The sequence below is a fragment of the Topomyia yanbarensis genome, chromosome 1, assembly GCF_030247195.1.
Source record: "Topomyia yanbarensis strain Yona2022 chromosome 1, ASM3024719v1, whole genome shotgun sequence".
Classification (NCBI taxonomy): Eukaryota; Metazoa; Arthropoda; class Insecta; order Diptera; family Culicidae; genus Topomyia; species Topomyia yanbarensis.
In genome coordinates this window covers 71,312,819-71,370,750 of record NC_080670.1, presented here as the reverse complement: position 1 = coordinate 71,370,750, position 57,932 = coordinate 71,312,819, and the positions used below count along the sequence as shown (strand labels likewise).

Below are 57,932 nucleotides of genomic sequence, written 5' to 3'. Positions count from 1 at the left end.
TTGAAACAATTTTTTGGACGTCTCAGTGGGAACGGTCTATCCCAGAGATGCCAGATTTGCAGACAAGTCTGCAAATTCGCAGACTTTTAATTTAAGCTGCAGATTTTTTCGATGACGCAGATATTTGCAGATTTTTCCGTTTGATTGCAGATATTTGCAGATTTTTTAGTTTGGTTGCAGATATTTGCAGATTTTTGAATATAAAGGCTTTTGGTTGCACTAGCTTGCCTCACATTTTTTGTTCTTCCCAGACTTTTAAAATTATTATTGCAGACATTTGAAAAAAGTACCTGGCATCTCTAGTCTATCCCTGAGAATTAGGTTTAACACGAACCGACATAACCCCACAAAATGAGCCGGATGAACTTAGTTTGACAATTCTCGGTGGTTTGTTTACATGGGAGTTACGTGAGTTCGAATGGGACAGATAAGCACCCGTTGCACTCGAACTCACGCAACTGACAAAGTAAACAAACCACCGAGAATTGTCAAACATGAACTTCATTCATCGTGAGTTCATTCGTGTCGTCATCTTGTAGAACTCAATGATCATAGGAAGGGCAATCCCTCGGCTAGAGCGAGGCCCCATGTTTCAGTCCGTGAATACGTGGAGACAGTAGCGCTTTGCTCTCTCTAGCAGTTATAACCTCTTTTATTCCGACCCAATCGATTTCAGGATCAGTTGTTGCATTTGAGCTGGATGTGGCAGGATGCGGCCAAGATTTATGTACGCTTCCTGCCACATCTTTGTCAGATGGTTTACTCGATTCGTGCTAAATTCTACTAGGTAGGAATTGCCGGGATCTTTGCACGGTTTATTTCCGAGTTATGCCAGGGTTATGTTCGGTTCCTGTCAAAATTTGCCAGAAAACGCGAGCGAAACCGGGGCAAATACGGCTGGAAGTTTTTGGCTCGAATCAAAACTTGTCGAAAGTAAACAAAAGGTTTGTTCCAGTACACGGAAGTCACTCCGGAGTAAATAGGAGCAAAAAATCTTTGCTCCTTTTTACTCCGGGTTGCTACCTGAAGAAGAAAAAGGAGAAGAGAATACAGGAACGATTTTCTCCGGAGCACTTTCAGTTTCTCCTGGTACTGGAACAGACCTAAAGATCATTAAATATCGTTAACCTGGCGCCCAGGTGGTGAAATCGTTAGAATTCAACGGGGTGCTGGAGCGTTGCCAGAAGATTTTTATTTCCAGATTAAATTTTACTAAACTTTTCAGTTTAACTCAGCCGGAATGCTGGCTAGTTCTTATTCGTATTCCGGCTCCGGTGACACAACCGATTCAAATTAGAATCACAGAGAACAGACGTCCATCTTCAGCATTCAACTTGTGTAAAATCTCTAACGGTTTCGAAGGTAGTTTGGATATCTAAACCAGGTGCGCTACTGTCGTCATGTTTTTTTTTGTGGCTGAGTGCGACAGAATTGACAGCGTTTATTCCTATACCCAGTCAAACTAGTCCGGAACCGATTCGGACTTCCAGCATGAACTCCAGCTCAAATGCGTCAACCGATAGAGTCGGAATCGGTTGTTTTCTTTGAGCTAGATTCCATGCTGAATCCATCCAGGATTTCGAACCGGTTCCGGAATCGATTTGACGGATAGTTGGGATAGGTTGGTGTGGCGGCGCTAGTGTTTTACGTATATTAATTCAAATGTTTACACACGTTTTTTAAATATTTTTGTTCGATCATGGATGTCTGTTCTCTGTGTTAGAATGTTTAAGGGGTACCATTTCGATGCGGCTTAGCCGCATAACCGAGGCCTGCCCGGTCAGCGTGGCAAGCAGAAAGTTAGCAAAAGTTGAGCAAAGCGAAATTGATGCTTGCAGAGTTTCTGCGAGCATTTTGCGCGATTTGTACGAGAATTCTGGCAACGAATTCGCTCAAATGCAGCAACCGTTTCTAACAGAAGCGGTTAAACCAACCGATGCTGCTCACTTTATCCAGAATCCAGCCAGAAATGTACAGCCAAAATCTCTGCACGCTTCCTGCCACATCTTTATCAGATGTTTTGCTCGATTCGTGCTAAATTCTACCAGGTAGGAATTGCCAGGATCTTTGCACAGTTTATGTCCGAGTTATGCCAGGGTTTTGCTCGGTTCCTGTCAAAATTTGCCAGAAAACGCGAGCGAAACCGAGTTCGCCCTAGCTCAACTATCCCGACAGGATACGCGCAGAAATCTGCCAGGGCTGCCAAACCAAGACTTACAGGAATCTAGCAGAGCGGTCTCTGTGCCCACTGGGTAGGGACCGAAGCGGCGCAAAGCCGATGAGGATCCGCCGGGCGAGGTGGCCACCGACCCGCCGTCGGAAGCAAGCGAACCTGTGATCCACTCGTTTGCCCGGCTTACTCAAACATAGGGGCTATCCCTTCCGGTCAGCGTGACAGGCAGAAAGTTAGCAAAAGTTGAGCAAAGCGAAATTGATGCTGGCAGAGTTTCTGAGAGCATTTTGCGCGATTTGTGCGAGAATTCTGGCAACGAATTCGCTCAAATGCAACAACCGTTTCTGACAGAAGCGTTGAAACCAACGATTATGCTCACTTTTATCCAGAATCCAGCCAGAAATGTACGGCCAAGATCTCTGCACGCTTCCTGCCACATCTTTGTCAGATATTTTGTTCGATTCGCGCTAAATTCTACCAAGTAGGAATTGCCAGGATCTTTGCACAGTTTATGTCCGAGTTATGCCAGTTTTGATCGGTTCCTGACAAAATTTGCCAGAAAACGCGAGCGAAACCGAGTTCGCCCTAGCTCAACTATCCCGACAGGATACGCGCAGAAATCTGACAGGGCTGCCAAACCAAGATTTACAGAAATCTAGCAGACCGGTCTCTGCCAGAAAATTTGCTCACTGGGCTAGTTTAAGCCCGACTGAGCGGTAGCGAAGTCGGACAGCAATCGCAAAAGCGATGTGGCTTAGCCACATTGGGCGGTGGACACAAAATAAAATTGGCAACGCTAGCAACATGTAAACACAAATTAACACTCCGAATGAACCTATCGTCAATTGATATTTCGACGAGTTTTGATTCGAGCCAATAATATAGACCCTGCCCAGTCATCGTTGTAAGCAGAAAGTTAGCAAAAGTTGAGCAAAGCGAAATTGATGCTGGCAGCGAGGCCCATCTGAAGGGTATCGGATGGTTACCGGAAGCCAGTAAAGTTCAACCGTAAATGAGTCGGAATTCTAGCTGGTTCTAATTCGTTTTCCGGCACCAGTAACACAACCGATTCTAACTAGAATTGGTTGTGTCAGTTTAGTAAAATTTAACCTGAAAATAAAAAATTTCTGGCAACGCTCCAGCACCCCGGTGAATTCTAACGATTTCACCACCTGGGCGCCAGGTTGACGATATCCCGCTTGGAAGAAAAACGGGCAGCCAGCAAAAATCCGGCAGCTGTCAAATTATCAAAATGGCGCTGCCAGAATTCAGCTATACTCCCTGGGACGGGACCTGCGGAAAGAAAAAAAACGCGTGTCAAATTGATCCAGCACGCAAATGTCAGATTGAACCGGCTGTCCTCAGAGTGATTAATAATTAATTAATTTTTTTGTGGCTGAGTGCGACAGAATTGACAGCGGTTATTCCTCTACCCAGTCAAACTAGTCCGGAACCGATTCGGACTTCCAGCATGAATTCCAGCTCTAATGCGTCAACCGATAGAGTCGGTATCGGTTGCTTTCTTTGAGCTAGATTCCATGCTGAATCCATCCAGGATTTCGAACCGGCTCCGGAATCGATTTGACGGATAGTTGGGATAGGTTGGTGTGGCGGCGCTAGTGTTTTTCGTATATTAATTCAAATGTTTACACACGTTTTTTAAATATTTTTGTTCGATCATGGATGTCTGTTCTCTGTGATTGTGCTTTCATTAATTTCGAGATCGTCAAATCTTGTGAACTTCTCCCACTGTTTTCACAAATCGGGATTCACCGGAAAATGGTGAAAAGTCATCTCCGGATTTTTCGCTTTACTACGACCGCAACTTTTGACCTTGCACTTCATGATAATGGATTCACAAAAAAAATGAAAGTTCAATTCTTGTTTGTTCTTCAAAAAAGTCATGTCATTTCTTGAACTACACCAAGTATTAGTGTGTGTGACTCGAAGTAGTAAGATATAACAAACAAAAAGAAAGAATAAGAAAACACGAATCCGCAGGTCCCGTCCCAGTACTCCTTCCAGTTATGGCAGGCAGATTCGCCTCACCGGTTCTGTTTTGTTTATCGTTGTTTCATTTTCGCCATATTTACATTTTTCCAAAAAGGATAGTTTTGGCAGATAAAAAAATAGGGAGAAACAAAGATTTTGGTTTCAAGCAAGGTAAGTAATATTGATTTCATGCTTCCAGACATGTTTTTATTATAAATTCACACAAAATTTAAAAAATTAAGAAAAAATACAAGCAAAACCTGAAGCGGTACAAAACCGGACCTGCCGGTGCGTGCCTGGCAGAAATCCGGCAGAAAAAAACCGTTAATAACCGTAATTCGAAAAATTCTGCCAGAAACGGTTGTTGCATTTGAGCCGGCCGGCTGAGCAGCGCTCTGCCAGCCAGACCCCCAGAAATTTTGCAAGACTTTTTATTTCGCTGCCGGCTATCTGGGGGGAATTCTGCCAGGCACGTCCGAGCGGGCCCATATTTTTGGCTCGAATCAAAACTTGTCGAAATGTCAATTGACGATAGGTTCATCCGGAGTGTTCATTTGTGTTTACATGTTGCTAGCGTTGCCAATTTTATTTTGTGTCCAGCACCCAATGTGGCTGCGCCACATCGCCTTTGCGCGTGCTGTCCGTGCTGTGCTTAAACTAGGGATAGCCCCTATGTTTGAGTAAGTCGGACAAACGAGTGGATCACAGGTTCGCTTCCTTCCGACGGCGGGTCGCTGGCCATCTCGCCCGGCGGATCCCCAGCGGCTTTGCTGGAAATAAAATTTTTTTGGCAACGCTCCAGCACCCCGTTGCCCACTGAGACGTCCAAAAAATTGTTTCAAAATCGTTCAACACGGGTCCAACGATGGACGTTCGTTGAACGGTTATTTGGACGTTGTCCAAATTGGTCCAACGAACGTCCTTCATCGGACGATTTTGAAACGAACCGTTCTTAGAGGGTGATTTCACCACCTAGGCGCCAGGTTGACGATATGAAATGAACTTTGTTTACTTTCGACAAGTTTTGATTCGAGCCAACAACATCCAGCCCGTCCGAGCGGGATGAAATGAACTTTCCCACTGAGACGTCCAAAAAATTGTTTCAAAATCGTTCAACTCGGGTCCAACGATGGACGTTTGTTGAACGGTTATTTGGACGTCGTCCAAATTGGTCCAACGAACGTCCTTCATTGGACTATTTTGAAACCAACCGTTCTTAGAGGGTTGTTTACTTTCGACAAGTTTTTATTCGAGCCAGCCCGGGGACAACTTGACAGCTCCCATATATTGAACTTACCCACTGAGACGTCCAAAAATTTGTTTCAAAATCGTTCAACACGGGTCCAACGATGGACGTTCGTTGAACGGTTATTTGGACGTTGTCCAAATTGGTCCAACGAACGTCCGTCATTCGACGATTTTTAAACCAACCGTTCTTATAGGGTATAAGCAAATTTTGTGGTGATTTGGTGATGTTATGGCGGCTCGAATAGAGCAAAATTTGAAAAAGGCACATCCCATTTATTATTTTCCATATCTGTAAAAAATAAACCATTTAAGTATTTCTATCATCAACTTTATTTCGCTGTTCAAATTAGAAGCTGTTCTCACTTCTCCATACCTAAACAGAAACAAAGATTCCATTTTGAATTTAAAAAATCCAAAATAAAATAAATTCGATTTTCGAAAATACAAGATGACTTTTAAAATCAAGCCACTTCCACTTACATTGGCATTTCCGAAAATCTTCCGGATCGAATCAACATTTTCCCAGACATGAAATCTTCGGGTAGATGCCATTCTTCTATATTTCTACCAGACTGGAGTAAAATGCCAGAATAATTCTTAAGGGATCCGTACCAAAACCATCGCAATATCTGCCGGACAGAATAATTGCAAAAGTCGAACAAAACTCTGGCAGGAGTCGAACAAAATTGTACATTCCTGGCAGCATTCTTGCTGAAACCGAACACTATCGGTTTGCTGCCACAATTCTGATATAAGCACACAAATTCTATTCAAAGAGAATTTTGCCAAATAGGTAGAAAATCCTACATATGTATATTGTTTATTTTCCCGATCAAAATACTAGAATTCTTGACGTTCTTAACGAACTTGAAACAAGATGTCGTACACACTAACTCAGCCCAAACTTGTTCAGTAATTTCTTTTGCCGACTTGCTCAGTAAAGTGATATTTTTAAGGAGCTGTCAGAAAATTGTTTAAAAATTTGCGGAATAGTTTTCATTTTTTAGCGATTTTCAGTAATTTTTCGAATAATTTACTGAAACCCGCAATATTTTTCACTGAATTTATCAGCTCTTCTGTTTTTTCGGTACATAAACATTATCCAGTAAAATACTGACTGGTTGTTCGGCAAAATTGTACCAACGTTACCGAATCTCCTCAAAAACTTACAAAACAGGTACAGCAAATCATCTGTCAAGTCGCCATTTTCAGAGGAAACTGCTGACTGATCAGTGTTTTTAGACGTTTGGATAGAACGGATTGCGGAGAGTTCGGTACCAAATTGTTTTACTGAATTGATTACCGAACGGTTTGCTGTTCACAACCCCAGCAAAATTTTACTGTACCCAGTAATTAAAATTAAGTGTGTAGGTTACGAACTGTTAAACTTGGTGATTTACTTCCATTGGCCAAAATGTTTTTCATTTATATTTCTCGAGAAAAAAGCACCAATGATTTATCGATTACAAACTTCACACAATAAGAAAACCAAAACATTTTAGGAAGGAAGCGATCCGGTTGCTAAAAACAACTTCCAGCTAAATTTATGATAAAATTTATGTAACTGTGCTGACGGTTTCCAGTTAGGGATAACTTTATTCTTTAATAATGGTTTTCTTTATTCACATTTTGGAATACGCTTTTCCTAAATGTTGTTCTAGCCGCATTAACGACGTTCACAACACACGTAACGAAACATGCTTTTCTCTTGAAACTTTTTCGTTTCGTTGTTTGTGGTAGTCATACAGAGAAGGCATACTAGCGCCACCATCGAATCGGTGGTACATATATGAAACAAGCACTATCTGTCAAGTTGTCCCAGGGTTGATTCGAGCCAACAACATCCAGCCCTGGCAGCATTTCTGCCAGTATTTTGCGCGATTTGTGCGAGAATTCTGGCAAAGAATTAGCTCAAATTGAAGGTTCTATGAAAAAATGCAAAGTGCGGAATTTCAAACCTTGCACCTAAATTTGATAGTTTGGGTGGCTAATAAGGGTGCAGATAAGTCAAGAAACGGAATTCCGTTTTCTTGCATCCCTTTTCCGGCTGCCCTTTTTTCTATTTTTATCTCTCTCTAAAACGGAATGAAAACTATTCCGTTTCGTGATCAGGGTTGTGTTAAACTCGAAGAAAATCTTCCGTTCCACAAATATTTGACATTTCGTTCCACAGCTTCCACATAGAGCTGTCAACATTGTTTTGACTGTTGTTACTCTGAATATAAACATTTGATATTATATTATTGCTATTAGATAGATTTCAAATAGTTACAAACAAAAAGTTAATGTTAAATCTTTTTTGTACCACTGTTGTTCCAAATCTTAGGAAAAAAAAAGTTTATTCAGTTGGTATAAGGACAGACATGCAATTTGAAGACAACATATATGTGTAATTAAAATGACGACGAAAATAAGTTGTTTTGAAAACGAGTGCGTAGTGTTCCAGTTATGACCTAGTTCTTGTGGTGGTCAAGTTTCATTGCATTATAGACTGCTTTTATGTGTATCAAAATTTATTCATTGGCTACCATTGTGAATAACTTGCAATGGACAAGTTCATCTGAAACCTTTTTATTAGATATTAAAACTCTAATCATTGGCTTATTGTGTCGCAGTTTTCCCAATTGTAGATAGTAAAATTAAAGTCGTTCCTAGCAAACAATCGTGCATTCTGTTGGTTAATTTGATCTGCATAGTATCAGTGAGTAGTTGAGGGATATAACAATATAAACATTCGCGATATTCTAATCTGCATCTGTTTCTCATGCTGAATTATCGATATATCGTTTTGCATCACCTGCTAGTAAATATATCATTTTGCCTCATGTGCTTTAGTAAAATCATTGTTTTGCCTCACCTACTAAAGAAGAAAATTGATGTTGTTTATTTCTGTTTACAGTTTGTGACCAACGTGTATTTGTTCCTGCTGTCCAACAATTCGCTCGTTCAAAGGCAACAAACGGAGGATAGCGAATCGCTACCGGAACCAACGCAAATTCTGCTGATCGATCGTGTCAATTGTGCTTAACAACGAATCGCTATACTCCGGGCTGATCGTGGTCCGGCACAAGATGCTATACCGGATCTACGCTTGCACGGGAAATTGTAACATACCGAAACCGAATGAGGGGGAAGATGCATCAAACGGTGCGGGTAAGTTCGATGGCGAATAAATATGAAAAATCATTACTGACTTCCGTTCATTGCAGAATCGTCCCCACTGGGCTACCGACCAACGTGTAATTGTTCCTGCTGTCTGAAAGGTCGACCGGACTCGCTCGATCAAGTACCAAACGGGATACTGAGTCGCTACCGGAAGCGACACCAATTCCGCTGAAATCTATCGTTTGTGTGTTACCACGAACCGCTATACTCCGCGCTGATCGTGCTCCGGAACGAAATGCTACACCGGTTCTACGCTTGCATGGGAATTTTAATCGTACCGAAACGGTAAGAGTCAATGTCCATCTGCTTCCAGTGTGCGGCAATGAGATTTCAGCTCGCCGGATACACCACGGCCGCAGCTGCTTGTAGCAGGTGAATTTGCTCAACACCATATTACGTTTAAAAGCGACCCAGACCGCCCGAAATGTCACCTGATTTGCTCTCTGAACGCGTTGCTCATCCAGAGTTGCTTATTTTGGCTATTCGCAACTAACCTACACTGGATACAAGTCGTTCCTGCATCCGCCACCCGTGGACGCGCTCGATGGCTCTCAACTGAGTTTGTGTATGTATGTGAGTATCAAATAATACAATGATACAAAGTTTATGTAACTGACAAGTTTTCGTTCTGCTGATAAATGGCCTGCGTTAAGCCAGACCGAGCTGAGCGCCATAATTTTTTTCTGGTATTTTTCATGTTAAAATGCATATTTAGATAACCGTTCATTAAAGTTGCAAGTTAAAGACCACTTATTTGCTTTCGTATGATATTTGTGTTCCCAAAAATAATTAGATGTGGCTGTTGCTGGTGCTATGTTGGATACGATAGCGATTTTAGAGCATGTATCTCTAAATGGCGCTTGGTCCTCTTTGGCTTAACACAGGCCAAATAAATTACAAAATTAATATCACTTTTCTCAGAGATGGTTGGACCGATTTAAACAATGTTATACTCAAATGAAAGGTGCAACATAGCCATAGGCTGCTATTGAATTTTATTTGGATCTGGTTCTGGAGTTATGAGTTGGAAAGTGCGATCGCACATGAAATTATCTAAACCTTTGTGCTTTTTGCATATAAAGAAATACTATGCAATCACTCCACAAATCAACTTTTCAACTGAGACTCGGGGGCCGAATGTCATAATCCATTCGATTCAGTTCGTCGAGATCGGTCAATGTCTGTGTGTGCATGTGTGCACATCTAGGGGGAAGTGGCCCAATTCGGACCGCTGGCCAATTCGGACCCCAGCTGTTTCTCAGCTATGGTAATATTATGAAAAGCGTATATATCATTGTCATGGCTGTCATGTAGCTCTGTTTTATATCACAAAATTTTGCGGTTCTCAGTTTTCGTATGCGTGCGCTGGGGGCGAATGTTGTTTTGGAGCGCTTTTTTGAAAAATGTGTAAGCCAAAAAACACAATTTTCGTTGGCAACAACAATATATCAAGTCAAATGCATTATCGTGATTTTGGATCTACTGGATAATATCTTTTATTTAATATCTTGTTTTGGGCGAGACTATCAACTGTTTTCGTTTAATTGGTGTGTGAATAATAGAATATGGGATGAGCTTGTCAAATTCCAGCAAAAATCCGCATTGCCGTCGACGGGGGTACGAATCGATGGGTTGACTTTCTTAAGGAAAATATTGGCACAGAAGAACAGTTCGGTGACGGGGAATTTCGATTCCTGCACCGATTAATCTATGACTTAAGGAAAGCGGTTGAATTGCAAGGTAAGAACATCACAAATTAAAAAAAAAATTTCACTCGTTACTGATGTCTATTTAACAGATAATCAAAACACCCAAATGCTACAGATTTTACAAAATCTCTCAAAGCGATTTAGAGCACCAGTTACGATAGCGAAATAAGTCGAATTCTGGTGTTGTGTGAAAGTTCTGGCCGGTTGTACCAAATCATGGCCAACATTAATTCTTTGTCCCTGGCCCGTGACATTCTACCGAATGCATTTGTATTCTTGCGATCCAGTAACTCTCAGTTGGCTGCTACCGGCGGAAACCCACTTAATTCAAATTTCCCCTCGGTTGGTACACGAACGTATCTGGTGTTCGCTTGTTCCTATTGGACAACGGGCCGTATGTAGCACTAGTGGATTGCACTGGAACCTCGACAACCGGGCTGTTTGGTAAGCACTTCGAACACTCACTCTAGCCAGGAAGTTCAAATTCAATCAGAGAGTGCCGTACTTTGGTTAATGGGAACGACCCCGAAGGATATGTGATAAGAGTATTTATTGCCTGCAACTGAAAATACGCGTTCATGTCAACGGGCTTTTAGGTGCCTAATAAAATTCCCTCATCTCTCTGTATGTTGCTTTATTAGATATAATACAAATATATTGATATAGAATGACAATATTTTATTTTCTTAAAGTAAAAGTGTCAATTTCTAGCTTTTTAGTAATACTGTTCAGAGAAATCGACCTCCGACAATTAATCGGCGATCGTCTTCACATCTAGACATGTAAAATGATTTAATTTTCGCGGGAAACCGGCACAGCATTATTGGTTCGTTTATTTGCTCCGTCATTTTTCGTTCCGGACCCTCCGGAATATCATCGCCAAACTCATAAAAAGTTCCATCATTCTTGGTGACGTTGTTCTCCTTTAGCCAGTCAATAGCATCGACATAGTTCGGTGGCATAAAATTCGGGTTAAGATGACCCCACGGAGATTTCAATACTCGATCGACAACATCTACTATCAAATCTTCCAGCCGATCAAGTAGCTCTTTGAAAGTAATAAAGGGACATTCACCCTCAATATAACTGTATTCTGCTAAATCACGGCGAGCAAGACTGCTCTGCACGGTAACTTTGAGAAATGCAATAGTCGCCCAATGCCGGCAAACAGGTTTCCATATATTTTTCTGAGCTTTGCGTCAGGAATGCTTCCGCCCTAAAATGTATTTATTGTTTGAGCAAATACTTCTAATGCGAACATTTTTTATTTACCTAAAATAGTCCATTTTGAACAGAGTCGACCCTCCTTCAACTTGTGTTTGCACCAGCGTCGGCGGCGTTACCTCCGTGTAACCACGTTCATGATAATGCTCCCTAAATGCCATCATAATGACATCTCTCATCTTGAGAATCTTAGAAGTATTTTCGCCTCTAATCATAATGTGTCTGTTATCGAGCTAGACATCAGGATAAGCATCCTCGTTCAAAATAGAATCTGCCCCACCGGCCGGAGCTAATCCAATTAGCTACCAATAATCAACGTGCAGCTCATGTCCACCGGGAGCGGACTTACCTTCTGGAACCTCTGACACAAGGTATCGCTGAGAACGCTTTTCAAGAATTTTCTTGAGCTGAGATTTGGCTACTAGTTCGTAGGGTGATTCCGATTTTGCATCCTTAGCGTTTACATAAATTCTTGGAAAAGGTTCCTTGCCGGCGTGCTTCATGGCTTGTAGGATTGTTTTGAAGGGTTTTTCCGCTGTTCCATCACCGAACTCGTCATCGCCACGCTTTTCCAAGGTGTAGAGATCGTCTGGAGGTGGTGAGAAAAATTGGATCAATATTCAATTATTATTATCCATCACCGTTGGTTGAATTTCAGCGGCCGTTCACTTTCCGGCAAGTGTAATGGATAAGAGTACTTACTGGCAACGTTTGAGTGCCGAACAGGGGATTGATTTCCGTTTCATCCTTGTTACTACGAGTAGGTTATGCTTCTTTTACCATCTCAGCATAGATATCAGTTTCGGCTGCCAACGTCGGATGGTAATCTAACGAGAAGAGATTATATTAAATTCAAAAAAAATTTTATCTTGAAGAAAGAAACCACCCAACTTACCACTAAGAATTGAAACTTTTCATAGCTAGCGTCATACTGTTGAACTTCGCTGTCCAAGCATTGCTGACATTCTTCCGGGTGTTGCATGTGCATCTACGCCCCCCGGAACGAACGGTCGGGGTGAAACGGATAGTAGATTCTTCGTATACCACTAACCGTATCGTGGGGGATAAAACATTCCTTCTTCATAGCCTCCAACAGTTCTTAGTGCATCTGGTGTAGGATAAATCGATTCCAATTTTGAATTAGACTGATCAGATTGATGTTAGCAATGTTGCTTCGGTCCGAAGAAAATATTAACCCCAGGGCAGCTTCTTCCGGAAAGAGAATTCCTTACAACAGCAGCCCAGTAAAGTTCAGCCGGAAATGAACTGGAATTCTGGCTGGTTCCAGTTCGTATTCCGGCTCCAGTGCAACAACCGCCCAGTTAAGCTCAGCCGGAAATGAACCGGAATTCTGGCTGGTTCCAGTTCGTACACGGGCTCCAGTGACACAACCGATTCTAGTTAGAATCGGTTGTGTCACTGGAGCCCGTGTACGAACTGGAACCAGCCAGAATTCCAGTTCAATTCCGGTTGAGCTTTACTGGGCGATTCTAACTAGAATCGGTTGTGTCACTGGAGCCGGAATACGAACTGGAACCAGCCAGAATTCCGGTTCATTTCCGGCTGAGCTTAACTGGGAGTGCGTAATGGGTCGAAGTGACAGCTGCTATCTAAACCAAGACTATTGAAAACTATAGGTAGGATTATTCGAGATTAGCTAAAACTAGTCGAGATTATTTTGGGAATAAAAAAGTTCACTAATTTATTTTAGTCCAACATTTAGAGTGATTTCCCCCTAGGGGTATGGATGTTTTTTTATAACCGTTGGCTGAATTTTCGTGAAAAAGTATATGTCGCCACGCGATGGGAGTACAATGTACGATTATTTCAAGTCAATTTGAATAGCTTTCAATAAATATTTTCTTTGATATTTCACAGGTGCCATTAGGAGCCTTGAGGACAACCATAACAACTGGGTGACTAAACAGAACAGCGGGACATTATGATTTAGAGCAACACACCACCGTTCTATGAATCGTTGGGGTTTGCACCATGCGATGTAGAATAATATAGTCAATGAGACAAAATAACTAATCGAATGATTCACTGCGTATAGTTTTTCTCATGTTCCCAATCTTCTATTGGCAGACAGCCGCTTTAAATAATCGGTGCAACGTCGTAACATTATTTAGTGGATTCTTGGTGGAAATGTGGTGCTTCCTGCCGATGTTGGTGACTCGAAGGCAAACCGAATAAAAGGGCTCCAGATTGAAACAGTTAAACATATAGGGTAGATGATTTAATTTTTCTCAAACTATTAGGGTGCTACACTATGTTCCGATGAATATACTGGAAGAGGTAGAGATTTTGTGCGAAGTAGGGATACCAATTTTTTATCCCATAATTTGAACAGCAGACGATGTGTTCGGTTAGGTACAATAAATAGATAGGCTACGATGATATAAAGAGATGTAACCCTCTCAGTGGGAGGCACGATTCTCGAGAGTCTAAGATAGAATATTTATGCAATTTCACCCGATCGAAGTGAATTATAACTCTTACAGAAACATGGACAAATATATTGCGAATGAATAAATTATGTTTCTAAAGTAAATTGCTTTATGTATCGAAAGAAAATATCCAGTTAAGTTATAAAAGTTTGCCCTCTTGCTTTGGAACAATTCAGCAGTTTAAAACTCTCTTAAAATTAGACGTGCACACTCTGGGAGCCAAAAGCGATATACGAAGAATAAACTGAATCGTAATGACATTCTATAGAGAAAAGAAAGGAATTTGGCTTTCTTTCATTCATAATCTTTAGTAAAAACAGCGTGTGGTGATATTTCATTCGTTTGTCTATTCCTTATATAGTTTTAGTCGAATAGTTATCAGCCAGCTCCAAATCGCATTATGGCACGTTGAAATCTCGTATCGAGGGTATCCATTTCCACGTGTAGCCTTCAAAACTGCATGATCGCTGGTCCAAATAGCAGCTGTGTATCAAAGATGCTAACACGTTTCACTCGTTGTAATTTCGTAATTTGTATTGCCATACAAAAGAGCCTTCAACTGAAAGAGTACAGAAAAGAAACAAATATCAAACTGAATTTATTGAAAAACCCCGGGGCGGTGGATTGCTCTCGAGTTGCACTTTCTAGCAGAAGAGCAGGCCACTGGACGTGTTTCATTCCCACTTCTGCTAGAAAGTGAAACACCAAGGCAATCCACCGCCTCGGTATTTTTCAATGAAAAACGACATGAATGAGTTTACAAATGAAAAAGTATTATATCTTCAATACAATGGAATCACTATCAGTGGGAACCTTGTTTAAGCTTCCGGGGTGAAGTCTTCTCACTACATGATCTTCTTATTGGCTCCTTAAAACACTACACAAGATCTTCCTACACTAGTTTCTAATCTGATTTGGATTAATCGAATTACACATCATAATTACACATCATAATACCAATACACAAAGGTGATTTATTGTTCGCAATAGAATAGAATTTATCATCAGGCATTATTTCAACCGTACATCGCTCATCAACAATTTGTCATTTTTGTTGACATGGTGTTAAAAAATATCCACTCTCGCTAGCTTACTATTCGGAAAAACAACAACAAAACTCCACAAGCACTTCCGGAACTTTTTTATGCTCCGATTGTAGTGAAAAACTTTTGCTAATATATATTTTTAATTGCAGAAAGATTTAAAATGTGATTGAAATTTTCGTTTGCTGCTTTTAATACTATATGTAAACAAAGTTTTTTATCTCTTTCTGACTGGTAACGCAACGCATGATGACACACGAAAGAAAAATTGATAGGAGAAAAAGAGATGATCGATTTGTTTTGCTCTGGTTTAGACATATGCACAGGGTTGAACATAAGTTCCACTGCGATCCACAACGTCAAAACGGAACGGAATCGGAATGGAATTTCAGCTTATCTGGGCCCTAAGCTTCCCTGGTTCCGCAAACGGCTCAAAGTTTGTATGGGAAAAATTGATCAAATGTACGGAGAAACGCATTAGTTTCACATTTTCAGATCTAGGTGGCCCTGTAATCGATCAATGTTTTTCGTGCGAAAAATGAAGAATCCTGTTGTAACAACAAATCAACTCGTGAAGGCTGCAAGTCAATCCAACTAGAACTGACAAAGTTATAAGCGCGCAAAGTTGATGGTGTCATGGGTTGTAGTTGGGGTGGCTCTGACGAAAGTGAAAAAAGCGGCTTATGACTATCAGCACCGGGCGTGGGTATAAGCTATTTACTAACCGTCATCATAACACGACACCGCACCGGCGGTTGGTAAACAGGTTGGGAAATGGAAACTTATCGTTTCGGTTTACAGCGAGTGTCTATATTTGGTAACTTCTTCCAACCAACGCCAACGTTGCTATTCGCAGAAAGGAGGCAAAACGAAGGAAAATGTAAAAAATAGGATCTCGCGATAAATGTAATGCAGAAGTGTTCTGCGTGAATTTTGATTCGACTCGTGAAAGATTTTTATTTTAAATAAAATTATGGATTGAGCTCAATAAATAAAACTATCGGTTGTCAGACAATTATTTGATTGAATTCAATAACATTTTTTTAAAGTTTACAGAAATTAAAACAATTATTGAAATTAAAAGTTTATTGTAACTTTAACGAAAATATACTTTCAAACCTCGATTCACACCAATTATTTTGTCGTTTGATACAATGAACAGTATTTGTTTGTATTCAATTACCCACAGTTTTAATTATGCTGTATGTTTTCTGCGTGGAAGTAAAAATTAGTGCATCTAAGCAGCTTGGATTGAACTGGAAGATGTAGCATTATGTCAAGCTGGGCATGATGTGTCCCAGGATCCGATTGATGGGATGCTAGCAAGAAGTGGAATTTCATTGGCTTTGAAGCTTGTAAAAGCCCGAACATTTTTATATGTGGAGGGCAATATCAAAGCTAACGATAGTGTCCAACGAAAATCGCTGCGAACAAATGGTGATGATTGTGGGGACTGTGGAAACTAAGATTCGAGAAGAAAGAAAATGCGTGTATTTTTCTCGCGCAAAGCTTTTAATTCAGGACCAGTAGTAAAAAGAAGATCACAACGATAATGGTTTATCACACACTCTGCAGCGCTTAGTTCAAAAACGCTGGATTTAATTGCTAATAGGTACGCATGGCAGGACACAGATCACATCTGTTACATCATCACCATCTCATTTCATCCGGTGGTTCATCATATTTTCGAGGGATAATATTGTGTTGTGGTGTACAATCGTGATTCGCTGGTTGGGCACTTTTTAACTGGACCGCTTTTTAGTTGGACCTCCGCTAGTTGGACCATTGTCCAACTAAAAAGCATCTGAACGTCAAAATCTCGTGCCAAATTTACTTTGACAATCAATCTGACAATATTTAGAGATAAGAACAGATGCATTTACACTGCCAACATCTTCTTTGGAGAGTTTTTGACATTTGTCAGTCGGTCCAACTAGCGAATCAAATTCGTTAGTTGGACAACGCTGTGGCCCAACCAGCGAATCACGACTGTATACTACCCAAGATCGCTTATTTGCCCCGTTTTCTATGGGATTTCCTATCTTCATGGGACTGACTTGCGATCATAGGCAGTATAGTGAAATGCATAAACGTGAATGCACTTGGAATTCAATTCACTTAGTCTGTAAATAAGGGGAGGGCGGGGGTAGACGGGGTTGGGTGGTTGTACTTAACTTATAAAAATGATATTTTGAATACATTTTAACATTTCTAATATTGTTCTTAGAAACAGTAACACGAAGTGTTAATTAACTTTATAATTTATTGTTGGACAATGAAATTGCTTGTTTCAAGACGTTTATTATAAATTTACTAGAAGTATTCCGCGTCGAACAATGTGGAAATGTCCTATAATTCTAGGATAGCCACTTTTGTTAATTCGTTGCAATAGTTTTTGACTTACTCCGACAATTTTATGCAAACTGTGGATACATGGATGTGGATTTGATGACCAATTTGGTAAGCAGCGAAATTTGGCACTACCCCGCAGGACCGTTGTTTGAAAGCAAGATTCCATGTTATGTCTTTTTACATACTGATAAATTGGAATCAAATTTATAATTTTTGAGCAATAACTCATTATTTGATTCCATCTTTGGAATTACCGTATCGACGACAAAATGTTGAATTCAGTTAATATATATCTGTATTAACTTGCCACAAATTCGTGTGTACCAATTTGCTCCAGGGTAATGTTCATATTTTGAAATAGATGTAGTTGTAGTTAGTATTTCAGCTCCAGCGATACAACCGATTGTAATTAGAATTAGTTGTGTTATTGGCGCCGGAATACTGCACATTTAAGCTTTTTCGGGAAATCGGCCGGAATATGAATTACAAATACGAATTAGAACCAACCAGAATTTCCGATTGAACTTTACTTTATCCATAGGTGCACGCAAAGTTCAGCGGCTATTTGTTGCCAAAGGCCTTGTTTATGTTATAAAGGCTCGCACAAAGTGAACCCAAATCTACCTATCGAACAGTCAGATGGCTACCTATCGTGCAAAGTAAACAAATATTCTTCTTTCGGAGAACATGCAAGAAATGTATTGGTTAGTTAATATCATGGCGAAATATTTCAATCGTCGAAACAAGACACTGTATTCAGTTTATTATGCTTTTTTGTAACAATGTAAAATAAATTACATGGAATAGTATCGAGAATAAAGTGCTATGAGCCACGAAACAGTGGGTTTTCAATTCACTCCATATTAATTTATTGTGTAACTCGGTTGAAGTCACTCAAAATTACAGCAAAAATTATGGGTGCCAGAAACAAAGAAGATGGCATCATTTTAGGCAGCGTTGCGCATTCCTCTGTACGGGACTCTATAATACCACAGACACTAATTGTTGTTTGCTTAAAAATGATAGTTATATGTTTTACACATACAATCTGAATTGGATATCATTTATTAATAGCAAAGGTAAAATTACTTTTGATATGGGTCAAAATCCACATCGAGAGGAAATTCCGGAGAAACTATTGTTGGTTCAGCGCAATTCACAGCAGTCACGAAAGAGTTGACGATACTCCTTTTGTTCACGAGCACTAGATGTGTTTGGTGAATATTGGTTTGGAACTTTCTCTCAACGTGAATTTAGATAATAGGGATCTTTAATTTGGAAAAATTGCGCCAGTTTTTCATATGTATTGGTAGCGGGTGTCCTTACGAGTACACTCATATCATTCTTAAACCTTAATTATTCTTTTATGATTTTTAAATTAAAAAAAAAACAAATTAAATTCAACCAGCAAACTGACAGTTGTCCTACTAAATGACGTATCTGCAAATATCTCGTTCGCCTCATTGTTAACCGGGACAGCACCCCACACAGCATGATCTGGTACTTTGTCAATCCGCTAGCAACCTGCCATCCCAAGTTTCATCTGCTAACTATGGTAGATCTGATAAGGCAACCTATAGGGTCGTGCAAGTCGCATGGGTTTGGATGTGTTATTGTCCTAAAAGGAAACAAACTAAAAAATGTTTTTTTCAATAGTTTCGGGCCAAAAAATTGAAAAAGGACTGAGATATTAACTCACGGTACTAATCTGTATCAGAATATGCCTTAACCCGCACACCCCTAAAGATCCCTATTGTCTTTTAAGCACAAATCTCCGATCAACATGGGGAACGTGCTATTTGAACCAGTCGCTACTGATTTCTGATTCTAGTTCTAGGTTAGTTAGATGAGATATGATTACTATAACAACGTGCTCCGTGCATCAACCTAGGAAAACAACGCATTTTACGCAAGTTAATATTATTATTGAAGCCACACATAAAATACTATCACTTAATTATTTTTGTTTTACTGTATACTGTTCTGCCCAAGTTGTACAGTAATGTTTTCATTTCGAATGGTTACAGTCCAGCATACCAAGTATTCATGAATAAGCCCACTATTCTGCGATTCAAAATTGCCTTTGAATATACTTAAAACCCAGATATGTTTACCCGGCTATGTCTACAATATGACCACAGCTGATGGACATTTGGGCTACAAAATTTATGTAAAAATCAGTGTAAACGTCTATTACCTGGGGTATGGCAGTATTCTCACATACATTAACGATCAATTTTTCTCCCATCCGAATATATTTGACTGCAGCTTCTGAAGGACGTACGTCAGATGGCTTCCGTATAATTTGGTAAAACCGAACTTTCTCTGGTTTTTCAATATAGTATTAGCTCCTCTTCAAAGGTTTCGATATACATAAAAACGAAAGCGTATTCGAAACTGATCGTTCGTATAAACTGTTTCCGCAAAACAATCGTTGAATGATCGTAAAGGTTCCTTCTCCGCAAGTTTGTTTGTAATATCTAGCATGAGATCCTTTTCATTACACTCCTGATTCAGAGCGGCCGTAGTATGTGCTTCAGACAATAACTTCTGGGTAAACATTAGTTATTAGAATTCATTGTCCGTTCCGAACCCATAACATTTCTTAGAATTTTTATTACATAGAGAATTTTAGCATATTTGAACAAAAAATGTCTTATTCAATTCAATAATACAATGTTTATTGCTTCAAACGGCAAAATTAATGGTATGAGCATTATTTTCATTGAAACAATAATTAACTTTTAATCTCAATAAACATTTCCAGTTTGAATAATTTTACAATCATTGCAATAAAATATTTTTAGAAAAGAAAACGATGTTTGTTACTGAAATGGTTTTATTGAATTCAATAAATAAATGTATTTTCTTTCTAGCAATATTTTTTCACTGAATAAAGTCCATATCATTGAAAAAACGATTATTTTATTGCATGATTGCAAAAAAGTGTAACGTAACTATAATAACTACTACCGGTGTAAAAACAGATTATTATTTTGGCAACCTATTTACCAACGACCGGTGCGAAAACGGGTGTCTAAATAAAATATTATCGTTTAGCGTAATCAAAATACACACGCATTTGCTTACGCACCGGTGCTGATAGTCTTAATAACACGAAATTCTGACCATTTGCAACGGTAATATCTTCGGCAAACTGGATCAGAATGTCAAGGGCTTTCCTACGAATAATAGGCTAATGCAAAATTATCCTACTAGGTGGCGCTAGCACAGAAAACAAACGTCCATCTTCAGCATTCAACCTGTATGAAATCTCTAACGGCTTCGAAGGTAGTTGGGATATCCAAACCAGGTGCGCTACTGTCGTCATGTTTTTTGTGGCTGAGTTCAACTGAATTGATAGCGGTTATTCCTCTACCCAGTCAAACTAGTCCGGAACCGGTTCGGACTTCCAGCTCAAATGCATCAACCAATAAAGTCGAAATCGCTTGTTTTCTTTGAGCAAGATTCCGTACTGAATCCATTCAGGATTTCGAACCGGTTCCGGAATGGATTTGATGGATAGTTGGGATAGGTTAGTGTGGCGGCGCTAGTGTTTATCGTATATTAATTCAAATGTTTACACGTTTTTTAAATATTTTTGTTCGACCATGGATGTCTGTTCTCTGTGCTGACTCCATTCAGAAATCCGAACCGGCTCCGGAATGAGTTTAACCGTTGTGTGTCCGACGCGGTACCCGGGTACCTTTTTAAGTTTCAATTAATTCAATTCCTATGTTTTATCCATAGCTGGAAATCTTAGAACTTCACTAAGTCAAGCTTTTGGGTTAATAATATTGTTGATATAGTAAGCGTGGGAGTGAGGAGGGGTTCCTGAATTTTTTTACTACGTAACAGGCCGACGTGGGTACCCGGGTACCCACAAAACTAATAAGTCGAACTCAGCCACAAAAAACATGACGACAGTAGCGCTCCTGGTTTGGATATCCCAACTACCTTCGAACTTGTTAGATATTTTACACAAGTTGAATGCTGAAGATGGACGTCTGTTCTCTGTGCTAGAACATTGCAATGGGGTACAAATGTACCCCACGGCTTCTTTGGATCCGTGTGAAGACTAGAATTCGGCATTTACCGACCTGGGACCCTAACCATAATTCAATTTAGAGTTCTTAGTAAGAGTAGGAAAAAGTGGTATAGCCAGTTTGCTTATAGCCTTCGCAGAAGCAGGTGGCAAAGTTGGCGTGGGGTACATTTGTACCCCAGTGTACGGTTGCCGTTAGCGTTTCGTCAGGTTTCGTGCAGTCAGTGGAAATGTTGCTCGTGACAATACCAGTTTAAATACTGGTTGTTTTACTACGTAACAATTAGTATTACATAATCGTTTTAAATCATTTATTCAATTAGTTTAATTCAATTTTGCAGTAGAAGAAAAATCGTTCCCATTTTGGCTGATTTTTATTGTTTGATCACAGAGAACCGACATCCATTATCGAACAAAAATATTTAAAAAACGTTGTGAACATTTGAATTAATATATGAAAACACTAGCGCCGCCACACCAACCTGGGACGGGACATGCGAGGACGGTCTTCTTTTTCCCTCCCAATATTGATGTTATTTTGCAGGGAAAAATACGCTTGCTAAACAATTTCAAACAAATACCGATGATAGTGTTGTGCCGATGCGGCATAGATTTCTGCCGATGAGGTACTGATTTGTGCCGAAAATGATAGAGCTCAAACATGACATGAACTATGTTATCGTTTGTCTGAACTGTGTAAAACAACATTAAACATAACTGTTGTGCCGAATATTAAAATTGCATGTGCCGTCCGTGCATTTTGTATATTTGTGTGTGTGTGTGTGTGTGTGTGTGTGTGTGTGTGTGTGTGTGTGTGTGTGTGTGTGTGTGTATGTGCATTTACATGCACGTAAAAATAATAATAATTTTATTTATTCGTATCATTAGAATTTATTATATTCCAAAGCATATATTTTATAAGGATGAAAATGTTTCTCATAACATACCTTCATGAAAAGCATTTGGAGTACATATATAATGTATATCAATTCCCAGTGAAAATTATAAGTTTTGCCTTATGGCGAAAACTTATACTTTTGATTAGCGTTCGAATTGAAAAAATCTAACATGGCGCTCGAGAGTCATTTGCAATCATCTTATTGTGAAATTATCGGTGAGTTGCCCAAGAAAAAACGATATAAGATTACTCGAAATTCATGATTTTTCAGATTACCGACTTGTTCCAGAACTGTTGTTTATCGATGATATCATAAGCTCTCTTGACGGGAAATTTCAAATGTCTATCAAAATTTTCTAGCAGTGGTTCGACACCGCAGTAGAGGCAATGATGTTTTGGACAAATTTAGCGTATTTTTGGAACAGAAACATCTACATCCTAAGGCTAATCAGCAATCCACGACCAATGCGTCAATTTGACAGTGTTCTTTATTTTAGTTGTATGTGATTGGTATTAAAATTTGAGGAAATGTTATTTATTATAAAATATATAAAAGAAATTTATGATTTACGAAATACGATTCATATGAAAACAATCCGACAATCCAATGAATGTTATTGGACTTTTAATATTTAATATGCGCGCATGAGATAAAATGTATAAGTTTGATGTTATGATTTTCTTATGCTATGTCTTATTAACTTCATCCACAGAGAACAGACGTCCATCTTCAGCATTCAACTTGTGTAAAATCTCTAACGGTTTCGAAGGTAGTTAGGATATCTAAACCAGGTGCGCTACTGTCGTCTTTTTTGTAGCTGAGTTCGACAGAATTGACAGCGGTTATTCCTCTACCCAGTCAAACTAGTCCGGAACCGATTCGGACTTCCAGCATGAATTCCAGCTCAAATGCACCAACCGATAGAGTCGGAATCGGTTTTTTCTTTGAGCTAGATTCCATGCTGAATCCATCCAGGATTTCGAACCGGTTCCGGAATCGATTTGACGGATAGTTGGGATAGGTTGGTGTGGCGGCGCTAGTGTTTTTCGTATATTAATTCAAATGTTTACACACGTTTTTTTAAATATTTTTGTTCGATCATGATCATGGATCTGTGGTGGCGCCATAATTTCAAATGTGGCCACAGTCCCAACTACAAATATTTTTAAAATGACCGTTAAAACGGGCGAAGCTTTGTTTTTGAGTGTTATGTCTGTTGGTCTGTGAATCAAGTATATAGTAAATTTTTGGCAGTTGTTCGTTTATCTGTGAGAAAATTAAATGAAACACATAATGAATAAATAATTAGAGTATTACCACAGACTAACAGACATAACACTATGAGGGAATTCCCTCAAAAAACGTGGATCCTACAACTTTCCCAGAATACTAGCTCCACCTTTTATTCACGGTTCCAAACACTCATTTACTGGTGGGTTACCCCTCATTGTTGGGAACAATTTTTCACTAGTGGTCTATCCCCCATATGCTTGTTCATGTGTCAGTGGCGCCATAATTTCAAATGTGGCCACAGTCCCAACTACAAATATATTTAAAATGACCGTTAAAGTAGGCAAAGCTTTGTTTTTGAGTGTTATGTCTGTTAGTCTGTGGTATTACTGTCAGTCTTCAAGGTTATCGTTTCTGTTTTAAGATTATTTTGGGTACACACTAAGCCAGCCAAAAGTTGTTCGGTAATTTCTTTTGACGACTACCACAGTAAAGTGATATTTTTACGGAGCTTTCAGCAAATTATTTAAAAAATTGCGGTAAAGTTTTCATTTTTTAACGATTTTCAGTAATTTTTCGAATAATTTGCTGAAACCCGCAATATTTTTCACTGAATTTATCAGCACTTTTGTTTTTTTCGGTATATAAACATTATCCAGTAAAAAACTGACTGATTGTTCGGCAAAATTGTACCAACATTACCGAACCTCGTCAAAAACTTACAAAACAGGTACAGCAAATCATCTGTCAAATCGAGGAAACTACTGACTGATCAGTATTTTTGACGTTTGGATAGAACGGATTGCGGAGAGTTCGGTAACCGAATTGTTTTACTGAATTGATTACCGAACGGTTTGCTGTTCAAAAACCCAGTAAAATTTTACTGTACCCAGTAATTTAAATTAAGTGTGTAGTTTAGGTTAATTTTAATAAATTGGGCAACAAATGTTCCTGTTCTCTGCAGAGTTCAAGCGCCGATATGTCAGAACTGACTGCAGTCTATTGCTGTTTCATCTGATTTTTGCTTATCATATTGTGGTGGGAATGCTCAGCTTACTGCTGCTGATCATACGTCTGCCACAGAGAACAGACGTCCATCTTCAGCATTCAACTTGTGTAAAATCTCTAACGGTTTCGAAGGTAGTTAGGATATCTAAACCAGGTGCGCTACTGTCGTCATGTTTTTTTGTAGCTGAGTTCGACAGAATTGACAGCGGTTATTCCTCTACCCAGTCAAACTAGTCCGGAACCGATTCGGACTTCCAGCATGAATTCCAGCTCAAATGCACCAACCGATAAAGTCGGAATCGGTTGTTTTCTTTGAGCTAGATTCCATGCTGAATCCATCCAGGATTTCGAACCGGTTCCGGAATCGATTTGACGGATAGTTGGGATAGGTTGGCGTGGCGGCGCTAGTGTTTTTCGTATATTAATTCAAATGTTTACACACGTTTTTTAAATATTTTTGTTCGATCATGGATGTCTGTTCTCTGTGGTAATGCTGTACGTGATACGACCGGTGGTTATCCTAGCTAGTGATCCATGTTCAAATTAAGAGGGTACTGTCGTTGAGCGTCCCAAAGGATGACAGGTACCTGTAGGAATGCGCTTTTGAAATTTCCATCCGAGATACAATGGTCGATTCGGATGCGCCGTGCGGTGCCTGAAATTTTACGTGATATTCGTACTCCAGTAGACAACGCAGACATATTCACAGACTTCGGTTATTCTTGTACGGGTACTAGCTTTTTGCGATTTTCGAAAGTCTCAAAATGTTTGTTAAACTTGAAGTAATATGATTGGTAAATAGAAGCCTGTCATGTAGACTAAACTTTGCAAAGGCCGGGCTGAAGATTTGTTTAGTAGCGTAGCCTATCGATAAACGATGTTTGAGAACAATTTTTCACTAGTGGTCTATCCCCCATATGCTTGTTCATGTGTCAGTGGCGCCATAATTTCAAATGTGGCCACAGTCCCAACTACAAATATATTTAAAATGACCGTTAAAGTAGGCGAAGCTTTGTTTTTGAGTGTTATGTCTGTTAGTCTGTGATATAGTCCCATAAGGTAGCTTTTCTGAAATCGCAAACCTTATAGCGCAACGAGTAAAACAAAATCTATTGGGTGGATTAAATACCTTCACAACTAATTTGGAGAGTATTTAGTCACGTTGATAAGTTCCGCCAAAATCACGATACTTGCTGGATTGAATGCAAAGGAACGACAGCAGGACATAACGTCAGAAATGAGGGGTATGTTTACGACAAGAGTATAAAATCCGAAAGCTCGGAAATTGTATTGAATTTATTTGTTATTTTTTCAAGCGTAACTAAGGAATACAACGGTAACTATAAGGCTATTTGAAAAAAATAACAAACTATCCAGTGTTACTAGTTTTATGCATTTTCTAACGAAATGTCATATTTGACATTACCAGTTACCTGAGTCACTGAGAGGTAGTCATATTTCCGATAAACTTTTAGAATTCAAGTGTCTAGTCGTGTCGTTGATATTACGATACTACCCAGACACTGTCCATTCCAAGAAAAAGAAATTCATCAAGAAAGGTCCGGTTCGCAATGACAGGCCATTGCTGGCTCGCGGTGACAGTTACTTTGTTTCACTTTGCGTTTGCACGTCCCGTCTCAGATGCCAACTATCCGTCAAATCCATTCCGGAACCGGTTCGAAATCCTGAATAGATTCAGCATGGAATCTTGCTCAAAGAAAACAACCGATTCCGACTCTATCGGTTAATGCCTTTGAGCTGGAATTTATGCTGGAAGTCCGAACCGGTTCCGGCTTAATATGACTGGGTAGAGGAATAACCGCTGTCGATTCTGTCGAACTCAGTCACAAAAAACATGACGACAGTAGCGCACCTGGTTTGGATATCCCAACTACATTCGAAACCGTTAAAGGTTTTACACAAGTTGAATGCTGAAGATGGACGTCTGTTCTCTGTGCTTCGGCTGAGTCGAATCTCTCTGTTTGTTTTTGACAACAAGTGCGAAAGCGACGCAAGACCAGGGATACCAGGAATATTTTTCAAATGTCTTCACATTTCATGTCTTCATTTGTCTTCACCGACCAGGATTCTAAATCGGCTTTAGATTTTGGGCCAGAATTCTGCCAGAAATCTGTCAGACAACCGAATCAAATTCGTCTTCAAAATGAAAAACCAGTCTTAACACCCACTGAGAAGTCCAAAAAATTGTTTCAAAATCGTTCAACACGGGTCCAACGATGGACGTTCGTTGAACGGTTATTTGGACGATGTCCAAATTGGTCCAACGAACGTCCTTCATTGGACGATTTTGAAACCAACCGTTCTTAGAGGGCAGCCTTTCAAATGTCTTCAAAATGTTTTCACATCTGCCCAGTTAAGCTCAGCCGGAAACAAACTGGAATTCTGGCTGGTTCCAGTTCGTATACCGGCTCCAGTGACACAACCGATTCTAGTTAGAATCGGTTGTGTCACTGGAGCCGGATCACGAACTGGAACCAGCCAGAATTCCAGTTCATTTCTGGCTGAACTTTACTAGGTGACATCGCTGCGCAAGACTCAAAACTACCTAAATTTAAGTTAAAAGAACTTATTCTGCGCAGAGATGCCAGATTTGCAGACAAGCCTGCAATTTCGTCGACTTTTAATTTAAGCTGCAGATTTTTTCGATGACGCAAATATTTGCGGATCTTTTAGTTTGGTTGCAGATATTTACAGATTTTTTTATTTTGGTTGCAAATATTTACAGATTTTTGAATAGGCTTTTGGTTACACTAGCTTTCCTGACATTTTTTGTTTTTCCCAGACTTTTAAAATTATTATTGCAGACATTTGAAAAAAGTACCTGGCATCTCTGGTGTCCGAAGAAAATCCCCGGTAAAGTTCAACCGGAAATGAACTGGAATTCTGGCTGGTTCCAGTTCGTATAAGGGCTCCAGTGACACAACCGATTCTAACTAGAATCGGTTGTGTCACGAGCCGGAATACGAACTGGAACCAGCCAGAATTCCGGTTCATTTCCGGCTGAGCTTAACTGGGTCGCTTCGAATCCACCAATCCACCCTCTAAGAACGGTTGGTTTCAAAATCGTCCAATGAAGGACGTTCGTTGGACCAATTAGGACAACGTCCAAATAACCGTCCAACAAACGTCCATAGTTGGACCCGTGTTGAACGATTTTGAAACAATTTTTTGGACGTCTCAGTGGGCAGCTTGTGGAACGAGGGCTTTTGACAGTTCTCGTGCTCCGATTTGAATGACACTGACAGATAAATGGTAAACGATTGACGTGTCGAGTCTTTACCCAGAGGGATGTAGCGTCGTTAATACAATCATCTCTGTTATAAAATACACATTAAATTTTCATTATCGCCAGTTGTTTGCACCGATATTATCTCGAATTTATCTCAAGAAGGTAAAATAGTGAATAGGTTGTTGAATCATTCTGGTGGATTTTTTTTACTAAATTATCCCAATTATGGGTCTGCTCAAAACAGTTGCAATCATATTCACTATTGGCTCAATAACCTATGCTGTTCGGTAATTTTCATCTATTTAATTACAACTTTGTATGTTGTTTGTACTTGACTGAAACAAACTCTCTTACAGGTTTTATTGTATCGGAAGGTTATATCGTAGCAAGAAAAAATTCGAAAATCGGGAACTAATAGTTGTTACCGGTTGCACATCGGGAATTGGTCTTGCAGTTGTGCAGAGCTTAGCAGCCAGGCAATGCCATTTGGTGCTCGGCTGCCGTAATCTAGATAACGGCAACAAAGTTCGACAACAGTTAGTTGAGAAACTTGGCAACAATTTACAAGTAGATATATTTCATCTTGATCTAAGTTGCTTGAGTAGCGTTGCTGGATTCGCAAGTAAAGTAAATGATTTGCAGCATCCTATCTATGCCCTGGTGAACAATGCTGGAATTTTTTACGCACCACCTGCTCTCACTGTAGATAAATATGAACAAACCTTTCAAGTGAATTATCTGAGTCACTTTCTTATTACCATTTTACTATTACCAAAACTTAAAAAATGTACTACCGGAAGCAGAATAATTAACCTGGTTTCTAAAGCACATCAAGCTGTAAGATATTTTCCGGATTTGACATTTCATAAAGATTTCGAAGATACACCAAGTAACCGTTATGGTGCCTATCAGTACAGCAAATTTTGCTTAGTACTTTTTGCATACAAGCTCTCTTCCATCCTGAGTGGATCTTCAGTGTCGGTTCACTGTGTTGACCCGGGAAACGTCGAAACAGATATCTACAGACATTTTCCTCAGCTATCGAACAGACTGCTGTTTTTCCTTCAAAAACCTATACGCATTTTAGTAGTAAAAACGCCCAGAGAAGGAGCACAGGCAGTATTGTATGCTATTTTGGAAGAAAAAACACCGCAGTTTTATATAAACCAGCCTTACCCCTTTCAGTACGAAAGCTTTGAAACCAACCCTAGGATATACAATCCTATACTAAGCGATACATTATGGACATTAAGTCGGAAACTGTGTGGAATTTATCTGAGCGAAATTCGTTAGTGCCAAAGATTTGGACTGACGAAATCAGAGGTTTAAGAAAAGAGCTAATAGATTTTCAATTTGTCTCAATGAAAAAACCATCTGCGTTATCACGCTGCCTCGTAACCATAAGTGAAATAAGTAATCTCGGTAATACCGACTCCAAATTTTTAAATAGGTACAAAAATGTCAGTGAACAATGGATCGTTATCGGTGAATCTATAACTCCAATCGATTGCTATATAGAATATTTTTTAAGTCAAATGTTTTCTAACGAAAAAAGCAAGTGCGTCATCACATGCAAATCCTACACAATCAGTTTTACAATGCAACTGCATAGAATAGAAGTTAGTTACTACTTTGACCAATCGCCAAAACAGTTACTAGCACTTGCCCGGCAATACAAAGAGAATGGTGTCAAAATGTTCCCAAAGCATCCCCTCTTCGCACATAGATATTTCAGTTGTGCAGCCAAATGCTTACTCTCATGTGCACCGCTAGAGTCTCTCGATTCAGCCGTCGAGGGCGTTGAAACAATTCGAGAAATGCAAACGCTACTGGATACGTTGTATCTTAACATTTCAGCTTGTCTGATTAAACAAAATCGATATGAAGAGGTCCTGGATGTACTGGCGCCCATCGAGCAACAAGAAAATCCTTCGGAGAAAGCTGTCTACCGTAAAGCATTAGCACATTTTCACCTTAAACAATTTCAACATGCCATAACGACATTATGTCAGATCGACTACTCAAATAACAAGGATTGTATTGCTTTATATCGGAGGGTGGAGAGTACTAGGCAAGAAGAAGATGTTAAATATAACAACATGGTAAAAAAGATGTTTGGATGATTTTATTTTTTTTTCTGGCTTCTCAAATAAAATAAACACTGTCATGAAAATGGTGGATCTTTGTTAAACAAAAATAATTCGAAACCCTAAAATGTATGACGATTTATATCACTCGATCTCATTTTATTCGGAAACTTTAAATTATAAATCACACGGAAACCTGTTAGCTATAGTTATACATCTGGCCAAGGAATCTACGTTAGCGATAATTTCGTTATACATTGGAAGAAGGTACTTTTTGCGAAATACGTCAATAGCCATCAGTTATCTTGCTTATTTTTTGCGAGTTATTTCTTTTATCTAAGTAGTATAAGTTACTCTATTGACAACCTCCAAGTATATTTTATATTACCTATCCTGCCCATAATCGTAAGTCAGTCCCATGTTGTATGGGGTTCCCTATCCACATGGGACTGACTTGCGATTATAGGCAGTATCTGTCATTCTGAATAAATTGTGTTGTATTGTTCCCTATAAACTGTATGTTAAGGTTCAACTGAGAGTTTCAAAAAGCGGCCATCGTTGAAAACGAAAAAACAGCTTATGCACACCATTGACAGTCTTCATAAGGTGTCACGTTTTTTCACTGATTGAAAAATAGTTCTTGATACTGCAAGTTTAGAGTTTTTGTACTGAAGAAATAAGTTGTTCAAAACTGTGAAGCTTTCTTGTGCGAGTGTGCCAAATAGTGAAAATCAGTCAGTTTAGTGAAAACGTCAGCATCGGTTTTGTTGCGGATTTGCAGTCAGAATCGTCACCCGGCTCCTCACCGATGCCTTCTTCGTCAACTACATCTCAAGTTTTTAATTGCTGTGGTGACTGGTGACCCAGCCAAGCGGCACGTTTGGAGAAAGTAGTCTGTCGGTGGTGCCATCACCCGAATAAATCTGGTGATATCAATCCGATTTATAATAATTATAATTATCCATTTAGTTGAACATATAAAATCACTCCAAACATACATGTCATTTTCCTTCCCTACTAACAAAATCGAACATCCGTAATACCTATGTAGATTGCGTGGGTTCCCCATATCTTCTTAAGTAGGTAATCAACTAACATTTCCTTCCCTTTTTCGATCGTAAGGATATGGTCAGGTGTGCAGTGAACTATACTGTCGTATAAAAAGATTTCACTGTATCAGCCATCCATGATGAGTGCGGTCGTTTTTGCTACGCTATGCTACCATTGGCAAAGGTCTCCAAAAATCCAATGAACTTATATACCTTTTTTAACAATTCAGTCTTTTGATATCATGTCATTTTCCATTTTAACTATGCCCGACTACGTTGATTGATATCTATGAAGATTGTGAAAGGGTAGTGAAAAAACTGTTTTTGTTTTCAAATATGTACGCTTTTGACCCTTTCTCAGTTGAGCATTAAATTTTAGATAAGCATCAGCTATTGTCTATCCGATGATCGCTTTTTTCATTTATAACATAACTTGTGTAAACATCATACCCAAGTGAAATGGTATTGTCATAGAGAACACGATATTTAGTAGGTAAAACATAAAAATTGAACAACTGCGCTGGAGGCCAAACAACCCATTCCGCCGTGTAAAGACGGAAAAATTTCTCTTTCATTTCCTGTACTGTTTCGCTTACAGATGACCTTCGTAAAACTCCCAAAGTTGTGAAGAATAGAAAAATTACTATCGGTGAAGCAATAGCTTGGTCTATTAGAACTTTCTTAAGCACTATCCTTAGTGTTCGACCGGGAAACTTACGATCCATCAAATTGTACCAGTTGTGGCAGAATATTCCAACCGTCATTCCCGAGACGGACATTTGGTGTGTCCGTTGTCGATCCCAGGATTCGAGAGTATTGGTGTAGATTTCGTAATGCTGTTCAATTATATCACCAACACCCGACAAGCTGATGGATATCCCCACGTTAGTATAAAGAAGATACTTTTTGCTGAAAGCTTTTCGAGCTAGGACTTGAAACTGATGCAGCACTTTTATCATTTGCGAATACTAGACGATGTAACAATATAAAAAAAACTTAATTTTTCAAAGTTGGAACTTGAGGACTACGTTAAAGAGTTTTATACTTTCAATTTTGTAACTGGATTAGTCCTGAAATGCGACAATATACCATTCATGAGACGATTCTGATCAGCTGATTTGATTATTTTTTGTTTTTGTTATTTTGACGTTTGATTCGTACTTCGGTCAAACGCGCGGGAAAAAGTTAGCGGGCAAGTTCTACTGCCGCGCCATCTGCATGTCAGTTTTGTAAACAAAAGTGTCAAGCTAGCGGGAAAAACCTGAAAGCTTGGAAAAAATAACAAAAATTTCCCGCTAAGTTCGTGAAGTGAGCGGGAAAAATCAACAACAACAAATTCTAACTAGAGTGGGCGGAGCAAGTATCAAATCAAAAAAAGTTAAAAAAAAATTCCTGCTAGGTTCGTGAAGTGAGCATGAAAAAACTACATAATAGGTATTTGTTCAATTATTTACAAAACCAAAATGCCTCACAATCTGGTTTTATATTTCAAGTGGCAGTCAAATGAAGAGAACATCATCGGTATAGGATCATCAACGACGAAGTTAGTACCAAACCCCGGCCGAAATAGTCAAAAATAGCTTTTTGTCTTTTTGCCTATTTTTTCAACCAACTTGTTTTTCGAACCATACTCAAATGAATGACTTCAGAAAAAGAGGTTTTTCAATTGACAATTTTTATATGTAAGTAGTTAAAAGTGGTAAATTCTAGAGATTTTTTAACATTGTATTACATTCTTCCATAATTTTCTATATTACCCAAAAACTAGTACCAAATCGTCATTTTCATAACGCACTATAATCAAAACAGACCTATTTTTGTTATGTCTTTTTCTTTGGGTTTAAAAAATGCCAATTTTTTCAATATTATTTAAACTTTGGAAGTGGAAAAATTCCTTGTTAGGCAGTTCCGTTTTAAGGACACGGTTATTTGGGTTATCTTCTCCCCGTTCCACGAAAAAAAACATTCCCAATTGATCCCATTGCCGTTTTTACAGCAGTTTGTAAATAATATGTTTTTGCTGAAATAGACAAAATAAGAAACAAAACCTTTGTTGAGACTATACAAATCGATCATGAATCGACCAAAGGGCCGTAGTCGCAATGATATCGAATCGAGAAAAATAGCTTTGAAAATTCGGTTCAGAAAATTAAATCGTATTTTAACAGTGTTTGCATACTGCGCCTTCAAATGTATTGAAACACTTTGAAACAATACTAGTTTTCGGAAGCATAACTAAAATGTTTTATATAATAACGTTTTCGTTGATAAAATTGAAAACAGATTATTTCGCCGAGTGTTGTTATGAAATGTTGATTAGGCCATTTTTGAGTCGCCCTCTTGTTTTGACGACTCTCAATTTCGCCCTGCAGTGTCGCCAAAAAACAAAAATCAAATGTGGCTTTCGCCGTGCTCGCTGGAGGGGAAAATTTGTTATTCCCCCTGGGCGTAACAAGCACTTGGTTTTTGTTTAGGGCGAGTCTGTTTACGGACCTTGTAAACAATGATGCTGTCAATTTCGCCTGTATACACTTCTTAGAAATGCAGAGGCGTAACCCGCCTGGCTTTTTGTTTACAGTCGAAAGTCGGATCCGCCGTTTTGTTTTTTATTGATTTTCATGAAGTGTGAAATATTTATAAATGAGTTTTTATATTTTTTATAAAGTATTTTTACTCCTCTTTCAGATATTAATCAAATCTCTGTTTGTGTACATTTGTTAGTTTCGCCCATTTGTCGGATCACGATCGAAATCATCTCAAGTGACAAGAAGAATTTGATTAGGTGAGTATGTATGTGAGTATGAGAATGTATACAATTATTTATTTATTGTCTCCGTATGTATTTTTCTTTTCTATTGCGATTTTGATACCATTTTAATCAATATAATAAAAAAATTAGACGTTTATCTAATAATCTATTCAGCCATTCCGATTCATTATGACTATTATACAAGTTTCATCTAAACGTAGGTGAATCGTCATTTGTTCAGTTTGTATATGTTGTGAATTTGAATACTGAATATATAAATGCGTTTTTTGGTGTATATATAGCCTATTAATTAGAAAGTTTATTCACGTTTTCCTGTAGATCACTCACAAATATCTGAATAACAGTATTAAAAATTTTGTTTACAATTTGTTGTAGAATGTTGTAGTTTTTAAGAAATTTTGTTCATTATTGGTATATTATAAATTTTGAATTCTTTAAAGTGTGATATTTGAAAACGATATCTTCTTGTGAACTTTTTTATGCTTTAATCAAAAACCTTATAATGGATGGTTCAAATCCATAATGGTTTTTGATTAAAGCATAAAAAAGTTCACAAGAAGATATCGTTTTCAAATACTGGAACAATTTCCTATGTTTATAAGGTGTTGGCAAATTTGAAAAAGGAACTACGGAAGTGCACTAAAGAAAAACTTTAGTTTTTCTTTATTTCGGCGCTGCATTACACTGCTAGGAGGATTAATACGTTGATTATTTATTCGTATATAATCCAAAACAATAATAAATCACTTTACCATTCTTTGACATATAAGGCTTAAAAACATGCAAAATAATTTTGGCCATGAATTTGGGCTAGGTACACCACTGTGCAGCTCTGTAAACATTTTCCATCACGATGAGCAATTCGCTAATTCGCATCACAAGCTGACAAATGGAGAAAATTTGTATCAGGAAAATGCGGCAGGAGTTTTCTGTCTCGACTTCAGTGCTCGGGATTATATAGAAAGTGATAATCAGTACGAGAAAGAAATCACCTTTTTTGCTGAGGCCTTCAAAAGCCCTTCCCGGAGCAGTATGGATCGAGACGTCAAGCCCAATAAATCGATAGTAAGTTGGAATTATAATATACAATATACGAGCTGTAGCTGTTTCTTTTTCAGAAATACAGCAGGCCGAGTTTTGCTTCAATAGTTTACTATCAGACATTGCGGTGGGATGCGTTGAGAGTCGCGATGAAGTAGCCTTGAACCAGGTCGAGGTTTTAGCGGTAGACACGAACATGATCAAAGGGTGCAAGGAAAACGACACTACGTGACTTTACCAGCAATTATATTATACAATGCATCAATCCCAGTGCTCCTAGTTTTAGGAAGATCTATGGGACGATACGCAACAAGTGATCCATTTTATTATGCCGGCTTTTTCCACGGGGCGTAATCCCAACACCAAAATGACTGGAAACAAGCTCGAACACTGATTTAAAGCAAAGCGATGCAATCAGACAGTTTAGCTTAAGAGTCGAATCACCGGAACAAGTCACCTAAAAAGCATACCAAAAAACAATTCGTTTTATTCCGTCTCATACGATCCGACGACGTACTTTTTCTCCATCATATATGGCTCTAGTTTTAACCAGTTCCTCAACCTGCGTTTTTGCGACTCTCCGGAGCGGAAAAATCGACTTCATTTTGCCATCAGTGATTTGCAGACGATATTCACCCTAGCCAAAAAGCTGCTCACCAAGGAGACGCTGGAACACCTTGAGCAAGCCGGAGATATTTACGCGTTGCATCAGATAAAAGCTAAGAAATAATCAACCTGGTTATGGTGACCCTTTTGAAGGAAATTTTGCAAAATGGTGAGTCATAAGAACTACTTAGTCCGCCAAGCTTCATTGTATGTTTTTTCAGATTTTCCTACGCTGTATTATATTTTATCAAAGATGTGCAGGAGTTTGTGAAGCGCTTGTTTCTGATAGGTCAAACCGAGATGAAAAAGGAATAGCACGACAGCTTATTGGACAGAGTGAATGATCCGTCCAACATTGTGGTAAACAAGTACAAGATCAATGTTTTAGCCAACACGGCGTGTGTCGATCTACTAGTGTCGGCCACTGGAGATGAAACTGGTGAGTGGTTACTATTGGGGTTTTCGATTGATTGACACCGGTGTAGTGGAGTGCACTGAAACTGTACTGTTTTTGCACTTTCTAGCCGAAGTGCAGACAACTGGGTATGTTCCATTGACACTTCTGCTAGAAAGTGCAAAACCAGTGCAATCCACTACACCGGTGTCAATCAATCGAAAATCCCATATGTCTGTTGAGATGACGATTTCACGACGTATCATTTGTGATTGAAATTTACCCAATTTATTTCTTTTTGCGGGAATAACAATTTCTGTGTCAGTTGAAGAATCTGGATCCGCGTCGTTAAATATTTTCCATGTGAAAATGATCTTCGCAGGTATAAGAAGGTTTTGCCGTTTCATTTTTTTCTGGAAACTGAAGAAAAGGAAAAAGAATCCAATTTCTCGCTTTCCAAGATTTTTTCAACGATCAGCACTAACTGCTAGTAAATATGATTAGTATATTCTTTTTCAGCCACATAATTATCTTGATCTGCCATTTTAAAGCCAAATTTACACCTTTCCGATCAGATTCAATGACGGTTTAGTTCTGTGCACGGACACATATATTCTTTCATACATATCAAATGCGAGCATTCTCACTTGTCCTACACGGCAGCGTTCCGGACAAGTGTGAATGTTCGCATTTGAATTGCATGAAATAATATTGGCACGGACATGGTACTGAACCGTCACTGAAACAGATCGGATAGGTGTAAATAGTGCTTATGCTCAACCCATTTTACCTTGATACGGTTGTTTAGAGGGTGTGGTGCTGGTCTTTTAAGTCAGTCGTCGAATTTTCCGAGCACCGACCAAGGAAACATTTGGGAAATCTATTGAAAAAGAAGGCGACAATTTCCCAAAGGGTTGTGTGCGGCCAAAGTTTTGTTTTCTTGCCAAACTTATTTTCGTATCGTGCGTTGCACAAATTGATTTTTTCAGACTGAAAAATAACAATGGTGATGGTTCATTTTCGTTATATGGATTTCGTGCCATGTGGTTCTGGTGTTAGAGGAACTGTAAGACATGACGCATCGTTGCAGTATGCTCACAACACTTGCCATATTTGTGTGTGTGATATTGAGTATTTTATTGCATAAATTGTATTTATTTTTGACATTTTTATTTTATTCGTTTGTTTATCGTATGTGGAGGCGATCCATTATTGTTGTTCGCGTCCTTTACCACTTTTTATGGGATGATTGATCGACAGTGCTGCCTTTGACAATGAGACACCTTGGTTGTGCAACAGTTTTTCCGAGCTTGTTTTATTGCGGATAAGTGGTAGTCTTAATATTGCATTCCAAAATAGTCTATAGCATGAAGACAACATTGAACTAATGTTGATCAAGCTAATTAAATATTATATCCTGATTTAAGTGTGTCAGCGTCGATATATTATTTACCAGGTTCGTGGCTGTCGTGCGCTCGTATATACGTCCTAAGTGTAATAAGAATGTAATAGACGTTTTCACAATCATCACTCTCTTAACTATCAAAAGATCATCTCACAAAAATCACTACCGATTTTTTCTTGCCTTCTATCAGTGGTGCTTTTGATCTATGGTTGAATTTGATAACTGAGAGGGTGTCACGACATAATTTTATCTGCTGCGAGCATTTCGGAAAAAAATTACAAGTGAGAAGTATCAGCCATGATTGCGATTTAGGGGTGTCAACGAGCCGAAAAGTTTTTTTTTTCAACTTTTTGGGAAAGTTTCTTACATCTAAGGGCAAGTTATTGGCAGTAGAAAATCAATAGTTTTGAACATTTTCAATGCACAGGGGGTCCGCCGGTGTACCGTGTTTCCAAAGTGGCAAAAACGTGATCGAAATTGTTTTGACCACGAAAAAACGATTTTTTGAGCTATAAGACCTTTGAGCTAGAAGACACCTTCAGCAAAGTTTATTTATAAAATGATTCCCATTTTAGAAAAATATTAGTTTGGTGACTAATCCCCCTAAAGCTGAGAAGAAAATTTTTATTTGGTCATTTATGAACATAAAAAACTTTATTCAGCAAAATTGCAGAGAATATCATAAGCAATAACTTTGCTGAAGAGACTATGTGTCAATCTGTCGATTTTAATAGACATTTGTGGAGTTTTCTATGATACACCCCTGAAAACTACTTTTTTCAAGAAGAACTTTTCCTGGTGATATTTTAAAATTTCAAAACATTCTATGATTTTGTTCGGTATAAGAAAATACACAATTTTTGCAAAGCAAGTTTATTTTTATCTCTTACATCTTTGGAGTTATCAGAAGCTTTGGTGCCAAAAAGCAACTTTTTGATATGGAATAATATTTCAATCTGCAAATTTTGGCAGGCAAAGCCATATTCATACAAATATGTAAAGCAAACGCTATCAAATACAGGGATAACCTTTTGTCGCCTGCTGTCTCTTGCATGCTAACACATATACTCAAAAACGACCATAAAATTCTATTATGAGGCCATTTATAAATTACACTACACATTTATGGGCAAAGGGAGGAAGTATGAAGCATGTTGTTCCATAGTGGAGAGAGCGAATAGAGGAGGGCGGCCCGACCAAAAGATTTTTCGCATCCTTTGACAACGGAGTATTGTTCTTCTGGGGAAACCCTCTGATTGATAAAATTAGGAGTTCAGATTTCTCCATCTGATGATGATCTGACCAGATCTGTATTGGTTTCTACCCTAGAGAACTTTCCAGTATGATCATCTCTGTAATTTTTGTATGTTTTGGTTTTAGGTTCCTGGGCTACTTCTGACAATTGACCAATATGAATAAGGAAAGACGAAATCACTGGCCCCGCGAATAAGGTTTTTGGGGACCGACACTGGATTATATATTATTCCAATCATACAAGCCCAAGGCTTATAGTTGTAACTAGGTTCTATTTAATTCCGTTTTCCTACAGTAAAAAATATGGTATGCTGGGGGGTGGGCGTAGCATAGTTGGTAAATCGATTGCCTTGTACGCAGCGCACCTGGGTTCGAGTCCCGAGTGCTGTCTCTTGCATGCGAGTTTTAGCATGCAAGAGACAGAACGCGATAAATGATTATCACTGGATTTGATAATGTTAGCTTTACAGATTCGTATAAATATAGCTTTGTCTGCGAAAATTTGTTTGAAAAGTTATTCTATACCAAAATGTTGCTTTTTGGGCACTACAGCGCAAATTCGTTAGTTGGGTGTTCGCTAGTTGGGCTGTTCGTTAGTTGGGTGTTCGCTAGTTGGGGCATGCCCCAACTAAAAGACACTCTTATGTCAAAACTGAGTCAAAAACTGATTGACGTTTGAATGTCATTGATTTCAAGGGGTTCATTGGTTGATTTCTGTGGCGATCCAGAAAAAATCATAGTTTTAAATTCAATGGAATTTTATTTTTTGAATTCATATTTCGGAATGATTTTAGTGAAATAAATGCGTTAAATATTTCGCTTCGTCCATTCAGCATCAATTAGTTTGTGTCGCAGAGACGTTAGTTTAGTAACTTTTGAAGGTCATCTGTGATGTATTCAATCACATTATCCAATCTTTTTTAGCTAGTGGCAACGTAGAATGTTTGTGCTTTATCGGCTTTTTCCCGACGGTGTATCCATTACCTGTTTTATGCGAAGGAATTTATCAAAAAATAATTGATGGCAAAAAGAACACTAATGACATACTTTGTCACAAAAAAACAACTTTAAACTGGAATGAAACAGCCAACTTTTGTGAATTGTAAAATATTTTTGCTTGTTTTTTATGAAAGAAAACAAAAAATCAGCGTTTCCCTTGGGTAATTTTTGTCAGCTGTCAGTTGCCCCAATTAACGGATACGATTCGCTAGTTGGGGCGCAGTCGTGACCCAACTAACGAATTTGCGCTGTAAAACACTTGACATCTGAGTAAAGCCATGTCAAGTGATCCTCGAATTTTTCGCAAAATCGCCGATTTTCATGAGATATATGTTATTGTATAGGGATTATGGTTAATAGCTTTTGGTATAAATATTTCGTTAAAACTCCTTTTTTTCTTTAAGTTATTAACCCTTAAACTTTATTGCATGATAAAATTGTAAATTTCATATCTTAAAAACTACTGTAGATAATTGAAAGAATTTTTGTACACTTATAGAATGATATTTATGTTATCTCATAAAAATATTTCTACTGTATAATTATCTGAATAACGGTACTTTGCATCTATTTAAAAATTTCAATTGTGTTTTTTCTTATGTTCTTCACGCTAAAAAACTTCAAAATTCACATCAAATTACGCGTCAATCTTTCACCTTCAATAATCTATATTGATAATTTATCATTTTTGTTCCTATCGAGAGTTATGGATGATTTTGTGACAATGCGCTCTTTGAACGCACGGCTCACTTTGATGCAACCCACGACAACATACATATTGGCAACGCCGCACGTCTCAACGGCAGAATGCGCATCGCGTTGGAAGTGTGCATCGCATGACTAAATGAAACCACATTTCTAGATTGGTGCAGAAGAACAAACTTTTCTATACGGATTATCAAAGGTGAATGTTTTCCGGATATTTCGAGATACTTTTATATTTTTTCACAACAAATACAATAGTTGTTTAATGATTACTTTTTTATTACAATTTAACGTTATTAGAAATTAAACTGTATTGTAAATAACCGAAACTTAACTTATGTAATATGCTTATGTCATTGCTATCTTCAAAGACACTTTTGTTATGGCATTTTCGTTTTTGACAGTGCACAACACCGGTGTGGTCGGTGCTACACTCATTCAAACTTGAGTGTAATCAGTCTATATCTTTTTGGCACTACACCGGTGTAGCAGCAGGTAAAAACGAAAACCCTTTTTTACATCTATGTTTTATCCAAATGCAATATTAGTCTACAACATTATACAGGAACATGGAACATCTTAGGAGAACATCATTTTACTTTTCGTTTTTATGCTCACTTAGTGATCTTCCTAAAAATACAACGATGTGTCTTGTGAAAAAAGTTTACTTTAAATCTGTTTTCCAATCGCATTGATATAGGCGTGTTTTCTTTATCCCTATTGCTTCTGATAATTCTGTTAATTGGTGGTTGTCCATGTTTTAGTAAGATATTATTTACTTCATTAAATTTCAGTGAATCATCATTGATCTTTATTTCAAAACCATCGCTACTTTTTAACAAAATACAACATTCGTTTGGTCGACCCATATTGATAATATAAAAACAATTTTTTTTTTTCGAGAAAATATACCATGCTACCACCTAGACAGAACCAACTGACGATAAAAAGTGGTGTAATATGTCAATTTGCAAAAAAAGTCGTGTCCATACAGATTCAAACATGCCCACTGCTCAAGTTGACACAGCGACTGCCAATATCCGGCGCGCCGGTTCGAGACATTGAATTACAAAAAATTAAATAACTCCTGAAACATATAATAACGCTAAAAGCCATGCAAATTACTCGGAAGACATTCACCTTTAATAATCCGTAAAGAAAAGCTTGTCTTTTTACTCTTATATCAGAGATAGCAATTTTGAACAAGAGATACGCTCTTCCAAAGCGATGCGCATTCTGACGTTGAGACGTGCGGCGTTGCCAATATGTAAGTTCTCGCGGGTTGCATCAAAGTGAGCCGTGCGTTCAAAGAGTGCACTGTCACAAAATCATCCATAACTCTCGATAGGAACAAAAATGATAAATTATCAATACAGATTATTGAAGGTGAAAGATTGACGCGTAATTTGATGTAATTTTTGAAATTTTTTAGCGTGAAGAACACAAGAAAAAACGCAATTGAAATTTTTAAATAGACGCAAAGTAGCGTTATTCAGATAATTATACAGTAGAAATATTTTTATGAGATAGTATAAATATCATTCTATAAGTGTACAAAAATTCTTTCAATTATCTTCAGTAGTTTTTAAGATATGAAATTTACAATTTTATCATGCAATAAAGTTTAAGGGTTAATAACTTAAAGAAAAAAAGGAGTTTTAACGAAATATTTATACCAAAAGCCATTCACCATAATCCCTATACAATAAAATATATCTCATGAAAATCGGTGATTTTGCGAAAAATTCGAGGATCACTTGACATGGCTTTACTCATCTCCATACATATAAAGCGGACCCTACACGAACAGAAATATTGGCAATAAACCAATTATTGATCAATATATTGATCGTGTAACGATATGAAAATATTGATTCTGTAGAATTCAAATTGGGATTGATGGATTGAAGCAGTCTTGTCAATATTTTTAGTGACAATATTCTTGTTTCGTGTAGGGCCCGCTTAAGAGAACAGTGTAACAGTGCACTGGCTGTTGAGATACGCTATGCAGTGTCGTTCAACAGGCGACTGAGCTTGTCCGATCAAACACAATGCTTTCCCTTGTGCTGCGCTCGTTTCAAGCACACATTTTACATGCAATCTCGAGTGCATAAATTCGTATAAAGCAGACCCTACACGAACGAAAATATTGACAATCAACCAAATATTGATCAATACATTGACGGTGTGAAGGCATATTGGAAATATTGATCCTGTGGAATTCAAATGGGATTGACGTATAGCGGACCCTACACGAGCAAAAATATTGACAATAAACCAATTATTGATCAATATATTGATTGCGTAAGCACATTTTGAAAATATTGATTCTGTAGAATTTTAATGGGATTGACGTATTGAAGCAGTCTTGTCAATATTTTTATTGACAATATTCCTCTCGTGTAGAGTCCGCTTATCGAAGCGGTCTTGTCAATATTTTTATTGACTATATTCTTGTCTCGTGTAGGGTCCGCTTAAAACACGTGTTCAAAATCACTTTCTCGACAAACATACGATTACGGCTTAAAAGCCTGTCACGGGTGCCGATACAGCAGCAATATTAAATATCATTTCATTATTAATGTGCGAAAATAATGAGATCTAATAATATAAATAAATTCATATTATGCTATTTGTCTCCGATCCATCAAAATTTATGATCGGTAAATAGTGTGCCCGGTCGATAGGATTATGTCTTTGCTAATTCATGTGGAAACAAAATGCTGAATGATGGCAGTTTCAAACAACCTTGCCCGTCGTACCTAATCAAAATTTCCATTTTTTAGCGAAAACCATTTCTGCATGAGTAGTGTTGTATAATTTACTACACGTATTAAATAAGCCTTGGGTCATTGAATGAAGAATAAAATTCTCGTTTTATTACATAAACCGATGGAGCATTTGTTTCTAACTATAGCATTATATATATATATATATATATATATATATATATATATATATATATATATATATATATATATATATATATATATATATATATATATATATATATATATATATATATATATATATATATATATATATATATATATATATATATATATATATATATATATATATATATATATATATATATATATATATATATATATATATATATATATATATATATATATATATATATATATATATATATATATATATATATATATATATATATATATAAATATATAGCATAACATCGTATTCGACAGTTTACACGACGTCGCCCTCGTTACTGGTTGGTCCCCGGGCGGCAACGGCATTCTAAGTATGTAAAAATGTATATTCCGTAGTGGAAAGTCGAACCAATATTTTCTAACAAATTTCGTTTGACTTGGTTTATTGATGATTATAAAAAATAAATCTTATACACACTTAATTTTTTCTGCTGAATCTCAGCTTTTTCGCATCTTTTGCCTAAATCTCAACAGCTAAGATCTCAGTAAACAATTTTTTTGCTGAGATCTCAGTTTGACAGCTGAGACTCGGAAAATATTTCCGCCGAAAATCAGCAAACAAATCTCACTTTACTGAGATTTCAGTTTATAAATTTACTGACTACACGGCTGTTGGGAAATTACCGAGCCGAATTGAGTGTGTAGAGATTTTAGATGCAAAACACTTATTATTGAACGCTGTATCATGAGTGCTCACCTAAAAAATAAAATAAGTCGCGCAGTTCGTGAATCTGAAGAGATGACTATAAATACAGCAAATATGACAAATTCTAGCGATTTAAAGGTGGTAAAATTTAGTACGGTTATATGTGTCATCCATTTGCATCACGAAGTAAAATTAGTTATTACAAAAAGGGTGTTGTGTATAGACGTATAGTGTCAAGAAATGTGATCTGTTCAAAACCCGAACCCTACCCGAATCCAAAAATTTTAAATTCGAATAACCCGAACCCGAAAGTTTAAAATTTCAAAAACCCGGATCCGACCCGAACCCGAGGAGTTTAATGTCGTTTTCGCTTGAGGCAGAAACTAGCTCAGTTTCGGACTTAACTGCTGGCAAACCGTCACTGAACTGAAAACCGGGTTGGGTTCCAACCTGAAATATATTTCGGGTTCGCTCACACCACCGCTGTTTTGCGAGAACCCAACTCAGTTCCATTAAAAACGTTTGTTTGAAGCAACTAACCTGGGTTAGTTTCTAGGTTTTCAATCGAAAACGACATAAATTTATAGTACCGAACCCGAGAAGTTGAAATTTATAGCACCGCTGCCAGCATCAGGTTCGTGAATAAGCCGCTGGAACCAGTGTTGCCACAATTAAATCTGTACCGGGAGTTGAAAAATCTTTTCCATCTGCACTCTTCCATAGAAAAATCTGTACCGGATTCTATACCCAAACAATAATGTTGTTTAAAAAAAATCATTTTTCTAATACATATTTTTCATTCGGGGAAATCAACCAGACATTCTGACTCGGTTGTTTTAACGTTGGTGTAACGGTTTGTCCGGAATTTCCATTCAAAATGGATTTTAACAGTTAGCTTTTAGGCCGTAATCATATGTTTGTCGAGAAATAATGAAATAGACGTGATGTTTTCCTAGATGAAGCGTTTTGCGTTAGCTAACAGTGCCGCCTTGATCCGGAGTACGTATACGATGTTGGAAGGAATTTGATCGCTCGCTTTTCTATTGACAGGTGCAGAAAACTCTAATCCATTGTTTTGAGACGGTCAACTTCGTAGAATGACACGAAAGCATTCATATCCTTCCGGAGAATCTGGGTAAATTGGGAAGTTCTCGTTGGTTGTTTGATAATTTGTGCGGCCGTTCGTAGTTTGCCTGACCATTGAGTCAATTACCTTTAAAGCCGGGTAACTAAACATGACAGGTGATCTCTCCCAGGAGAGTGGCGCATAAGTCGCCGTGTTATTTAGACCAATGGGGCCAGACAAAGAAACCGCTACAAGCCAACTGTCAAAATTATCTTTGAAAGGAAATTCCGGATAAACCGTTACACAGTTCATAGCAGTTAATGAAAAGCGGACCTTACACGGGCAGAAATATTGTCAATAAATCGATTGTTGAATAATATATTGATGGTGCTAGTGCATCTTTAAAATATTGATCATGTAGAAATCAAATGGGATTGACGTATTGAAGCAGTTTTGTCAATATTTTTATTGACAATATCCTTGTCTCGTGTAGGATCCGCTAAAGAGAAAACTTTTCTCCTTCGTTTACTACCAACATCAGTAGGGGCCCTTGCACGCGCAATAAGAGTATCATTACTAAGTAATGACATGACTGGATTTGTATGGAAATTCCGTCATTACTCACCTTACACGATCATTAAGTGACATTACTGATCAGTAATGACATTACTAGCGCCTCGTGTAAGGGACCCTAGTGATTAGCAAGTAACGTTTTGTCCGGAATTTCCTTTCAAGGAGAATTTTGACAGGTGGCTTTTCAGCCGTTTGTCGAGACTTGTACTGTCGAGCTCCATGTGCGAACACGATTAACATTGCGTCGTGGTACTAGTTGTCTCTTTCGCTCCACCCATCATGACTAACGTTAACTTCTTTTGCTTGGTGCGTATCTTCCATTCGTGTACTCACACAGCTGTTCAGGGGCCCTTACACGAGGCGCTAGTAATGGTATTACTGAGCAGTAATGCGACTTTTAATGATCGTGTAAGGTGAGTAATGACGGAATTCCCATAAGGGCCCCTTACACAGGGTGCTAGTAATGTCATTACTGAGCAGTAATGTCACTTTTAATGATCGTGTAAGGTGAGTAATGATGGATTTTCCATGCAATTTTAGTAATGTCATTACTTAGTAATGACACTTTTATTGTACGTGTAAGGGGCCCTATAAGGGCCCCGTACACGAGGCGTTAGTAATGTCATTACTGAGCAGTAATGTCACTTTTAATGAACGTGTAAGGGCCCCTTACACGAGGCGCTAGTAATGTCATTACTGAGCAGTAATGTCACTTTTAATGATCGTGTAAGGTGAGTAATGACGGAATTCCCATACAATTCTAGTAATGACACTACTTAGTAATGACACTTTTATTGCGCGTGTAAGGGCCCCTATTGATTCCACGTTACTTATTTCCACTCAGCCTATTCTTCTTTGATTCCATTAATACATACTACAAGGCCTATTTATGAATTACGTTACTTGCTAATCACTGCCACTCAAAATTAGCCATGCTTTTTAGAAGTATTCTTATTAGATATTCCTGATTTGGAGTCAGGAAAATCCATCCAGCGACAATTGGTTTTTCTCCTGTTTAGTGCTAATCCATGATGTCGGAAGTAGTGCGCTGGATAGCACGAAAATAGCGCACTACTTTTGACGTGATTCCATTGTTTAGAACCAGAGAAAATACGATTGTCGCTGGTTGGATTTTCCAGTTTTGAACTGCAACTAGAATATAATCTCTTTTATTCAAAACTATTGATTTTCAACTGCCAACAACTTGCAACAACACCGAGAAGTTGAAAGCGTTAGCATTTCGATTGTTTTGCATCCCTACATGTGTGCTGGATCGCTCTCACACCCAAAATCATTTGACTAAATCATCATCATGAGGAGTTTCTTACAATAATGATGTATGTATAATCCCTAATAAACATCTTATGATCCAAGAGCTTAAGGTTGGACAGAGAATGCGCAAAATTCGCAAACGAAAAAAGCAGTTTTTTTCCACACCGTATGTCAGATCTTCATAAAAATCAATCAGCGTATGTAGAATGTTGTTACAGTACTGCTGATTGATTTTTATGAAGATCTGACATACGGTGTGAAAAAAAAAACACTTTTTTCGTTTGCGAATTTTACCCTTTCTCTGTCCAACCTTAACGACCTGTTCAGGGTATCATCCAAACAATATGTGGAATCGTTGGACTATATGGGTTAAAGTTCGTGTATATTTTTTTTATTAGGGATACCATCAACCCCGATTTTGCATATTTTCTATCGTGCCTGATTTTATTAACTTCATTTTTCTTAACTTCATAATCCTGATAAAAATCGTAATTATGCCGTGCATGATCACAGGCAGTGATATTGGGGCAATGATTTTTTGCTAGCATATAATCACTTCAGAGAAAATCAATAGTGAATTAAAACAAGTTTTTACATATTCTTTCAGGTGCTGCATTCCGTCATCACAATCGGCAGACGACAAATGATAGAGAACCAAGGTATTCGCTGCCAAGTACTGGGAAATTCGCATGGTTCGGATAGAGAATATTCCATCTGTGTGATGAGCATCTCAAGTACTGTCAATCCGGAAGATTTAGTCTACCCGTGTATTTTGCATTTCACACAGGTTAGTATGGAACGGAAATTGATTGCGTATAGATTAGTTAATAATCAGGAAAATGCCATTTTAGTATTGCCCGAACTCCGAAGTATGTCATTTACCCAGACCGAAATAAGCCAACCGAAGAATACAGAGTAAAATATACTAAGAAGCATATCGTGAAAAATGAACATGAGTTAGCCAACCTGTCCTCTAGCTCTGGATGAGTGTGAATCGCGATTTATTGGAGGATACTTTGACTCAATTATATTTATCTTGTGCATCCTTCTCATTGTGGTACTAAGAGAATCTTAGTAATAGTAGAAAAAAGGAGAACCGCTGTTGCTGTTCCTGCCATCGTGTTTGAGCTAAGCTCTGGCGTAACGTCGCAAGAAATGTTTGCTATGTTAATCTTCAGTTAATTGCCTTTCAGCACGCTGTGGGCGACTCGACTGGTGCCAATAAAATGTTTATGATGTACCGAGTAACGGAAGAAGTGGGGAGAACTTCGAACAACTAAGAAAATGTGGACGCGTTGGAAATCAGTTGAGAAACTATGAGAGGTTGCCAATGATGTCAATCGGCGTCTTGAATTGTCCATCTTTGATGAATAGCTGGAATTGTTTATCAAAATCTCTCAGATATATTGAGATCGGTCTCTATCTGGCCATCTCGCTACTGCCAAACAGAAAACATTGTTACTAGAATTGCAGAACGAAACCTCACATAGATGTATTAAAAATTTAGAATCAAATGAATCAATACGATGCTTCATCCAATGATTGCCGGTAAAATGTATTCAATTGTTTAAGGCCCCGATATACTTATATAGTTGCTTGAACCAATAGGAAATAATGAAGCATATGAGTTGTAAAATAAACTGTTTTTAGATTAGGTATTCGATTATAAAAAATTGTATTAATAAATGCTAAAATAAATTTTGAAACAAAATATAATTATAATCTTCGAGTAAATCTGTATTCAATTTTTTGATGACATGCATACTTAAACAGAAAGGAAGTAGTTTCTCTTATTAATCTGTTCATGAACATGCTTGCCCACACATGAACTGTATATGTATCGTGAAACTAACTGCTTAGTCATTCACGAACTGCTTAGTATACTAGCAGGAATAAAACGCCAACATATGGGCCCCTATTCTCACAGTCACGTCACCCAGTGACTAGAAGAAAATTTGGCTCTAGTCACTACGTGACGTGACTGTGAGAATAGGGCCCATGATATATACTGATTAGGGATCGATAGATTTATCAGGTTGCCTTCATTGCTTTCTTTCTTATTATTTCATTCTGCGTAAAAGGAATTGTGATTTTTGAATCTTTCATAAACATTAAACGGCTTATTTTGCATTACATTCCCATTGCAAATGAATATGTTAGGCATTGTTAATATCAATAAAATCAACCGGCGGAATTCACAATCTTTTGAAAAGTCTTCGGTCGCAATGCTTAATAAATGTTGAGAATAGCAGGGTGAGGCGTCAATTAATTGATAAAATTTTGTCTATTGTTACTTAATCAATATTTTAATTCCTGAAAAAAGAAAAATATGTAGTCAACACGAAAAGGCAACGCGAATATTAAGTCTTTCTACTGCAGAAACCCTTGCAAGATTATATTTACAATTTTCCTGCCAAATTAGCAGGAAAAGGTGGGCCCTTATGTTTGATTACCTTCCTAGATTGTGTCAAGTTAGCAGGAAAAAGGCGGGGCATATCTTATTTTTTCCTGATAGAATGTGTGAAGTTAGCGGGAAAAGGCGGAGCATATATCAAGCATGATTTTTGAAAACACCGTAACTAACAAATGTAAACAAACTGAGATTATCACTCCCCCGCATTCTACGCATCTTAATGTACAAGCTGACAAACATTCGTTTCATTATTCGGTAATGCAGCTGAAAAATGCGCAATCGAAATAATGACGAACAAACAACTGACACGTCAACAGTGCATAAATACAGTTTCGTCATGTTAGTTACGTTAGGTTTGGTACTGCTGTAACACTTACGTTATTTTAGTTTAATCGGTTTTTGTAACTAAATCATTAAAATATACTACAATCTTTCTACTAAAATGCTCAATATAGGTAATGTTTCTATAAGGGGAACAAGAGCACACAGTTCCTTAATTCTAGCCAATATTTTAGAGAAAAAGAATGCAAGTAATGTTATTCTAAGCACCACTAATGCACTTTCCGCACATTTTTATTTTTGATTATCTATATCTATCCTACAGTAGATCAAATCTAAATACTTGTGACAATGCGAGCAAAAATGAGACACTAAAATCGACTAATTGAAAAATGTCGAAAGTGTAAGAGTGATGCTCAGAATAACGTAACCTTTATTTGTCTTCAACACACTGCTCAAAAGTGACAAACTACAAATGTTGGTTGTCCTCATTGGCATACTGCCTCGGCGGAACAGTTCAGTCATAGAATTGATTAAAAAATGATAAGATTAGTCACCACAATTGACGAAATTGAAATAACGTAAGTGCAACAAAGATACCAAACCAACGAAAGTAAAACGGCGAAACTGTGAGCGTGATACTAATAACATCGCAACTTTAATTTTTCTTCAATCCGCTCTTTTAAATGTCTTGATCGCGAATGTTCGTTCCATTCAATGGAAAGGCGTCTTTGGTGAGCATTTTGGATGAATAATTGGTGTAAAAATCGGTATGGTTTTTAAATAACATTTAAAACAAAACTTCGAAAATGTCATCGCCGTTTTCTCTGTTTGGGTCAAGTGCGAGTTTCGCTGTTTTCAAAAATCATGCTTGATATTATTTTTTCCTGCTAGAATGTGTGAAGCTAGCGGGAAAAGGCGGAGCATATATTACTTTTTCCTGCTAGAATGTGTGAAGCTAGCGGGAAAAGGCGGAGCATATATTATTTTTTCCTGCTAGAATGTGTGAAGCTAGCGGGAAAAGGCGGAGCATATATTACTTTTTACTGCTAGAATGTGTGAAGTTAGCGGGAAAGAGCGTGGCTTTGTAGTGTAATTTTTGACTGTAGGTGGCGCAGCGCTCGTTTTTCCTGCTGGCCTTTTTTCCCCGCTGTGTTGATTCCAGTAATTTGATTCGGAATCCTGAATGGAGACTTGGGTGAAACTATCCACCAAAAAATCCATCCGCCAAAATATTTTAGAGGTACTAGTAGCGACATCTAGTGGCAAATAGCTAAACTAAAACAGCGCCACCTGTATTTCAGATATTTAAGCGTGTGAATTAAATCACCAAAATTTAACCACCATTTTTTTTTTAAATTCAAAGATGAATCACAGAGAACAGACGTCCATCTTCAGCATTCAACTTGTGTAAAATCTCTAACGGTTTCGAAAGTAGTTTGGATATCTAAACCAGGTGCGCTACTGTCGTCATGTTATTTTGTGGCTGAGTGCGACAGAATTGACAGCGGTTATTCCTCTACCCAGTCAAACTAGTCCGGAACCGATTCGGACTTCCAGCATGAATTCCAGCTCAAATGCGTCAACCGATAGAGTCAGAATTGGTTGTTTTCTTTGAGCTAGATTCCATGCAGAATCCATCCAGGATTTCGAACCGGTTCCGGAATGGATTTGACGGATAGTTGGGATAGGTTGGTGTGGCGGCGCTAGTGTTTTTAATATATTAATTCAAATGTTTACACACGTTTTTTAAATATTTTTGTTCGATCATGGATGTCTGTTCTCTGTGGATGAATTAATTTTGATAAAGCTAATCAAGCAATAGCGATTTTTTTTTATTAAATCCAACGAGAAACTACTTTAAATATCACAAAATTACAACTTTATTCTCAGTGGGTGTCAGAGAGAGCCTACAAAATATATAAAACTATAGACACAGAGAACAGACATCCATGATCGAACAAAAATATTTAAAAAACGTGTGTAAACATTTGAATTCATGGTTGGGTTGGATAGTTGGGATAGGTTGGTGTGGCGGCGCTAGTGTTTTTAGTATATTAATTCAAATGTTTACACACATTTTTAAAATATTTTTGTTTGATCATGGATGTCTGTTCTCTGTGTTTCTACTGTTCTGTTCACACTCAAAAAAATTATCACTTATCAATCACATGCAAAAACATATAAATATTTTCCATAATACTTTTCACGTAAATATTACATTTTACACACATAGAAAATTGTGTTGTCAATCTAATTAAAATCAGTGTCCACTGCATGTATATGTCAAGTGAAGTTCATTTATTTTTCATCGGAATGTCACATACTTTCTAGATTAATCCATATAAATTTTTATGTGAATTTCAAGTGATTATTAGTTGCATTTAAAATAACATTCATATGCATTTCTTATGTCATCAAAAAGAGTGGAAGACGGACAATGAATATGTAGGCATTGAATTTTATTGTAATGCATATTATATTTACATGATTTGCTTAATCGAATAATTATCTCCCAATATAGCTGTTTCTCCTACCAAACATCCTTTGAGTTGATAGTGTTAAGAAAATCAGCAAACTTTGTTACAGTTTTCGTTGGTTCATATAATGCTTAGTTTGTTTCCATTTTCGCATTCTGAAAAGTGATTTCATTTTATAAGTATTGCTCTTCTTGTATATAATCGATTGAATTTACGTTTAAATACCTGCAATAAACTGTACGAGTATCTCCGGTCGTAATTAATTCGCCTTGTGCTTTTTAGTACGTGAAACCATATTGAAATTGTAAACTTTTTTCACATCGTATATTCATGTAATCACAGAGAACAGACATCCATGATCGAGCAAAAATATTTAAAAAACGTGTGTAAACATTTGAATTAATATACGAAAAACACTAGCGCCTCCACACCAACCTATCCCAACTATCCGTCAAATCGATTCCGGAACCGGTTCGAAATCCTGGATGGATTCAGCATGGAATCTAGCTCAAAGAAAACAACCGATTCCGACTCTATCGGTTGACGTATTTGAGCTGGAATTCATCCTGGAAGTCCGAATCGGTTCCGGACTAGTTTGACTGGGTAGAGGAATAACCGCTGTCAATTCTGTCGCACTCAGCCACAAAAAACATGACGACAGTAGCGCACCTGGTTTAGATATCCAAACTACCTTCGAAACCGTTAGAGCACAGAGAACAGACGTCCATCTTCAGCATTCAACTTGTGTAAAATCTCTAACGGTTTCGAAGGTAGTTTGGATATCTAAACCAGGTGCGCTACTGTCGTCATGTTTTTTGTGGCTGAATGCGACAGAATTGACAGCGGTTATTCCTCTACCCAGTCAAACCCACCCTCTAAGAACGGTTGGTTTCAAAATCGTCCAATGAAGGACGTTCGTTGGACCAATTTGGGCATCGTCCAAATAACCGTTCAACGAACGTCCATCGTTGGACCCGCCCACTGAGACGTCCAAAAAATTGTTTCAAAATCGTTCAACACGGGTCCAACGATGGACGTTCGCTGAACGGTTATTTGGACGTTGTCCAAATTGGTCCAACGAACGTCCTTCATCGGACGATTTTGAAACCAACCGTTCTTAGAGGGCGTGTTGAACGATTTTGAAACAATTTTTTGGACGTCTCAGTGGGCATTAAACTCATTCCGGAACCGGTTCGGATTTCTGAATGGAGTCATTATTGATTCCAAATCAAAATCCGACTCAGAATCGGTTGTTGCATTTGATTTGGAATCCATACTGACTCCATTCAGGATTCCAAATCAAATTCCAAATGGTTTGACCGGGAACTAGTCCGGAACCGATTCGGACTTCCAGTATGAATTCCAGTTCAAATGCGTCAACCGATAGAGTCGGAATCGGTTGTTTTCTTTGAGCTAGATTCCATGCTGAATCCATCCAGGATTTCGAACCGGTTCCGGAATCGATTTGACGGATAGTTGGGATAGGTTGGTGTGGCGGCGCAAGTGTTTTCCATATATTAATTCAAATGTTTACACACGTTTTTTAAATATTTTTGTTCGATCATGGATGTCTGTCCTCTGTGCTACCAACGTGAACGGAATCGAATGACAGCAAGGAGTACAGAGGCAGCAGAAATAAACTATAAAAAGTGGTAGAAATTAAATTAGTCTTATGGCGCTTTCATTTTTTCTCGGTGCTACATCGGTGTAGTGCAAAAAAAAAGAGATAGACTGATTACACTCAGGTTTGAATGAGTGTAGCACCGACTACACTGGTCCCGGTCAAACCATTCGGAATTTGATTCGGAATCCTGAATGGAGTCATTATGGATTCCAAATCAAATGCAACAACCGATTCTGAGTCAGAATCGGTTGTTGCATTTGATTTGGAATCCATAATGACTCCATTTAGAAATCCGAACCGGTTCCGGAATGAGTTTAACTGGGGTGTAGTGCAGAGTCAAAAACGAAAACGCCATTAGTTTATCTTCCAGTGTATCCACAAGTAATCTATATATATAAAAATCAATGTATGTTTGTATGTATGTCCGCTAACTACTTCTAAACTGCAAGTCCGATCTTGATGAAATTTGGTATACGTATTCTTTCCCCCAAGAAGATGTTCATGGCATCGTTTTTTTGGGAAGGGGGGGGGGGGGGGGTACACTGAGTTTAAGGGGGGGGGGGGGGGTTGTTTTTTAGGCAAAAATTATTTATATCTCCAAATTTATTAGTATTTGACATATGTATTTCTCCCACTGAGCCAATGGTTGATAGGAGTGGACCATGAAAGGGGGAGGGGGAGAAGAGAGTTCTGAAGTAAACTTATCTATTCATTCAATGTGATTATTAGCGATGAATAAAATTTTGACATAAGTATTTCTTCCACTAAGGAGATGGTCATGGGGTGGTTTTTGTGCAGGACGGGGAGGGTGAGAAGTACCTAAGCCGAGGAAAAGGAGAGGTGGGGGGGGGGTGTACTGAAGAACTTTTTTTAGCTACATATATTATATAGGATTTGGCATAAGTATTTCTTCCACCAAGAAGGTGGACATGATTGTTGGTTTCGGAATCTGAAGGAGAGGGAGGGTTTCTGATGCAATATCTGTCAATTACTTCAAAAATCTACAATTTTGTTGCATGTATGTTTACCAGCACATAAATGGAATGGCAAGAATTTATTTGATAGAGATCTATTACGCGAATGACAGCATAATCACAGAGAACAGACGTCCATCTTCAGCATTCAACTTGTGTAAAATCTCTAACAGTTTCGAAGGTAGTTTGGATATCTAAACCAGGTGCGCTACTGTCGTCATGTTTTTTTGTGGCTGAGTGCGACAGAATTGACAGCAGTTATTCCTCTACCCAGTCAAACTAGTCCGGAACCGATTCGGACTTCCAGGATGAATTCCAGCTCAAATACGTCAACCGATAGAGTTGGAATCGGTTGTTTTCTTTGAGCTAGATTCCATGCTGAATCCATCCAGGATTTCGAACCGGTTCCGGAATCGATTTGACGGATAGTTGGGATAGGTTGGTGTGGAGGCGCTAGTATTTTTCGTATATTAATTCAAATGTTTACACACGTTTTTTAAATATTTTTGTTCGATCATGGATGTCTGTTCTCTGTGGCATAATACTGATGAATGGCAATAATTTGTCGAAAATTAAATTGAAAATTGCACTGGCGATCACTTCATCTGAAGTTAAATCAACATTGCTGGATGATGGACGAACAGCTCTGCCCTAAAATACGTAAAAACGTTACAATATCAACCAAAATTCGGGTGTAAGCAAAATGCTGAAAGAATGCAACACTGTTATATAGGACGAATTCACGATGACCCATAAAAGGGACCAATCGTATATTTGGTGGCGTGATCGGCGATCTTTGTCAAATTTTACCCGTTAGTCGACACCTACTGATGAAATCAGTTCTTGCTTAAAGGGGTAGGATTATTGTTGAAAAAAATATCGCACTCAAAAAAAATGGCGATTCCGAGAGTGTTAGTCTATTCAGTCCATGCAATATTTTCATAAATGTTCACCGCAAAATATTGAAAATTGGGTGTGTTACAGTGAATCTTCAGGAGACACCTCGAATAAATGCGATGTACAGCATAACTCAAAATCTACTGAACCAAATTGTTTGAAATTTTGCACAGTTCTCCTTCACATTATTAAAGATCATAACTTTGTTCACAAAAATAAGTTTTATTATTTTTTTAACGAAAATTGCATTTTTAGCTGCAGAATGCTACGTAAAATTTAAATATGAAGAAAAAATAAAAGCTTCGATCAATACCTGGGGATATGTAGAAGAACTGTGCAACCCTTGAAAGCGATTGGTCCAATATATTTTGATTTATGATGTACACCACAAAGCAAGTTTTCAACGAGATACCTGTAGAGATTCTCTATCACTGGCTCAATTTTCAGTATTCTGCTATGATATTTGAAGTAATATTATTCAATTGTGCAGTGATTATATGGAAAGTGCATGAATATACTAACACTCTCTGTATCGCCAAAATATTTTTTTTTTAAATGCGCCATTTTTTATGAATTAACTTTACCCACGTCCATCAACACTCCGTTATGTCTTCATATCATTGGAAATATGTTTCGAAAACAGAACTTTTCACTATATGTGCATTCTTTTATTGAATGATTCTTATAATCACCTTCGCAGGTCAATTCGCCAAAAAAAGTTAGATATATGAATTGGGAAAATGTTAATCGATGCAACAATAAATTCGACCACCTTTCCACATGATTTTGTAAAATAATACAATCCGTTGAAGAATTAATTGATTGCGTATATTGACTTCAATTTCATACACTACTCCATCCAAAATAAAATCGATGGAAATTCTGTTACGCATATAAATCTATGGATTATCGTGCTGAATTATTTAATTCAGTCGATCCACCATGCTTTAAGGAGTATTGATTTTATACGTAACCTACCCAGCAGTCTCCGTCAGACGAGGGTTTTTATATTTAATGGAAAGAAAAAAGTTCTTTCTACGAATTTTTGCGATTAAGGAAGTTACTTAAGATGTAAATTGACCTAAAAATATTCGAAAATTGACAATAACTTTGTTGTTTCAAGAGCTACAGATTCATCGTTGTTATAAAAAATGTGCATTTTATCGCTTTTAACAACTTTATAGAAGACACTTTTAATAATAAAAAGTAATCGTAAAAAGTTATATTCGAAAAACTGTTTTAAGAGGTCTATCCCAAGTAAACCTACATATCTCGCTACAGTTACTATATAGAGCTTTAGTATCTTCAGTAAAGTTTTTCACAATAATATTTTCTAGAACTTTACTGAAGACAGCGAGCTTCTAGCAAAATTATTTGGGGAAATAAATTTTCTATCTCACTTTTAGAGGATTACTCACTCAATTCATTATATCAAAAGATGCATCTATATTTTTTATCTAGAAACTTCTTCGAAAAAATCCATTCTCCAAAACCAATGATTCAGGAGTTATTGAATTTTGATTGTGAAAACGTCGTTTTGCAACACTGTGCACCGCATGTATTGCAATTGAAACTTTGTGTGCCTATTATATTAGTTACTGCGCAACATCGACCCACCACAACTGTGCTTTGGTTGAAAAATTTCATTAAAGCGACCATTGTAACTAGAAAATATAAAGGAGCAGATGTACTGCTACCTCGAATTCGAATGATACCAAGGAATTTCAAACGATTGTGTGTAGGAAAACAGAGCAATTTATTCAATTGTGCTCCAGGTGGTCAAACTAAGAACATTGTCTATCCGCGAGAATTACAATAAGTTTCTTCTTAGTAACACAAATATTTGTTATTTTTAGTATATTTAAAATATTTCGTTTAGTCGAAGCGGGTGTAGCGAAGCGCACCGGGTTACAGCTAGTAGTGAATAAATGTCGTTTCCACGCCCACGATAACAACTCATATTACGTGCAAAATTGTTCTTATTTACTTACCAAATATTTTGAGGAGAAAAATTTCTTCAGCTATTTAGCGAAAAGCAACAAACTGCAGAGCGAAAATATACATCTCTGATCTCTTGAAAAAAAACGGGTGGTGGAGCAAATGCAGCAGCTAGTCGCTGTTTTCCGTTCGTTGGCAACAAAAAGTGCAACTCGATCATCATCTACAAAATGAAACGTGTCAGATTTTTAATGTTTAGTTTGTGTAATTTTGCAACATTTACCCTTTAGATACATTTAATAGGTGTTTGAAACAAGACGACCTAAAATGCACGGAATAAATTCTTCGATGCCGCACGCCATATTCTTTAGATTCGGAGCCAGAACCGAATCAATTTTTCAACCCTGGGGGTATTGATGACAATGCTTTAAATATACGATTCGATTAATAGAATTAAATTACAGGACTAGATTAAAATAATAAATATCCTTACATATCCAACTGCTCCGGACAACGATACGAGGATACCAAAATTTGTTTATATTTCTTTAACCGTATCCAGGCCTGCGTTGACGAGTTTCGTTTTCTCAGTTTTCTCAAAACACTCAAAAGAAATATCAAACTGGGACGTCATCAAGCGGTATGTGCGGTCAAATCTGAAGGGACATGAGCCACGCATTATAAAAGTGTAAAATGTGCCACTATTTGCTAT

General features: G+C 37.9%; 3 protein-coding genes, 4 long non-coding RNA genes and 1 pseudogene across 16 annotated transcripts in view; 4 read left to right on the top strand and 4 right to left on the bottom strand.

Moving 5' to 3' along the window:
* Positions 1-7,503: 7,503 nt before the first annotated feature.
* LOC131677906 (uncharacterized) lies at positions 7,504-14,065 on the top strand. 2 transcript variants are annotated; one of them, XR_009303465.1, is made up of 4 exons: positions 7,504-8,216; positions 8,313-8,566; positions 8,623-9,151; positions 13,390-14,065. It is a non-coding gene; the product is annotated as an uncharacterized LOC131677906 (long non-coding RNA). The 2 variants fall into 2 exon arrangements; XR_009303464.1 differs by having other exon boundaries at positions 7,607-8,114.
* LOC131677904 (asparagine--tRNA ligase, cytoplasmic-like) lies at positions 10,907-12,164 on the bottom strand (annotated as a pseudogene).
* A 223-nt stretch (positions 14,066-14,288) lies between the features above and the next one.
* On the bottom strand, positions 14,289-15,400 carry LOC131677905 (uncharacterized). The gene is made up of 2 exons (XR_009303463.1): positions 14,775-15,400; positions 14,289-14,520 (listed from the first exon to the last, which is right to left on the bottom strand). It is a non-coding gene; the product is annotated as an uncharacterized LOC131677905 (long non-coding RNA).
* Positions 15,401-27,814: 12,414 nt separating this feature from the next.
* LOC131677899 (uncharacterized) lies at positions 27,815-29,089 on the top strand. 2 transcript variants are annotated; one of them, XR_009303454.1, is made up of 2 exons: positions 27,815-27,950; positions 28,145-28,280. XR_009303454.1 is itself a non-coding variant. In XM_058957991.1 (2 exons), exons 1-2 carry the CDS (start codon positions 28,014-28,016, stop codon positions 29,079-29,081), a joined length of 999 nt encoding a protein of 332 aa, XP_058813974.1. In that variant the 5' UTR covers positions 27,941-28,013; the 3' UTR covers positions 29,082-29,089. The 2 variants fall into 2 exon arrangements, 1 of the variants encoding a protein (XP_058813974.1); XM_058957991.1 differs by having other exon boundaries at positions 27,941-28,075; positions 28,145-29,089.
* Positions 29,090-29,149: 60 nt separating this feature from the next.
* Positions 29,150-29,961, top strand: LOC131677900 (uncharacterized). Its single transcript, XM_058957992.1, has one exon. It carries the CDS (start codon positions 29,150-29,152, stop codon positions 29,909-29,911), a length of 762 nt encoding a protein of 253 aa, XP_058813975.1. The 3' UTR covers positions 29,912-29,961.
* LOC131677901 (mpv17-like protein 2) lies at positions 29,939-32,119 on the bottom strand. Its single transcript, XM_058957993.1, has 2 exons — positions 31,970-32,119; positions 29,939-31,892 (listed from the first exon to the last, which is right to left on the bottom strand). The coding sequence occupies exons 1-2, from the start codon at positions 32,018-32,020 to the stop codon at positions 31,311-31,313; spliced, it is 633 nt and encodes a 210-aa protein (XP_058813976.1). The 5' UTR covers positions 32,021-32,119; the 3' UTR covers positions 29,939-31,310.
* Positions 32,120-32,239: 120 nt separating this feature from the next.
* On the top strand, positions 32,240-48,315 carry LOC131677902 (uncharacterized). 8 transcript variants are annotated; one of them, XR_009303456.1, is made up of 9 exons: positions 32,240-32,358; positions 32,418-32,606; positions 33,610-33,706; positions 34,509-34,759; positions 34,813-35,510; positions 35,563-35,780; positions 47,223-47,402; positions 47,467-47,755; positions 47,809-48,315. It is a non-coding gene; the product is annotated as an uncharacterized LOC131677902 (long non-coding RNA). The 8 variants fall into 8 exon arrangements; XR_009303457.1 differs by having other exon boundaries at positions 33,646-33,706; positions 47,467-48,315; XR_009303459.1 differs by having other exon boundaries at positions 33,646-33,718; positions 47,467-48,315.
* Positions 48,316-57,107: 8,792 nt separating this feature from the next.
* The window catches only part of LOC131677897 (uncharacterized), a 1,019-nt gene continuing 194 nt past the window's right edge, over positions 57,108-57,932 (bottom strand). The window contains exons 2-4 of the long non-coding RNA XR_009303452.1: positions 57,714-57,876; positions 57,504-57,645; positions 57,108-57,443 (exon numbers count right to left, since the gene is read on the bottom strand). This is a non-coding gene — a long non-coding RNA (uncharacterized LOC131677897). The remainder of the gene's footprint in view (positions 57,444-57,503; positions 57,646-57,713; positions 57,877-57,932) is intronic.

What these genes read in the sequence shown, in the direction of transcription:
- LOC131677900 (XM_058957992.1), top strand. Translation starts at nt 29,150, where the DNA reads ATGAAAAAACCATCTGCGTTATCACGCTGCCTCGTAACCATAAGTGAA.
- LOC131677901 (XM_058957993.1), bottom strand. Translation starts at nt 32,020, where the DNA reads ATGAATGGTATATTGTCGCATTTCAGGACTAATCCAGTTACAAAATTG. An exon ending in ATCCAGTTACAAAATTGAAA is followed by an intron (nt 31,893 to 31,969) that starts GTATAAAACTCT and finishes TACATCGTCTAG; the next exon opens with TATTCGCAAATGATAAAAGT.
- LOC131677899 (XM_058957991.1), top strand. Translation starts at nt 28,014, where the DNA reads ATGGGTCTGCTCAAAACAGTTGCAATCATATTCACTATTGGCTCAATA. An exon ending in TCAATAACCTATGCTGTTCG is followed by an intron (nt 28,076 to 28,144) that starts GTAATTTTCATC and finishes ACTCTCTTACAG; the next exon opens with GTTTTATTGTATCGGAAGGT.